The sequence below is a fragment of the Ornithorhynchus anatinus genome, chromosome 16, assembly GCF_004115215.2.
Source record: "Ornithorhynchus anatinus isolate Pmale09 chromosome 16, mOrnAna1.pri.v4, whole genome shotgun sequence".
Lineage (NCBI taxonomy): Eukaryota > Metazoa > Chordata > Mammalia > Monotremata > Ornithorhynchidae > Ornithorhynchus > Ornithorhynchus anatinus.
In genome coordinates this window covers 42,957,544-43,027,016 of record NC_041743.1, presented here as the reverse complement: position 1 = coordinate 43,027,016, position 69,473 = coordinate 42,957,544, and the positions used below count along the sequence as shown (strand labels likewise).

Genomic DNA, 69,473 nt, shown 5'->3' with positions numbered 1-69,473 from the left:
AGGGACCCCCCCCCGCCAACCACCCACTGCCTCTTCCGGAAAAAGAGGGGCTAAGCCTAGGGGATGGGGCTGATCCGATGTGAGTTTCCAGACTGGTCCGCTCTGGGTTTCTTGCTTTGCCCTGGCCCCAAGACCTCAGTTTCCCCATTTCTGCTATGCTATATTCCACTGGGCAAAGCACTGATGGCACCACCCTCCTTCCCCAGCTTTCTCCTGGCATTAGGGCAGAACTGGGGCAGGAATATAGGGGGAGGAGATGCTCTAGGGTCCCTGGGCCACCCCATGCCCTCTCCTCTCTGCCATCCGTCCAGTTCACCCACGAACCTTCCATGCCAGGCCTCCTCCACCTCCTGCCCCTCACCCGTCTTCCCCTCAGAAGTCCCTGAATCTCTGAACTATTTGCTCCCTCCGCCCCGCCCCCACCGGGCCTTTCATATGAACCGGGGATTCAGATTCTGGCATCTCCAAATCATCCCCCGAGACGTTTAGTACGGTCCCACACCCAGTAAGCCCTCCATATAGTCCGTCGACACTGATATTGAACTTGATTCTGTTGTTTCGTTACCCTGGCCCCTCAGAGTACCCACAATCTCCTCTGCTTACCTACATAAACGCCCATAAAACTGCTCCCCACGCCCCTCCCTCCCACGTTGGCACCAGACCCACAGCGGCTATTTGTCTTATCGGTTTGTTATTAATATTTAACGTGCGTCCAGGCTACTTAGGCACGCTAAATTCTGGACCCGGCCAGGGAGGATTATCGGAGCAAGAAAATGCTCGAAGCCAGGGAGACCCCGGTGACCTCCCGCTCTGCGACCAGGTGTCATTCCGTAGAGGGGGCAGGAAGGGGTATGTCCCGGTCTGCCTACGTTGGCATCCGGGGGGCCGGGGGTCTCGAAGGGGAGCGTGTTCGGGGGAAACCCAGGTAGCCCGCTCCGTCGGCCCCCCTCCCTTTACCCTCGACAAGAAGGGCAAGCAGAGAGGAGGTGCCGGGGGGGGGGGAAGGGTGGGGGTGGTACTTCTCTACGCCCCAGATTAGCCAAACAGAGCCCCGCCCCAGACACGAGACGAGTGGAGAAAGAGCCTAACCCGGGCCGTCCGGCCTATCCTTCGCACGCCGAAGGAAAGCGGGTACGGCCTAAAATTCATTCGTCTTTATCGAACGCCTTCTGCACGCGGAGCACTGTACCAAGCACTTGGGAGAGTACAACACAACGGTCAACTGACACATTCCCTCCCCGCAACGAGCTGACAAGTCCGGAGGACGAGCTTTCAGCCTAAAAGAAACCAGGCGGCAAGCACGCGAGAAGAATAATGAAAACGGTTATTCAGGGGCAGCAGGGTGGACGGAGCAGGGGCCTGGGAGTTAGAGAACCTGGGTTTTAATCCCGGCTCCGCCACCTACCCGCTGTGTGACCTGGGGCAAGTCACCGAACTTCTCTGCACCTCAGTTCTCTCACCTGCAGAATGGGATTTCTCTACTTCCCCAGCGCTTAGTACAGTGCTCATACACACAGCAGGCGCTCAATAAATAGGACCGAATGAACAAATTCCTGTTCTTCCTCATACTTTAGATCGCCAGCCCCATGTGGGACCTGATTATCCCGTGTCTAACCCAGTGTTTATTACAATGTTCGGTACATAGTAAGAGCTTAACGGATACTGCACATCTCCAAGGGGCTTTCCCCGACTAAACCCCGTTTTCCCCGGCTCCCTTTCCCTCCTATATCTTCTCTGCACTCTTATCTGCGACCTTTGGGCATCTGATACTCACCCCACCCTCGATCGCCACAGCGCTTACGTACGTATCTTTAAATTACATATTATAAATTATTTATATTAACGCCTATCTCCTCCTCCATACTGTAAGCGCAGCATGGGCGGGAAACCTGTCTCCCGACTCTTTTGTCCTCTCCCGAGCGCTCAGTACAATGTTCTGCAAGTAGCGAGCACTCAATAAACACCGTCGATGATGACCGCAGTTACTATTATTATTTTTAAAATGGAGTTCTGCCCTAGCCCAACCCTCATTCCTGTCTTTCTTCAGTCTCCAGCGAACTCTGCCTTCAGATGTCCTCTAGACTTTAAGCTCGTTGTGGGCAGGGAAGGTGTCTTTATTGTCAGACCGTACTCCCCTGAATGCTTAGTTCAGTGCTCTGAACACGGTAAGTGCTCCATACATACGACTGAGTGAATGAATGAGGTGTCTGTGTGGCGGAGAAGAGGAGGGGAGAAGCTCGGGAGACCATTTTCCGAAATGGAAAAAGAAAGGCTTCCGGGCCAGGAGAGAGTTAGAATCTATCTTCAAGGTCAGCCTAGAGCGAGAACGGTGAGCAGACAGACCCCGGGCCAAATCCGGCCCTGCCCCGGCACGAGGAATTCCTTCGGGATTGCCCGTTCTTCTCCCACCGCACCCAGATCTGATCCGGAGTCAAAACGCTCCTTCCGTGTCCCTGGGCCTTTGAGAGCGCGGCGGGTAGGGGTGGGCGAGCGTGACCCCGGGCACGGGGTACGGTGACCTCGGAAGGTGCGATCCACGGAGAGCCCGGCTGGCAGAAGAGCCGCGCGGAGGCAGCTGAGACAGCTGTCCAAACAATCCCCCGCGCTCCGAGGGGTCCGCTCCCTGCCAAGCCCAGCTCCCTGTCCCCTTGCCCGGACAGAAGGAAAGTCTTGGAAGCTGATTCCAGAGGCCGGGGGAACTTCGGCGGTTCATCCAGTCCATCCCCCTGCCCCCGGACCAGACGGCGCCGAACCCGGCCTCAGATCTCGGCCTCCCAGGCCTCTCTCTCTCTTTCTCGGCAGCCCGGCCTCGACTCTGAAAGTTCACTGAATCTAACGTAAATCCTTCCCGCTGCCGGTGGAGCCTATCTCTTCTGCCTCTGATGACCGAAGGGCCGGGGGAATTTCGGGATCGGCCGAGGCCTGCTTTCTAACCCCGGACGCCAACGAGTCTTCCCGTCGAGGCGGGAGGAGCCGGGGACGTCGCACCGGAATCCCGGCCCGGGCAGGTCGGCCGGGATGAGCCCGGGGAATACCGGCCCGGTGAGTCCTAGGCAAATGTCTGGTTTTGCAACCTCGGGACGTTTTCCCCGGTTCAAGAGTGGGGCTGGGGATTTCCCCGTCCTCTCCGAGCCCCGGGGGAGGCTGCGCCTTCCGGGAGGGGGACGGTGGGAATCTCGAGGGGTGGGGGCAGAGGGAAATGGGAACCGGGAGCCGGTCGGATGGGTGATCGCCCCCCGCAATCCAACCCCCACAAGGTGCAGAATTATCCCCTGGGGCCTCCTGGGAAACGCAAAGCCGCCTGACCCCGGGTCTCCGAACCTAGAGGGCGGCCGAGGCCGGGAGAGGGCGTGAGGGCCTCTCTCCCTTGGCGGCCCCCGGTCGTTCGTTTGTTCGACGGCACTCGTTAAGCGCTCGCTGTGTGTCAAACACTGCTCTAAGCGCCGCGGGTAGGAACGGGTCAATTAGGTCAGAAACGGTCCCTGTCCCGCATGGGGCTCACAGTCTTCAATGGGAAGGGGCACAGGTATCAAATCCCTATTTTACAGTCGAGGAAACTGAGGCACAGCGACGTGACTTGCCCGAGGTCACGCAGCTAGCAGTCGGCAGAGCCGGGATTAGAACCCAGATCTTCTGACTCCCGGGGCCGTGCCCTTTCCACTAGGCTACACCGCTTCCCTGCTCCACAGATGTCATCTAGAAACCCTCCCCGGAGTTGTCCATCGCCCCAAGGGACCGAGCGGTGGTCCTGCCCGAGAGCTGCCCGGCATGGGGACAGCAGCCCGGCGACCGGTCATTCTCTCCGGCCTTGCGACCACCATCCTAATAATAAATAGGAATCATAATAATCGTGGCATCTGTTAAGCATTTATTAGGTGTCAGGCACCCTACTAAGCGCTGGGGTGGATGCAAGCAAATCGAGCTGGACACAGTCCCTGTCCCACGAGGGGCTCACAGTCTCAGTTTTACAGATGAGGTAACTGAGGCATAGGAAAAGGAAGTGACTCACCCAAGGTCACTCGGCGGCGAGTGGCGGAGCCAGCTTTAGAACCTATGACCACGCTCTGTCCAAGACTCCAGGTCGCTGCTCTTCCTAACGCGGCCCGGGAAAAGAGCAGGGGCCTGGGAGGCAGAAGACACAGATTCTAATCTCAGTTCCGCCCCCGGGCTGCTGTGTTTGAACTTCGGGCAAGTCGCCGAACCTCTCTGGGCCTCGGTTTCCGATCTGCAAAATGGGATTAAGAGGCCCGTTCTCGCCCCCGCCCCGCGAGCCGGAGCAAAAACCTGGTCTGATCTGATTCTCTTGCGTCTGCTCCTGGCACGGTGCTCGGCAGCTTGTTGGTGCTTTAAAAATACCGTAACGCTACCAGTGATCCACCACCCCGCTTCCTTCAGGGAACCCTCCTGTCTTCCGTGGAGAGGACGTTTCCGGTTAATCGCTCCTCTGAGCTCCCCGAAACCTAACGCCCTGTATTTTAAATAAGGAGAATGTCGCGTAGCTGCTCACCGGAGCGGTCGGCCCTCAGAGGCAGGCCTGGGGGAGCTGGTAAGTAAAAGGGAGAAGCGGTGTGGCCTAGTGGAAAGAGCACGGGTCGGTCATTTCACCTCTCCGTGCCTCGGTTCTCTCATCTATAAAACGGGAATGGTTACCTGTTCTCCCTTACACCGTGACCCCCATGTGGGACTAGGGCGGTGTCTGATCGGATAATTTCGCCACGCTTAGCGTGGGGCTGGGCACGAAGTAAGCGCTGAACTAGCACCGTAATTATAATTAAGAAGGAGGTGGGATTTAGGAGCTCATCGCTATCATCCATCAGCCAGTGGCGTTTACCGAGCGCTTACCGTGGGCAGAGAACTCTTCCAAGCACTTGGGAGAGAAGCAGTGTGACCCAGCGGAAAGAGCCTGGCCCTGGGAGTCAGAGGACCTGGGTCCTCTTCCCGGCTCTGCCGGTTGTCTGCCGTGTGACTCCGGGCAAATCACTCAACTTCTCTGCGCCTCAGTTCCCTCGTCTGTAAAATGGGAATTCGATCCCCTTTCGCGGTACCTAGACTGGGAGCCCCCTGTGGGACCTGATCATCTTGGATTCCCCCGGCTTTTAGTACAGTGCTCGGCACATAGGAAGGGCTTAACAAATACCACCATTTCCTTATCAATAGTAATAATTATAATCGCAGCAGAGATGGTAGAAACGATCCCTGCCCACAAGGAGCATAAATAGTCTAGATGGGGAGACGGGCATTAATAGAAATACATCAATTACAACTGCGGACAGAAGTGCCTGGGTGGCTGAGGGTGGGGTGAATATCAGGTGCTTAAAGGCCCCTGTTGGATCCCCCTCCCCATCCACCGTCTCCTCTCTCAGACCCTGCAGCTAACTGTTGCCGGATTGTCCGTTCCACGCGCTTAGTATAGTGCTCTGCACATAGTGAGCAATCAATAAATACTATTGAATGAATGGTCACTTCCTTCAGGAAGCTATTTTTTTCATTCGATCGTATTTATTGAGCACTTAGCACGTGCTGCACTAAGCGCTTGGGGAAGTTCAGTACAACAGTGAACAGTAACATGCCCTGCCCACAGCGAGCTTACAGTCTAGAGGGAGGGAGGGAGACAGCAGTACAAATAAATAAAATTATATTTGTTAAGCACTTACTATGTGTCAACCACTGTTCTAAGCTCGGGGATCGATACAAGTTAATTAGGTCAGACCAGTCCCTGCCCCTCCTGGGGCTCAAAGCCTAAGTAGGAGGGAGAACGGGTATTGAGTGTCCATTTTACGACGGAGGAAACTGAGGCCCAGAGAAGTGAAGTGACTTGTCCAAGGTCACCCAGCAGTGGCGGAGCCAGGATTAGAACGCTGGTCCTTCTGACTCCCAAGCCCGTGCTCTCTCTCCACTAGGCCACGTCCACCCAGCCCCAGCCCGCTGTCGGGTTCGTGACCCACTGGTCCCCTCCCTCTCCGCCCTCTCTCCGGTGTTGCTTAGACAGGGAGGGGTGTCTCACCCAGTGGAACTTGACTAACCACGGGAGATAGCTTAATGACCCCACCCTCCCTCCCCTCTCAGCAGGAAGATGCTGAACAGGAGAGGGAGGAGGAGGAAACGGGGAGGGAGGAGGAGGCTCGTCCAGCCGAGAGGGATGGGCGCGGGGATATCGACGGCCCCCCGGTGCCCTCCGTCCGCCCCCCTCATCCCCACTGCCTTCTAGTGGCCCACGGAAGTGGAGAACGGAACCGTTGAGGGGCAAGTGTGGAATATGTAGGCCGCGGGGCCAAGAATGCTCATTCAGCGGTGTCTATCGAGCACTTACCGTGTGCGGAGCACTGCTCTAGGCTCTTGGGAGAGGGCAACGGTTAAACAGACGCATTCCCTGTCCGCAACGAGCCTACAGTCTAGAGGGGGAGGAGGTAGGGGGACAACCCTGGGAGGGGTGAGGGAGGCCGATACGGAGGGCAGCCATCAGCTGCTGTGAGCGCCGGGAGGGCCAGCCAACACCTGTTCCCCCCGGATTATTCTGGTACCGGGGTGGCGGGGGGGAGTTCAAGGGGGAGGAGGGGGAGCAGGAGAGGTTTGGGACGGTGCCATCCCCCCCTTCCCCTGAAAGCTCGGCCCCCAGATGACCATCTCCCATTGTTGTCACCGAGTGACCCGGGGCGATGCTATATTTAAGCGTTCCGAGTACACATGGATACATTTTTCTACCCCCTGTCATTCTCCCCGATGTCACCAACTAGGGGGAGGAGAGCGAAGGAAAGAGATCTTTTGTCCCGCGTCTCTCTGGAGGGCCAAGGTCTCCGCTCTCTCGCCCCTCAACCCTCCGCCGCCGTCGCCAACGTAAGTAGCCCGGGTGGATTCTCTCCCCGGGCCCGGTCTCCCGAGCCCCTGAAGCGGCTTCCTCGTGGGTTTTCCCGATTCTCCTTTCTGGAATGCCGAGTCGTGAAGGGAAGAGGGCCGGGTGGGGCGGCGGGAGGGGGGTCCCCTGCCTCGAAGGGTGGGAGCGGGGAGACCCCCAGTGATCTGGTTGCTGGAGCCTCCCAGAGTCGGTGACCTCTGTGGGATGCTGAGAGCGAGGAGCTGTGCTCACCCACGGGGGTCAGCTGGTAGAGGACCGCGGGCCGAGGTCTGGGGTGCTGTTGGTGAACCCTGAGGGTACCCTCAGACCGGGAAGGTCGGGGGACCCCCTGGAGGGGTGCTGTCTGAGAGGTGGCATCCTGAAGCTGGAAGACTAGCCGGGTTGCCTTAGGCCAAGCGCAGGGTCCACAAGGTGGGCATCCAGGCTCCGGTCCACAAGCCCTTGGCTTGAGGGGGGCCCGGGCAGGAAGCCGAGGGGAGGAGGGGCTGGGAGGGTTCCCCGAAATTCCTGTCGGGCCCCCAACGGTCACTCTGGAAGCATTTACCAAGTTTGAAGGGTGGGGACAGAGACAGAGACGGAGAGGCGGAGGGAGGGAGAGAGAGAAGAAGAGAGAGACAGCAATGATCAGGGCCAGGAGTCGCTGCTGAGGACTGGGGATCCGAGGTCCTTGCTAAAGAGCAGACACGGCCCCTGCCCTCGGGAAGCTTCCGGTCCCATAAGACCCCGGCAAGGCACTCGGACAAGAAGCCCGAGGAGCAGAAGGGACGATCTGTCCCACACCGAGTTCAGAGAAGGGCAGGGCAGCACGGACTCCTGGAAATAGTCTTTGACTCAGAATGGAGAGCCTCGATTTGAATTTCAGCTCCGCAGTCCTCTTGCCGTGTGACCTTGGGCAAGTCACTTCGCCTCTCTGAGCCACAGTTTACCATCTGTAAAAGGGGATCAGGCTCGCCCTCCTTCTCTCTTAGGGGAAAGATAAGATAACCGGAAGATGGGGGAAGGAGAAATGGGATCGTGGAAAGAAGGAGGCCGCACGACCTAGAGGAAGAAATGCGGTATTGGGAGCCAGGAGACCCAGGTTCTAGTTCCGCCACTGACCTGTCGCGTGACCTTGGGCTTAATCTCTCTCGGTCTCACCTCCTTCTCTGTAAAATGAGGTTAAACCAGATTACGAGCCCCTTGTGGGACAGGAGCTGGGTCGGATCCGATACCTTCGGCGGTCTAGCACAGAGTAAGCGCTTACCTTAAAAAAGTGGCGGGGGGAGGGGTCGTTGGCATCTTGGAAAGGCCCTTGCCGTCTCTGGGGTTGGATAGTTAGGAAAGAAGAGGTTCTTGGCCACCCTGCCGGATGGAAGAGGGGAGGTATGTGGGGAGGGATGTCTGCCAAAAACATTCTGAGTGAATCTCGGGCTTCAAGCCAGCAGTTGAATTAAGATGATTGCTCTCCCCCCACCCTCCCCACTCCCCTTCCCCTCCCCTTCCTCTTCTCCCCCGTCTCCCTCTCCCCCAGGCAGGGATATGGTCAGTCAGTCAATCGTATTTATTGAGTGCTTACTCTGTGCAGACACCGTACTAAGCACTTGGGAAACTACAATAAAGCAACAATAGAACAGACACGTTCCCTGCCCACAGCGAGCTTACAATCTAGAGGGGGAGACAGACGTGAATAGGAATAAATAAATGACAGATATGAACGTAAGTGCCGTGGGGCCGGGAGGGGAGTTGAACAGCGGGAGCAAGTCAGGGCGACGCAGAAGGGAGTGGGAGAAGGGGAAAGGAGGGCTCAGTCAGGGAAGGCTTCTTGGAGGAGACGGGCCTTCGATAAGGCTTTAAGCGGGGGGGGGGGGGGGGACAGTGATGGACTGTCGGATATGAAGAGGGAGGGCGTTCCAGGGCAGAGGCAGGAGGTGGGCCAGAGGTTGGCGGCGAGAGAGACGAGATGGAGGGACAGAGAGAAGGTTAGCATTATAGAGGAGCCAAGCGTGCGATTGGCAGCCCGGGGCAGGACAGGTTGGGAATCTATTCCTGCAGATTTTCACCCCAGATTCCCACCCCCAAGGAAGGAGCGAGCGGGAGGAGGGAGCAGGGCAGAGGGGAGGGCTTCGGGCAGATTCAGCGTCCTCATCTTCTCCTCGACTGTGTCCGGCATCCGTGCCCGTCTGGCACCCGAGCTGTGCCCCCTGGACCTCTGGGAGGAGGGGTTGACCCCGGGCAGGGAGGGGAGACTGGAAACCACCAAAGGCAGGGCCTGTTGCTACTCACCGGGCTCTGCCGGGCTCCCAGCCCAGCATCGTTCACAGACGACTCAAGTATCTACAAGTGGCTGGATTTCCCAGCGGATTTCCCAGCTCTCGCTAGCTGTGACCCACGTGCCTTCCTCCCTTCTCCAACCGGGCAGCCTTTCCCTTCCCTCCTCCTAACCCCACCCCACTTCACCAGCTTGTCCCTTGGGCTGCCTCCTCCCACTGCCCAGATGGGACCCGAACTCCGTCCCTTTCTACGCGCTGTCTGGGCGGTTTTTTAAATGGTATTTGTTAAGCGCTTACTATGTACCAGGCACCGTACTAAGCACGGGGATAGACACGAGCTAATCACGTTGGGCACAGTCCCTGTCCCACCTGGGGCTCGCCGTCTTTATCCCCAATTTACAGATGAGGGAACTGAGGCACGGAGAAGTTAAGTGGCCCGCTCGAGGTCGCACAGCAGGCGAGTAAGAAATCAGAATTAGAACCCTGGGCTTCTGACTCCCAGGTCCTTGCTTTTTCCACTAGGCCACGCTACTTCACCAGTGGACCAACCAAGTATCGAACCCTAGGATGAACCCAAAAAGGGAGCTGGAAGAGAGGGGCTCTCCAGGATATTTAAATTATACATCATATGATATATTATAATATACACAATTTATATTACAATGTAAATTTTATGTATTAGAAATTATTTATTCGTATTAGCGTCCGTCTGCCTCCGGCCCGTAAGCTCATTATGGGCAGGGAAAGTGCTGATTCTGTTGCATTGCACTCTCCCAGACGTTCTACACATAGTAAGCGCTCAATAAATACCACTGATTCACTGATCGATGACTGATTGATCACCGCAAGAGACCAGAAGCGAGAATTCTTTCCTCTCTGGTTCCCTTTCTCTTGAAAGCTGTCCATCCACCTGTGCCCATGGGGAGTACAAACAGGAGAGCGCGATGCGTGCCAGGTGACCTCGGGCAAGTCCCTTAACTCTCTGAGTCTCAGGCCCAAGTGGCACAGAGAGGCAGGCATCTTCTTCCCATTTTATAGATGAGGAAACTGAGTTTAAGAGACTCTCCCAAAGTCACCCAGCAGGGCGATGACAGAGATGGGAGGATGCAACGTGGCCTAGGGGAAAGAGCCCGGGCCTGGGCATCAGAGGATGTGGGTTCTAATTCCGGCTCTGCCACTCGTCTGCTGTGTGATCTTGGGCAAGTCACTTCCCTTCTCTGGGCTTCATTCCCCCCCCTGTAAAATGGGGATTAAGACTGCGAGCCCCATGTGGGACAGGGACTGTGTCCAACCTGATTGGCTTGGATCTCAGTTTCCTGGCGCACGGGTAATCGCCCAACAAATTCCACATTTATCATTATTATTGTTAAAACCCAAGTTCTTTCTCCTCGGCCACTCCGCCTCCCCGAAGTCCCCCGGGCGTCCCATAAGATCGTCCCCGGGCAGTGGGGCGGGGCGACACCACCAAGGCCCGACGGTCCGGAACGTTTCAGGCTTTCTCCCCGATCTAACGAGCCACCCGAGGCCTGGGCATGGAGACCCGGAGCTGGGCTCACCGGAGCCGGGAGGAGCAGAGCGAGGAGAGGCGGCACAGCCTGCACATGGCCTCCTCCGCCCGCAAGAGGAAGTTCAAGACCAGGTGAGGCGGGGGAGCGGACGGCCGGCAGGCGCCGCGGTGGCGGGGGTGCCACGTGCGGGGTGGGCGAGGATCAGCCCCAAATCCTGGCCCCTCCATCCTATGCAAATGACATAGAAATTTTACGCAAATGGATGTGGCCCTCCTACCTCGTGGTCCTCTGGGAGAGCAGACCCCGGAAAACCACCCGGGTGGGGTGCCGAGCTCCGGCTTAGCCGGGAGGCCCTCCCCTCAGGCCCGTGTGTGCTCTCTCCCCCCGCCTTCCTCTCTCCCCGTCTCCTTCTCTCTCTATCTCCCTCTGCCTCTCGGTCTCTCTCTTTCCGCTCTTCCTCCTTCTCCCTCCGTCTCCGCCTGTCTCCGTCTCTCGGCCTCGGCCGTGGGCAGTGAGGAAGCGGAGCAGTTCAGCGCCTGCGACTACTCCATCGCGGCCGCCCTGGCCTTGACCGCGGCCCCGAACGCGTCGAGGTCAGTCGGCCGCCGGTCCAGACCCTCTCCTGCTGGAGGGGTGGGTCGGAGGGGGTGGAGGGGACTTCTAAGGAGGTCGTCAGGGGCAGCCCCCAGCCCGCGGGGAGAGATCTGAGGCAAGGGGATTAATCATAGGAAAGCGATCTGAGCTCTGATCTCCCGACCCCAACTCCACAACACACACACACACACACACACACACACAAAAAAAAAAAGTGTGGAAAAAGCACCAGACTGGGAGTCAGAGATCTGGGTTCTAATCCCGGCTCTGCCATGTACCTGCTGTGTGGCCTCGAGCAAATAACTTAACTCCTCTGAGCCTCCTCCGCGGAATGGGGATTCGATACCTGTTCTCCCTCCTGCTTAAACTGTAAGCCCCATCTGGGACTAGATTATCCTCTATCTACCCTAGCACTCAGTATAGTGCTTGGCACGTGGTGAGGGCTTTATGCATACCACAACCATTATCAGTATTGTTGACCTCTGACCCCTGTGGCCTCAGGGAAATCAATCTCAGGATGGACAGGTCGGAGATGGAGCTGGAGAAGAGAGACCAGAAGACGGTGCTGTTTGGGAACGACTTGGAGAAGATGGAAAACGCGGTCCTCTGGAGCTGCCGGCGGCTGCGGATAAAGACGGACTACAGCTGGCTGAGGAGGAGGGTGAGGCTCGGGGAGATAATCCCAAATCTTTGAGGAGGGGGAGAGTCCCTGTCTGTCAGATATGAGAAGGGAGGACGCTGCAGTCAGGAGGCAGGACGTGGTGGAGAGGTCGGCGGCGAGGACGACGGGATCGAGGTACATCGAGAAGGTTGGCATCAGAGGAGCGAAGAAGCGTGCGGGTTTTTCAGCCTTCCCCGCAGACAGGAGCTGGGCCGGGGTGGAAGCCGGGGTGGAAGCCGGGGAGGATGAGGGGTGGCATTTCGGCCCGGGGGGAGATGGGAGGGAGCTGGTCCCACAGAGAAGAGAGGGAACGCTGCCAATCTCCGGGAGACCCAACGGCCCAACGTTCCGGAAATCACGAGGCCAACCTCGGGGGGGGGGGGGGCCGAAACGATGGGTCTGACGGGGTGGGCGGCTCTCGCCCCAGACTGAGAAGAAGAGCCGCGAAGGCAAGGAGCTGATAGAGCTGAGCCGGAGCCTCCCGCCGACCTTCTGGATCCCGCTCCGCTCTCACGCCGTCTGGGAGAGGATGGGGGTGGTCCTGACTTGCGTCGTCTCGGCCTCCCCGCCTCCACGCGTCACCTGGTAAGCGTCCGGCAGGCGCTCGCCTCAGTGGATCGTACTTACTGGGCGCTTACGCACCGTGGCCCAGTGGAAAGACCCTTTCTGTCCATATCTGGTGTTTATTTATTTCCACTAATGTCTGTCTCCCCTTCTAGACTGTCAGCTCATAGAGAAGCAGTGTGGCTTAATGGAGAGAGCCCGGGCTTGGGTTGTGGGTGCTAATCCCGGCTCTGTCGCTTGTCAGCTGAGTTACTTTGGGCAAGTCTTCACTTCTCTGGGCCACAGTTACCTCATCTGTAAAATGGGGATTAAGACTGTGAGCCCCACGCGGGACAACCTGATGACCTTTAATCTCCCCCAGCGCTTAGAACAGTGCTTGGCATATAGTAAGCGCTTAACAAATACCATCATCATCATCATCATTGTGGGCAGGGACTGTGCCTGTTTATTGTTCTATTGTCCTCCCAAGGGCTCGGTACTGTGTGCAAATGCTCAATAAATACCACTGAATAAACGAATGAATGGGCCTGGGTGTCAAAGGACCTGGATTCTAATCCCAGTTCTGCCAATTTCTCGCTGGGTGACCGGGGGCAAGTTGCTTAACTTCTCGGTGCCTCAGTTTCCTCAACTGTAAAATGGGGATTCAAGACCTGTTCTCCCTCCTACTTCAGACTCTGAGCCCCTTGCTGCTGGATGTCTGACCTAAATGACTTGCACCTACCTCAGCACTTAGAATAGTGTTTGACACCAGTAAGTGCTTAACGAGTACCAGAGAACATACGAACGAGCACTTGGGAGAGAATATACAGAGAGAATGATATAACAGGCACATCCCCTGCCCACAAAGGGTTTAGGCTCCAGAGGGATGGGGATCTGGCCTCAGTGGGTCACCCTGGACCGGCCTCTTGGACCCTCTGAACCTCGGTGCCCTCATCGGTCGGATGGGCTTGGGTCTCCTCGTCTGGGGAAAGGAGGTGGGAGGAGTTATCAGGAAGGACTGAGCCTCCAGACGCGGCCCTGGGAGAAGGACTGGGTCATCAACCAACGGGCCCAAGGGACCGAGGGGCGGAACGTGGAAAGACGGATCCAAACCACAGCGGGACCTCGGGAGAACGTTCCAACCATCGGGAGATTGGACTCCCAATCTGAGAGAAAGCAGATCCCAGTTGGCCAACCTTCAGCCCTGTGACTTTGGCCGCGACAGTCAGAATTGCCCCATTGAGTTTCAGTCGCTCCATGGTTGGACAATGGGGCCTGCCAGGGCGCGAGCAGAGGCTCATGAGAGATCTAGCCCCTCCCTTAAAGCCAGCCGGAGGACGGAGGGGTCACCCTCTGGTCCTCTGCACCCAGTTACCCCTCCATAAATACCATGGATTGATTGTACTTATCGTCTGCTGGGTGCCGACCGCTGAACCAGGCGCTTGGGAGAGTCCAGTAGAATCTGCAGACGTGATCCCTGCTCTCAAGGAGTTTGCAGTCTAACAGGGGAGACGGGCTAAAGTTTATTATAAAGAGAGGAAAACGTATTTGTACCATGTTAGTGCAGTACTGAGCGCTAATCCTGGGCAGAGGACTATACTAAATGCTTAGGAGAGTACAAAACAATAATAAACAATGAAGCAGCATGGCGTAAAGGACAGAGCCCGGGCCTGGGAGTCAGAAGGCCATGGGTTCTGATCCCAGCTCTGCCACTCGTCTGCTGTGTGACCTTGGGCAAGTCACTTTACTTCTCTGTGCCTCCATTACCTCATCAGTAAAATGGGGATTGAGACTGTGAGCTCCCTGTGGGACAAGCACTATATCCAAACTATTTGCTTGTTTTCACCCCAGCGCTTATTAGAGTTCCTGGCACATAGTAAGCGACTAACAAATACCAAAAAAAACCTAATCGATCTTTGTTATTTACTGAGCACTTACTGTTCGCAAAGCACTGTACTAATCGTGTGGGAGAGGGCGACGCAACCAAATTAGAAGACACATTCCCTGCCCATAAGGAGCGTAGTCTAGAGGGGGAGACAGGCATTAATATGAATAAGGAATATATAATTTAAATATATGTACATAAGTGCTGTGTGGATGGGGGGGCGGGGATGTGACTAGCAAATGCCCCAAGTGTCACAGATCCAAATGCATCTGTGACGCAGAAGGGAAAGCAAACCAGGGAAAAGAGGGCTTAATCCAGGAAGGCCTCTTGGAAGAGATGTCATCTTAATAATAGTTTGAAGGTGGAGAGAGTGACAGTCTGGCATCTGTGGAGGGGGAGGGGGTTCCAGGCTAGGAGGAGGATGTGGCGAAGGAGTCAACGGCAAAATAGATGAGATCGGAGCCCACGCTGAGTAAGTTGGGGTTTAGAGGAGCGGAGTGTGCGGGCTGGGCTGGAGTGGAAATCGATGAGGTGAGGTAGGAGGGGGTGAGCTGATCGAGTGCTCGAAAACCGATGGCGAGGAGTTTCTCTTCGATGCCAAGGCGGGTGGGCAACCTCCGGAGGTCCTCGAGGAGCGGGGACACGGGGACCGAAAGTTTTTGTCGACAGGTACAGAAACGAGGAGCCGATCGACCCCAGGCAGAGCCCCGCCGGGAAGTACCGCGTGAAGAACCGGTCCGGCGTGCTGACCCTGGAGATCAGCTGGTAAGATGGCGGAGGGCGGCGGAGGGTCCCCCCAGCGGCCCAGCCCCACCGACCCCTGGACATCCTCTGACCTCTGACCTCATTCTCCCTCTGCCCTCTCCCCCATGTGTGAACTGCCCATTCCTGGTCCCCACCGGTGGACCCAGCCACCGGTGAAAACCCGTCTCCTCCAAGAGGCCTTCCCTGACTACGCCCTCTTTTCCTTTTCTCCCACTCCCTTCTACGTCGCCCTGACTCGCTCCTCTTATTCAAACCCCCTCCCAGCCCCACATATGTCCATATCTCTGATTTACTTATTTCTATTAATGCCTGTCTCCCCCTCTAGACTGTAAACTCGTTGTGGGCAGGGAATGTGTCCGTTATATTGTTAAGCTGCACTCTCCCAAGCGCTGAGTACAGTGCTCTGCACACAGTAAGTGCTCAGTAAATGATTGGCTTCCTGGAGGACGCTCTACCCACCCACGCAGATCCCTCTAAACCCCAAGGGGCCTGCTCCAATCAATCAAATCAATCAGTGATATATATTGAGTACTTATTATGTGTAGAGCACTGTACCAACTGCTTTGGAGAGGACTGTATGACAGAGTCGGCAGATATGTTCCCACAGAGAGCTTGCTAAATTCATTGTGGAAAGGGAATGTGTCAGTTTATTGTTATACTGTACTCCCCCAAGTGCTTAGCGCAGTGCTTTGCACACAGTAAGCGTTCAATAAATCCGGTTGAATGAATGAATGGATTTAAACACTTACCATGTGCCAAACCCTGGAGTAAGGGCTGGAGTCGATACAAGGTAAATAGGTCGGACACAGTCCCCGTCCCACGTAGGGTTCATAGTCTAACAGGGAGGGAACAGGTATTGAAACCACATTTTATAGATGAGGAAACTGAGGCACAGAAAAGTGAAGCAACTCGTCCAAGGTCACCGGCAGTGAAGCCAAGATTAGAACTCAGGTGCCCTGACTCCGAGGCCCCGGCCCATTCGACTAGGCCGCGCTGCTTCTCGTGTTTAAGGTTGTGTGAAATCTTGCCCCGAGGAAGGCCTAATGATTTGCTCCAAAGAGGCCCTGGGATAGAAGCGTGACCTAGTGGAAAGCGCACGGACCTGGGAGTCATAGGACGTGGGTTCTAATCCCACCTCGGTCACTTGCCTGCTGTGTGACCTTGACCAAGTCGCTTCAATTCTCTGTGCTTCGGTTCCCTCATCTGTAAAGTGGGGATTAAGCCTGTGAGCCCCATTTTTGACCATTTCAAAAATAAATAAAAACGGAGCCGTCGGAGCCAGGCGGACGCTGGTGTTGGAACAGCCTCCCCTGGAACTCACAGCCGGGAAGACGCATCCAGATCAGGCTTCCCAAGCCCACCAGGGGTCTGAACGGGCCGGGACGCCGGGTCCCTCTCTTCCAGGTGCACCGTCGAGGATTCGGGGAGGTACAGTGTGATCGTGACCAACTCCTACGGGCAGGCCTCCTCTTTCGCCAAGGTCCTCATCCGCAGTAAGTTGTCGCCGCCGTCGCCCGCGGGCCGGCTGGGTGCCCCGGTCAGTCCGCTAAGTAGCCACGGGCTTCACGGAGCGCTCCCTAGCTGTGCTAAGCGCCGGGGTGGAAACGAGATAACCGGATCAGATCCAGATCCTGCACCGTGTAGGACTCACAGTCTAAGAATGAGGAAGAAGCAGCGTGGCCTAGTGGGTAGAGCCCAGGCCCGGGAGTCAGAAAGGACCTGAATTCTAATCCCAAATCCGCCTCTCGTCTACTCTGTGACCTCGGGCAAGTCGCTTCGCTTCTCTGTGCCTCCGATACCTCATCGGTAAAATGGGGCTTCAGCCCGTGAGTCCTACGTGGGACGGGGGCCGTCTCCCACCCGATCAACTCGTGTCTCTCTACCTCGGGGTTTAGTACAGTGCCCGGCACATAGTAAGTACTTAACGAATACCGTCACGAACAACAAAATTAAAAATTTGAAAGAAAAAATGGAAAAAGAAGGGGAGCGGGTCGCTTCTCCATTTTACAGAGGAGGAAGTGGAGAAGTTAAGTGACTTGCCCTAGGTCAGTTGGCAGACCAGAGCATTCCGATCCTCTGATTCTCTGCCTGGGCAAGGCAGTTTTACAAGCCAGGAAGGTGAGCTAAGAGGCACATAGTGATTCATTCACCGCTTCGCCACAAATCCCTCACCTCCATCAAGGAGGCGCTTCTCAATCCATCGATCAATTAGTGGTACTTATTGAGCACTCGCCGTGGACAGAGCACTGTCCTGATCAATCAGTGGTATTTACCGAGCGCTTACTATGTGCAGAACACTGTACTAAGCCTCTAGGAAGAACGGTTCAGCAACAGATAGAGACGATCACGGTCTAGAAGGGGGGACGCAGACATCTAAACAAGTCAGCAGGCATCAGTAGCATCATTATCAATAAATAGAATTATAGATATATACACCTCATTGATCAAAATAAATAGAATTATGATTATAAATAGGTAGACGAACACACAAGTGCTCTGGGGCGGGGAGGGGGGTGGAGCAAAAGGAGCGAGTCGGGGCGATGGGGAGGGGAGGGGGAGTTTACTGTGAGCAGGACACTGTCTTAAGCACTTGGGAGAGTACAATAGAACAATAAACAGACACGTTCCCTGCCCACAAGGAGCTGACAGTGTAAAAGGGGAGACAGACACGAATATAAAGAAATATATGACAGATGTGGACGTAAGTGCTGTCATAAATGGGGATTGAGACTGTGAGCTTCACATGGGACAGGAACTGATCCAACTCGATTTGCTTGTATCCACCCCAGCATTTAGTACAGCGCCCGTCATGTAGTAAGTACTTAACAAATGCCATCGTTATTATTGTTGTTATTATTATTAATAATAATAGTAAAAAATATCATCGATCGATTGACAGCAGAAGCTGGGGGATTCAGAGGGGATCGAGAGAGAGGACGGTCCGGAGCCGCTCCTCACATTCCCCGCTTGCTTCCTCTGTTTCCCCTGCTAGCCCCGTGCCAGTCTTCCTTCTCACCCCTCTGCCTTCCCGCCCGTACTGGGTCCTTGCCCGGGGTGAAGGGAGGTGGCGGGGGGCCCGAAACTCTCAGTCTGTGAGCTCAGACCTGATGAACGCCTCCCTTCGCTTTGCAGAGTATCACGGGAAGGAGTCGGGATTCGACTCGGAGATATTTAAAAGTGAGTAGTCGGGAGGGGCTGCCAGCGACGGGTGACAGTGCGGAGGACAAAATGGCGACGGTGGAGACGGACCCGGGGCCTGCAGGCGGCTCCTCTGACCTGACGCACCTGCCCCAAACGGGCGGGCGGCGACCCGGAAGGGGTCCTGACCTAGGCCCCGGAGCTGCATTATGCCCACATTAGGGGGGCGGACCATGCCCTTGTCGGTCGTAGATCCAGAGGTCTGCTGGGTGGGCTTTGAGCTCCCACCCCGCCCGATGATGATCAGTTAGCGTCCCCCTCTGGTGTCCAGACCGTCCTCCCCCGTCTCCCCCGGCACTTCTCGGTGGCCGGCCCGTCCACGCACGCGGCACTCCCTGGTGACTTTCCCACGTGTAGATCCCCCAGTCCCCCCGGCCAGGGTCCAGACCCTCCCCACACGCAGCAAGCCTGGATGGCCAGGCCCTCCCCGCGCTCAGGGCCCGTGGGGATCCGATCAGACCCTCCCACACGCAGCACCCCCTTATGACCGGTCCCTTCTGGCCGAGCTCCCCCTAATCCATCATCCCGAGCCCCAGACCCCACCCCCAGCCTGTCTCCCCCGGATAGGCTCCGACCCCCACTCCCCCGGGGGAGTCGGACCCTCCGTCCGGCGGGACCCGCCGCCGAGGCCGGTCACTTGCCCCGTCGTCCGCTCCCCGTCCCTAGGGTCACCGTTGGGCCCGGAGGCGGAGTTCACCTCGACGCTGCGGCCGGTGTTTGCTCGGGAAAAGGAAGCGTTCTCCCTCTCCTGCTCTCTCTCCCGGGATCTGTCGGAAGACCGGCGGGCCGTCCAGTGGTTCCGAGACGGTGCGTGTCCGGCCCCGCGGAGGGGGGTGCCGGCGCTCGGGACCCCCACCCTGAGCCTCCGGTCCTGGAGCTTTGGTCTTCCTGCCTCGATATACCCAGCTGCGGAATGATGCTCTCCCCACGGTCCCCTCTCCTCGGGGCAAGAGGGGCAGGAAAGATTAATAACAACGCTGATTAGGGTACTTCATTCATTCATTCATTTGTATTTTCTGAGCGCTTACTGTGTGCAGAGCAATGTACGAAGCGCTGAGGTGGATACAGGTCGGACACATGCCCGGTCCCACGTGAGGCCCTCAGTCTTCGTGTCCATTTCGCAGATGAGGGACTGAGGCCCAGAGAAGTGAAATCACTTGCCCAAGGTCGCCCAGCAGACAGGCGGCAGAGCCGGGATTAGAACCCAAGTCCTTCTGACTCCCAGGCCCGGATTCTAGCCGCTAGGCCTCACCGCTTCTAAAGATTGACTTCTGCCCTGGCTCTGAGCCGGGAGAGGAGGCCAGACTGCAAAATGCGAGTTTCTCTGGCAGGCGGGGGAGTACGTCCGCACCCCCGCCCCCTCCCCCGTCGCTCCAGGATCAGGGACTGTGCGTTCCCCCAGAGCCCCCGGACACCCCCAAGCCTTTAAGCCCGGGGAAGCCGCACCTGTCGGAGAGCTCACACCCCCGGCTGGAAAGAAGCAGCTGCGACAACGGGGGCCAGGGATGTTTTCCAGAACACGGAGGCCTTCCCGCACGCTGGCTGGAAAACTGGAAGGAGGGAGGGAAATGAGCTGACGGGGCGGTGGGGAGAGGGGGACGGTGCCGGGGGAGACACGGCGGGAAAGGGTAGGATGCCCAGAGGAGCCGAACCAGACTGGCCCCGGGGTTCCCTCGGATCCAGGAATTCTGGCCACCGCTCCGGGCCCCGGGCTTGCCTCGGGGGTTAATAATAATAACGTTGGTATTTGTTAAGCGCTTACTATGTGCAGAGCGCTGTTCTAAGCGCTGGGGGAGATACGGGGTAATCAGGTCGTCCCACGTGAGGCTCACAGTTAATCCCCATTTTACAGATGAGGTCACCGAGGCACAGAGAAGTGAAGTGACTCGCCCACGGTCACACAGCTGAAAAGTGGCAGAGCAGGGATTCGAACTCATGACCTCTGACTCCCAAGCCCAGGCTCTTTCCACTGAGCCACGCTAATTATGGTATTTGTTAGGTGCTTGCCTATGTGCCAGGCACTGTACTAAGCGCTGGGGTGGATAGGAGCAAATCAGGTTGGACACGGTCCCTGTCCCACGGCGGGCTCACGGACTCAGTCTCCATTTTCCAGATAGGGTAACTGAGGCCCAGAGAATTGAAGTGACTGGCCCAAGGTCACGCGGCAGTCAAGTGGCGGAGCCGGGATGAAAATCCATGACCTTCTGAATCCCAGGCCCGGGCTCCATCCCCTGCACCTTGTGGGACGGGGAATGTGTCCCGCCTCATTAACTTTATTTATTGATTGATGTATTAATGTCTTTCTCCCTCCTATCCCCAGACCGTGAGCTCGTTGTGGGCGGGGAATGTGTCTTTCTGTTGCTGTATCGCACTCTCCCAGGCACTTAGTAACGATAATAATAATTACGGTATCAGTTAAGCGCTTACGATGTGCCGGGCACTGTACTAAGCACTGGCAGTGCTTCGCACGCAGAGAGTGCTCGGTAAATACGATCGAATTAGCTTGTAGCTACCCCGAGGCTTAGACCAGTGACTGGCACATAGTAAGAGCTTAACACATACCTTTTTTTTTTAAAAAAAGCGAGCTGGCACTGGGCCCCGCTGGCAGGCTGGACCCTGGGAGGGCAGAGGGGGGTGCCCACCCGGCCTAGCTCTCTCTTTCCCGCCCGCGTCTCCCCTCAGGGTCGCCGTTGCCGGACTCAACGCGGAGGCAGAGCCGCTACGGGCCCCGGGAGGCCTCGCTGACCGTGTCGTGCGCTTTCAAAGAGGACGAGGGGTTCTACACGGTCCGCCTGCCGGCCTTCCCCGCCGCCCAGGAGCAGAGCACCTATGTGTTTGTCGGGGGTGAGTCGGGGGGTGAGACGGGAGGGGGGCTCCACCACCTGTCCGCTGTCTGCTTCTAATCCGGGCTCCGCTCCTTGCCCGCTGTGTGACCCTGGGCAAGTCATTTCACTTCTCTGGGCCTCGGTTCCCCCATCTGAAAAACGGGGATTAAGACCGTGAGCCCCATGTGGGACAGGGACGGTGTCCCACCCGATCGGCTCGTATCTACCGCAGCAGTTAGAGCAGATTTGGCACACAGGAAGCCTTTAACAACTATTAATATCATTATCATTATTATTACTATCTGTACGGTGGGGATTGAGACTGTCGAGTCTCACGTGGGACAGAGACTGTATCCAACCTGATTAGCTCTATTTATTTAGAGCTTAACGAGTATTGTTTAAGAAGAAAAATCAACTATCCACTCAGTCGCACTGGCCACACGCCAGCCGAGTCCGGTCCTCTGGACCGTAAGCTCGTCGTGGGCAGGAAATGTGTCTATTGTTCCAAGCGTTTAGTACAGTGCTCCGCACACAGCAAGCTCTTAATACCTACAGTCGGATGAATGATCATCAATAATAATTTGGAATTTGTTAAGCGCTTGCTACGTGCCAGGCACTGTCCTAAAAGCTGGGTGCAGAGGTCTGGACTGGGGCGCTCGGGAGGAAACCAGTGAGGTAGGAGACGCGTCTCTGCCCTCAAGGAGCTTGCAGTCTGCTGACCCCAGACCCTTTTCAGACGCGGCGGCGGAGACGGCGGGGGCCCCGGGGTCTCCCCTGGACGTCCGGTGCCACGACGTGAACGGAGACTGCCTCGTCCTGACCTGGCTCCCGCCCAGCGACCACGGCGGCAGCCCCGTCGTCGGCTATTCAATCGAGAGGTCCGCGCCGGCCCCCGGGAGGGCGCGTGGGGGGCCGAGGCGGGCCGCGGGGCGGGTTGGGTCGGCTGCCCACGCCCCCCCTCTCTGCCCCCCCCGACCCGCAGGTGCCAGGGGGACAGCGGGACCTGGCTGCCGTGTGGCTGGGCCCCAGGCCGGACCTGCAGGTTCCCCGTCGGGGGGCTGACGGAGGGCCAGACCTACCGCTTCCGTCTGAGGGCCACCAACGCGGCCGGCGCCGGTCTGCCCTCCAAGGCCTCGAGGCCCGTCACCCTGAGGGACCCCGGCGAGGCCGACAGGATCACGGGTGGGCACCCGGGCCGCCCCGCCGCTCATCTTTCCGGGTCCGGGGGGGGGCTCTCGGTCACGCCGCTCAGGGCTCAGCTCCGCCGGGGCTGAGTTCTTGGGGGGAGGGGGTGGGTATGTCAAGGTCGGGGAATGGGCAGGATGGGAAGCGACATGGCGGAGTGGAAAGAGCCCGGGCCTGGGAGTCGGAACGTCCCGGGTTCCCATCCCGGCTCCGCCACTTGTCTGCCGCGTGACTCTGGACGAGTCACTTCACTTCCTTGGGCCTCAGTTCCCTCATCTGTCCAATGGGGATCGAAGCCGGGAGCCCTCACGCGTCCAACCCGATTTGCTTGCATCCACCCCAGTGCTTAGAACGAGGCCCGGCACAGAGTGAACCCTTAACGAATACCGTAATTATTATTATTATTCCAGACCCACCACCCCCCTCCCGCACCGGGACTCCTTGGTTAATAACCGATACCGTTCCAATTCTTCCTCTCTAGAAATCCCTTTCGATTTCGGGAACAAGATCATCATCAACAAGGATGAGATCGAAGGTAGTCGCGCCCCTCGGTCAATCAGTCGATCGGTGGTATTTGTCGAGCGCTTACCGTGCGCGGAGTGCTGCGCTAAGCGCTTGGGAAAGAACAGTGGAGTAAGCAGACACAACCCCTGCCTTCCAGGTTTGCGGTCTAGCAGGGGAGGCAGGCGTTAAAATAAATGACGGGGAAGCAACCGAGTACAAGTAGCGGAAATAGCTGCGGTATTTGTGAGGTGCTCACTATATGCCGGCACTGTACTGAGCACTGGGCTACATACAAGATAAGCGGGTCGGACACAGTCGCTGTCCCACGTGGGGCTCACAATCTAAGCGGGACCGAGAAAGATACTAAGTCCCCGTTTTACAGAAGCAGCGTGGCTCAATGGAAGGAACCCGGGCTCGGGAGTGAGAGGTCATGGGTTCGAATCCCAGCTCTGCCACTTGTCAGCTGGGTGACTGTGGGCAAGTCACTCAACTTCTCTGGGCCTCAGTTACCTCATCCGAAAATGGGGATTAACTGTGAGCCTCACGTGGGACAACCTCACCGACCTGTATCTCCCCCAGCGCTTAGAACAGTGCTCCGCACGTAATAAGCGCTTAACAAATACCAGCAATTCTCCGTGCCTCAGTTCCCTCATCTCTAAAATGGGGATTAAGACGGTGAGCCCCAGATGGGACAGGGACTGTATCCAACCCAATTTGCTTGTATCTCCCCCAGTGCTTAGTACAGTGCCTGGCACGTTGGAAGCGCTTAACAAATACCACTTCGCTTCTCTGTGCCTCCGTTATCTCATCTGTAAAATGGGGATTAAAATGGTGAGGCCCCATGTGAGACAGCGACTGCATCCAACCCAGTTTGCTTGTATCCACCCCAGCGCTTAGTACAGTGCCAGGCACACGGCAAGCGCTTAACAAATACCTTTATGAGTACGACGAGGAGGGGGAGGAAACTCAGGGACAGAGAAATCAGATGACTTACCCAAGGTCACCTAGCAGGGAAGTAGCGGAGCTGGAATCAGTAGACACGTGTTATCTGAGTGGTGCCGCCCGTGCGCACTTCTTCCGAAAGCAGGGTGGCTCAGCGGCAAGAGCCCGGGCTTGGGAGTCAGAGGTCGTGGGTTCTAATCCCGGCTCCGCCACTTCTCCGCTGTGTGACTTGGGGCAAGTCGCTTCACTTCTCTGGGCCTCAGTCACCCCATCGGTAAAATGGAGATTAAGACTGCGAGCCCCACGTGGGAGAGCCTGATCACCTGGTACCCACCCCAGGGCTTAGAACGGTGCTCGGCGCATAGTAAGCGCTTACCAAATACCGTCGTGATTATCATCATCTCTGCGGGGCCTTGGATCCCTCGCAGAACCGGTCACCATCCCTCTGCCGCCCACCAACGTCCGCGCCCTGGAGGTCCGGGAGGGCTACGTGGTCCTGGCCTGGGACGAGCCGGCCCCGCGGGGCCGGGCACCGCTGAGTTACGTGTTGGAGAAGGTGAGTGAGGGAGGGCGAGGGGCACCGAGGCTCCGCTCCCTGAGCGGGGCCCGAGCTGGGACGGGGCGGGGGGCGGCCTGGACAGGAACTCGGGGTCCCATCTGGGCACAACCTCTAGACCTCGTTGTGGGCAGGGAATGGATCTGTTTATTGTTACAGCGTACTCTCCCAAGCGCTTAGTACGGTGCTCTGCACACAGTAAGCGCTCAGTCGGCGGTATTGACCCAACGCCTGCTGCGAGCAGAGCCCGGCGCTAAACGCTTAGGAGAGGGCAATAGAGTTAGGAACAGTCGCTGCCCTCCAGGAACTGACAGTCGATCAGTCGGTGGAATGAATCGAGTGCTGACTGTGTACAGTGCTCTGTACTAAGGGTCTGGGAGAGTACCGGACACCAATATTCATTCGATCGTATTTATTGAGCGCTTGCTGTGTGCAGAGCACTGTACTGAGCGCTTGGGAAGTACAAGTCGACAACAAAGAGAGACGATGTCCGCCCGCAACGGGCTCCCAGTCTAGAGGGGGAGACGGGCATGAATAGAAATGAATAAACGACAGATGCGGACCTTAAGCCGTGTGGGGCTGGGCCGGGGGATGATAAAAGGGAGCGAGTCAAGGCGACGCAGAAGGGAGTGGGAAGGCTTCTTGGAGGAGGTGGGCCCGGACGGCAGTTTAAGAGCGGGGAGGAAGGGTCGGATCGAAGGGGTCTGACCCCCTTCAGACCGCCCCCCGCGCCCCTCTCCTCCCCTCCCGCCCCCCAGTCGGTGGCCGGCAGTGACCTGTGGCAGGGGGTGAGCCAGGAGGCCCCCGTGTCGTCGCCCAGGTTCGCCCTCCTGGACCTGGAGGCGGGGAAGACCTATCGCTTCCGAGCGCGGACCCTGAATAGGCACGGCCTGAGCGACCCCTCCGCACCCAGCGGGCCCGTCTCCCTGGCCGGGAAGCTCGGTAGGTGGCGGGGGGTGGGTGGGATACCCCGACCGGGCCCGCTCCGGTCTGCTGACGTGGCCTAATGGAGGGAGAGCGGGTTGGGGGGTCCGAAGGCCCTGGGTTCTAATCCCGGTTCCCCAACTGTTCTGCTGCGTGACCTCGGGCTAGTCACTTCACTTCTCTAGGCCTCAGTTACCTGGTCTGTAAAATGGGGATTAAGATCATGAGCCCCGCGTGGGACAGAGACTGTGTCCAACCCCATTTGCTTGGATCCACCCCAGCGCTTCAAATAGGGCCCACACACAGTGGGCACTTAACAAAAACCACAGTTATTATTATTATTACCTCGTGGCCTGGAGAAATAGTGTAGCCTAGTGGAAAGAGTCCAGGCAGCAGAGTCAGAGGACCTGGGTTCTTATCCCAGCTCTGCCACTTGTCTGCTGTGCGTCCTTGGACTAGTCTCTTCATTCCTCTGTTCCCTCAACTGCGGAAAGGGAGTTCGATGCCTGTTCTCCCTCCGTTTTAGACTGTGAGCCCCATGGGGGACCTAATGATCTTCTATCTACCCCAGCTCTCAGTTGAGCGCTTGGCACAGAGTAAGCACTTCACAAATACCACGATTATTATTATTATTATTATTATCTCATTCCTGATGCCCCACCCCATTTCCAGGGACTGCCTGGTCTCCGTTACCACCAACCGATCAATCAGTGGCATATACCGAATGCTTATGAAGCACTGTACTAAGCGCTTGGGACAGCACAATACCCCAGAGTCGGTAGACACGTTCCCTGCCCGCAACGCGCTCAGAGAAGCAGCGTGGCTCGGTGGAAAGAGTCCGGGCTGGGCAGTCAGAGGCCGTGAGTTCTAATCCCAGCTCCGCCGCCTGTCAGCTGCGTGACCTTGGGCGAGTCGCTTCACTTCTCCACGCCTCAGTGACCTCATCTGTAAAATGGGGGTGAAGACTGTGAGCCCCGACTGGGACAACCTGATAGCCTCGTATCTCCCCCAGCTTAGAACGGTGCTTGGCACAGAGTAAGCGCTTAACAAGTACCATCATTATTATTATTACTAGCCATCCACGGGGACAACCGATGGGATGGATGTTGGACCAGCCAACGAGACTTTGAGCTTTCTCTTCCCTTTCCCCCGGTCCCGGCGGGGATTCGATCCCCGGACAGTCGCTCAGTCCTCGGCCCCTTTCTCCTCCCCCTAGCAACTCTCCCGCCTCCGGCCCGGGTGCAGGCCTTCAGAGACACCAACACGTCCGTCTCCCTGCACTGGGAAGAGACAGAGGACCTCTCGGGACACTTCGGCTACTATATCTATTCCCGGGAGACGGGGGCCACGGAGTGGCAGACTGTCAACAACAAACCCCTCCAGGGGAACAAGTAAGCGGGTGTTTTCCCTCCCTCGGAGACCCTCCCGCCCTGCCCAGTTGGCGTTCTGGGCGTTGGAGACTTACGGGGCACTGTTTCTACGGGCCGGCGGGAAAAACGCGACGCCCCCCCCCCCCCGGGAGGGGAAGCTGTTGAGACTGTGATTTTTACCGTATTACAGTTTTACGGTTGGTTACTCTCGATGGGGCAACTGTGCTTTTTTTACTTTCAAAATAACATTTGGCTCGCATCCACCCCGGGGCTTAGTACGGGGCCTGGCACCTAGTAAGCCCTTAACGAAGACCCTGATTATTATTATTATTATTATTTGTTCGTCTTCTGACCACGGGAGGTTGATTTTCCTCGGAGGGGAGCTGGGGGGGTCTGGCCCGTAAAGTTTCCCATCTCTCCCGGAGGTTTACGATCCCAGGGCTGCGCACCGGGAAGGAATACGAGTTCTGCGTCCGGTCGGTCGGCGAAGCCGGGGTGGGGGAGGACGCCGCCCGGTCCGAGCCCCTCACCGTTAAGCAGGCCATCGGTGAGTGCGTCGGTCCGGCCCCGGTCCACCCGGAGTTGGGGGGGGGGGTCCCCTTGTGCTGGACCCCATGGGCAGATCCATCAGCTTCATTAGTGGACAGTCGAGAGACTGTCCTCTAGCCTGGAAGCTCATGGTGGGCAGGGAGAGTTCCTACCAACTCTCCTGCTTTATACTCTCCCAAACACTTGGTAATAATAATATTAATAATAATCGTAGCGCTTACTATGTACCAGGCACTGTACTGATTGCTGGGGTAAATCCAGGCTAATCAGGTTGGCCACAGTCTCACATGGGCCTCACAATCCGTACCTCCATTTTACAGATGAGGGAACGGAGACACAGAGACGTTAAGTGACTTGCCCAGGGTCCCTCAGCAAACAAGTGGTGGAGCCAGGTTTAGAACCCAAGTCCTTCTGACTCCCAGGCGGGCGCCCTATCAGTGTTGGGATGGTGTCAGGGGCGGGAAGGGGCGATGCCCGGCACACAGCTTGATGGCTTAGGGGATAGAGCCCGGGCCTGGGAGTCAGAAGGACCTGGGTTCCGATCCCGGCTCCCCAACTTGTCTGCTGTGTTACCTCGGCCCTGTCACTTCACTTCTCTGTGCTTCAGTCCCCTCATCTGGAAAATGGGGATCAAAACTGTGAGCCCCGGGCGGGACAGGGACTGTGTCCAACCCGATTAGCTTGTATCTACCCCAGTGTCTGGCACATAGGAAGTGCTTAATAAATACCACGGTTATCATTATTATTATTATTATTCATGACGATGACAAAGGTTGGTGATGATGAGGGCGGTTTCTGTCCCGTCCTCTCCGGTCTCCTCCCCTCCCCCATCCCCGGTCAGCCACACCGTCGGCGCCCTACGACTTCGTGCTCCTGGCCTGCGGGCGGGACCACATGGTCATCGGGTGGAAGCCGCCCCGGCGCCGCGGGGGAGGCAAGATCCTGGGCTACTTCCTGGACCGGCACGACGCCTCCGAGCCCCGGTGGCGGCCCGTCAGCCGGGCACCCGTCTCGACCCGCGTTTGCAAGGTAGAGATCGGGAACCGCCCCCCGCCCTGCCCGCTTACACTCGTACACTCCCACCCGGGGTCCAGCACGAGGTCCGCCCGGACCATCTCTGCCCGGCTCCAGAAGGCTGGCAGAAATCAAGGATCCCGGCCTCGTGGTTACTGATGGACCATCAAACTTTCCTGACTCTCCTTCCCCGTGACCTAGCACGGACCATCGAACACCCCTGATCCTTTCCCTCTCCATCCCTGCCTCTCCCCTTGACCTCTCATGGACCACTTGCCCATTGATCTATCCAAAACCCCTGTTGACCCCCCTAACAAGCACAACCCCCCCTGCAGAAACCAATTCCACATTTAACTCCACCACCCCTATCCCTGGACGAAGGAGGGTTTCCTTGTGTTTATACTGTACTTAACAACCCCCTCACCCTGAGGTCTTGGGATTTGAGAAACAACTGGCCCGTCCCAGGTTTGGTGAACTTATTCATGTCCCCTCTAAGCATGGGCCTTCCCAGAACAAAGAATCCACACCCTCTCAACTTCTCCTTGTGCCTGACCCACTGACCATTCCCCTGACCATCTCGGTTGTCCTGGATCTGTGGACTCTTTGCCAGAATCTTGTTTCAATCCTCACAGAAACCACTACCCTTTTCCTCCCTTTCCCCCTCGGACGCAGCCCGGGACTCGGAGAACCTGGGTTCTAGTTCCGTCTCTGCCACTGGTCTGCTGTGTGACCTTGGGCAGGTCGTTTCACTTCCCTGGGCCTCGTCTGTTGAATGGGGATTAAGACTTTGAGCCCCATGAGGGACATTGACTTTGTCCAATCTGATTAGCTTGTATCTATCCCGGCCCTCATTTCCGTGCCCGGCACATAGTAAGCGCTGAATAAATAACACAGTTATTATTTTATTACTTAGATCGGGAGCCCCATCTGGGACGGGGACTGATAAACTTGAATCTTCCCCAGAGCTTAGTACAGTGCCCAGGTACACAGTAAGCGCTTAACAGATACCCTGATCGTCACGATTGACATCCCCCGCCCCTGAGCCCCCAGGCCAGCCCCTCCCCGCCCCCCGTGCCCCGCAACCCCCGTGGGCTTCCTCCTTGCCCATTCCTCGTTTCCCCCTCTGAAGGTGAGCGGGCTGAGCGAGGGCCACTTCTACGAGTTCCAGGCCCGCGCGGTCAACCTGGCCGGGGTCGGGGAACTGTCCGCACCCAGCGAACTGTTCGAGTGCTCGGAGTGGACGACGGCTCAGCCGGGTGAGATCGGCGTCGGCCGGAGAGTCCCCCAGCCCCGTGGGAGAAAGCGGGACCCTGGGGACTCACTGAGAAGGGCCACCCCTCCGGGAGGCACGGGAGGTGGGAAGGGAGGAAGGAGAAGGGGCTTCCTTCTCCCGAGATTAGGGGCCCTGGCCCACGGCAGACCGTTCCGTCGGAAGGCCCGGGCCTAGGGCCCGGCCTGCTCCTCAGCCTGGCACCCTCAGCTCCCTCTGCCGCTCCCGGGGTCGGGGTCTGGGGCGACCGGGGGACCCCCGGCCTCCGACAGGCCGGCCGGGCCTCTTTCTCCAGCCAACGCCCCCCCCCCCCCCCGTCTCCGCCTCAGGGCCCCCCTACGACCTGAGGGGCACCGAGGTGAGGGACCACTCCCTGCTGCTCCTCTGGGAGCCGCCGCTCTACCCGGGAGCGAGCCCCGTCACCGGCTACCGCGTGGAAGTCAGCCAAGAGGGATCCAGTGAGTGGAAGGAGCTCGGGACGGAGCCCGTCCGGACCCATCGCCTGAAGGTGGGTCCGGAGCCGACCGGTCAACCCTCCTCGCCCTGCTCCGTCCCCTGAACGTCCTCGGACCCCCATAGCCAGACCCCCCCGCCTCACGGAAGGGGGAAGGAGAAAGGGAGAGGAGCGGGGGGGCGAGAGGAGGGGATGAAAGGGAAGCGGTGTGGTTTAGCGGAAAGAGCACGGGCCTAGGGGTCAGATGGGTCTAGAAGTCAGGGGACCTGGGTTCTAATCCTGGCTTTGCCAACTGCCTGCTCTCTGGCAAGTCACTTCACTTCTCCAGGCCCCAGTTTCCTCAAGTGCCAAGTGGGAATTCAAATCTTGGACTGTGAGCCCCAGGTGGGTCAGGGACTGCGTCTAACCTCATTAGCTTGTATCTACCTGGAACGCAGTAAGCACTTAACAAATACCAGACAAATGGCGGAGACAGGATTAGAAACCAGATCTCCCGACTCCCAGTCCCATCATCTTCCCACTAGGTCACAGTGCTTCTTCACTGACTGTAGAATTGAGCACCTAAATGTACACGCACTAGTGCTGAGGGTGGTTTTAGGGCTGGTACGACGTGGGGTGGACAGGCTGACCGCCACTAGGCCTGAGGTCAAGGGTCTCAATCTATAAATCAGTCGATTGGATTTACTGAGCGCTGGCCGTGCGCAGAGCACTGTACTAAAGGCTTGGGAGTGTACGACATAACAATATGACAGGCGCATTCCCGGCCTACAGTGAGCTTAACGGACTTGGGTTCTCTTCCCGACCCCAGCGGGCAGATTCATTCATTCATTCATTCGATTGTATTTATTGAGCGCCTACTGTGTGCAGACCACTGGACTAAGTGACTAAATAGAGACAATCCCTACCCAACGGGCTCACAGTCTAGAAGTGGGGGAGGCAGACAACAGAACAAGACAAATGGACAGGCATCAGTCGCAATCAGATGCCACGTAGGGTGACCCACGTTCCCTCCGCCGTGGGCATCGGCCTTGCTCAGGGAGGGTCCGGGACGGGGGGGCTGACCCCGGCTCCGACGCCCTCCCACAACCCAAACTGAGCGGGCACTCGCGTCCAGCCCGAAACGTGGGACCCGGGGCCAGAGCTGAGCCTTCCCTCGGGGACGGGGCGACAGGATGCCCTGGATGAGCCGGCTCTCTCGGGGTCCCCAGGTGTCCGATCTGGAGCCGGGGAAAAGTTACCTGTTCCGGGTGCGAGCAGTGAACGCCGCCGGGGAGGGCCCGCCTTCCGTGCCCTGCGATCCGGTCCTCATGGAGACCAGGCCAGGTAGGTAAGAAGCCGCGTGGCCTAGCGGATAGAGCTGGGCCTGGAAGTCAGAAGGACCTGGGTTCTAATTCCAGCTCTGCTACTTGTCCGCTGCGTGTCCTAGGGCAAGTCACTACATTTCTCTGGGCCTCAGTTACCTCATCTGGAAAATGGAGATGAAGGCTGTGAGCCCTTTGCGGGACAGGGACTGTGCCCAACCCAATTAGCTTGGATCTACCCCAGCGTTTAGAACAGTGCCTGGCACATAGTAAGTGCTTAACCAACGCCACAGTTATTATTAGGTGACCTCGGGGATGACTGCGGAAAAGACTCTTTTCCCCCATTTGCCCCTCAGCAGTATCAATCAGCAGCATGGCATAGCGGATAGAGTACGAGCTTGGGAGTCAGGGGGTCATGGGTTCTAATCCCGGCTCTGCCACTTGTCTGCTGGGTGACCTCGGGCAAGTCACTTCACTTCTCTGGCCCTCAGTTCCCTCCTCTGTAAAATGGGGGTTGAGACTGTGAGCCCCATGTGGGACAGGGACCGTGTCCAACCTGATTATCTTGCATCTACCCCAGCGCTGAGAAAAGTGCTTGGCACACAGTAAGCGCTTAAAAATACCACAGTTATTTTTACTACTATTATTATCAGAGCGCTGTACTAAGCGCCTGGGAGAGTGCAATACGACGGGATCATCAGTCGCCTTCCCCCTCTACTTAGGGACCAGAGAGCTGGAGGTGGGCGTGGACGAAGAGGGCCGAATCTTCCTGGCTTTCGAAGCCCCCGAGGCGCCCGACTCCTCCACCTTTCAGTGGGCCAAGGACTACGAGGGGCCGCCGGACCCCAAGAGGGTGGACGTTGAAGACAAAGCCGGCAAGTACGTGGGCCGGGCAGAGGTGGGAGGGCTGGAGGGAGCAGATGAGACCCCTCTTTGGCCGGACCAAAGACGTCCGGAGATGGTCTCTGGGGAGAACAGGGAGAGGCCATCCCCAAAGGGAGAATGGAGAAGCTCCGTTTGGAAGGATGTAGGCCCTGAGGCTTTTCTAAGGGGTGACCAGAAGGGGACACAGGGTGCTCAACTGGTGCCCAGCCAGGAGTCCTGAACACCGGTCATTAGACCGCAACTTGGCCTAGTGGAGAGCGGGCGGGCCTGGGAGGCAGAAGGACCTTGGGTTCTAATCCCGGCGATGCCACCTGCTCGCTCCGTGACCCTGGGCAAGTCGCTTCGCCTCTCCGGGCCTCAGTTACCTCATCTGTAAAATGGGCGTTAAGTCTGTGAGCCCTACGTGAGACATGGCCTGCCTGCCGAGCACCGTACTAAGCGCTTGGGGGAGTACCATCTAACGGATGCGACAGAAATGTTCCCGAGAGCTTACGGTCTAGATGTGTTCTTTCAGTTCTCCTTTCTGGATCTTTTCCCGAGCTTCCCTTCCAGAGGTGAGGACCAAAGAGGGGCTGTAGCAGGTCGGAGCGCCCCATGAAGAGGTGAAGTGTCCCATCCGCCAGTCAGTCAGTCGTCTTTATTGAGCGCTCACTATGTGCACAGTACTGTACTAAGCGCTAGGGAGAGTGCAATCCAACAATATAACAGACACATTCCCTGCCCTCGTCAGACCTGCAGTCTAAACTGGGCATGCACCGATGCTTCAGATGGTCAATAATGACACTCCTTCCTATTTTTATGGTTTTTATTAAGAACTTTTGTGCCAGCACTGGAGAAGGCACAGGATACATATAATAATAATAATTACTAGTTGAATCATAATTACATAATAATAGTACTTATAATAATATGTGCTTGGCACATAGTAAGTCCTTAACAAGTACCATAATAATAATGATATCACACCACTATAACTATTATATTTAATATAATATATAAATATATATTTATTAGAATATAGGCGTATTACATTATTATATTATAGTTACCACAACTATTATATTTAATATAATATGTAGATATATATTTATTAGAATATAGGCTTATTATATTATTATTATTATGGTACTTGTTAAGGAGTTACTATGTGCCAAGCACATATTGTTATTATTATGGCACTTGTTAAGCACTTACTATGTGCCAAGCACTGTTCTGAGCTCTGGAGTAGATACAAGTTAATCAGGTTGGACACAGTTTCTGTCCTGCGTAGGGCTCGTAGTCTTCATCCCCATTTTCCAGACGAGGGAACCGAGGCCCGGAGAAGTGAAATGACTTGCTCAAGGTGACACAACAGACAAGTGGTGGAGCCGGGATCAGAACTCAGGTCCCTCTGACATCCAGGCCCGGCTCTATCCACTGAGCCACGCCGCTTAGCAGATCGGCTCATGTCCGTCTCTGAATTAGGGCGTTTGATAAGTGTTTAGTCTGACGAGCACTGTTCTGAGCGCTGGGATAGATGGGGGTTCATTGGGTCTCTTGAAGATCTAAAGTCATCCTGAAAGAGCCAAGCGAGAAGGACCTAGGGACATATTCCGTGGTGGTCACCGACGCCGACGAGGATATCTCCGCCAGCCACACGTTGACAGAGGAAGGTAAGTATCCCCGCCTCCATCCGCCGCCCCAACCCATAAAGCTGTGTGGCCTAGTGGAAAGAACCCGGGTTCGGGAGTCAGGGGTCGTGGGTTCTAATCCCGGCTCCGCCGCTTATCAGCTGCGTGACTCCGGGCAAGTCGCTTCACTTCTCTGGGCCTCGGTGACCTCATCTGGAAAATGGGGATTAAAACCGTGAGCCCCACTTGGGACAACCTGATGACCCTCTATCTACCCCAGAGTTTAGAATAGTGCTTGGCACATAATAAGCGCTTAAATACTATTATTACCATGAAAAAAAGATCCACAGCCCCAGTCCTACTCGACAGAATATCTCCACGGCGACCAAGGCTCCACTCTAGTGGACCAAGATCCCATCTCCATGTGCTAGAAACAGATAATTGAGATAGATGGGGGGAAAGGCTGGAGGGGGGCGTCGGAATTTCCTTACAAACTCCTGACCCGGTTTCTGTGTCCTCTTCCGCTCTCTCTTTTCTTTTCCGGACAAGAACTGAACAGGCTGAAGAAACTGAGCCATGAGATCAAAAATCCAGGTGAGGGGAAGGAAAGTTTAACCCTACCCCACCCAGACCTAGGCCCGGGATAGCCAGGACTCTGCCCGGATTTCCAGGCACCTGGGCCCGGACCCTCTCCAGGAGGAAGTCTGTGGGGTTGGGACCTGGATGGACACCAGGAACCGCGTCTTCACCCGGCAAGTGGGAAAGGAACCGGTTCATTCCCACGGGAAGCCGTGTAGGCAGGAAATATCTGTAGGTTCGGAACGGGTGCGAATCAATTCATGGACGGGGGGCTACGGCCTGTCGTCCAAATGTGTCCGTAGGCCAGGTTGAGGTAGTTTAACAGATTTTCACTTTAACAAACGCAAACCTAGGGGTCCCCCGCCAAGTTCATGCATTTCTCCTACAACGTTATGATTCTAATAGTATAGATACTATTTTACTACTATTTTAGTAGCGTTTCCGCAGGTTTGCATTACCGAAACGGTGTTAGGACAAGTATCGTTTCAGTGGTAAGTAAGGGGTTGGGGGAAAGATGGGTCAAAAACAAATGAAGTAGTGTATCGCTTCAGTTACACTTGAAGGTTGCGGAAAACAAAAGCCCCTAAAACCAGTTTCCCACAATCCGCATTACCTGTCGCTCTCTGACGTTCCCCTAGGTCAGGAGCACGGCCCTGGGGACCAATCTGCAACAGTTTAAATTTCATTTTCCAGGAAACGATGGTCAAAATGCAGCAGTCCCTTCCCACCTCAATGTCAATGAGCCACTCGTAACACTGTGTCCGGGTGATGCCCTGTATCGCTGGAAAGGAGCTTTTAAAATCAGCGTTCACCCAACCTGCCTCTTGGGATAGCCGATTCCCGGCCAAGGGAACGCCTGCGCGTTCGAGACGCTCGGTCCCGGGAATACCGAGATTGTGCAGACCCCCCAAACGGCGAGCCCGCCTCTGTTGCGGAGGCGTGGGTCTGTGCCCGCGGGGAGCCCGCCAGGCCGGGCCCAGAGGTGGGGGAGAGGTCATCGGGCTGACTGGACTCCCCCTGCCCATCTTCCAGTCATCCAGCTGATCTCCGGGTGGAACGTTGACTTCCTCGACAAGGGGGAGGTGCGCCTGTGGCTGCAGGTGGAAAAGTTATCGCCGGCCGCCGAGCTGCACCTCATCTTCAACAACCGGGAGCTTACGTCTTCGCCGGTAACGGGGGCCATCCTCGTCGGGGTGGTGGTCCCGCCTCACCTCGGGGCACGGCCCCCGGGACAGCTCGGGGGTTGGAGATCAAAATAATAATAATAACGTTGGTATCTGTTAAGCGCTTACCGCAGAGCACCGTTCGAAGCGCTGGGGGAGATACAGGGTCATCAGGTGGTCCCATGTGAGGCTCACAGTCTTCATCCCCATTTTACAGATGAGGGAACTGAGGCCCGGGGAAGTGAAGTGACTTGCCCACAGTCACACAGCTGACAAGGGCAGAGCCGGGATTCGAACCCATGACCTCTCACTCCCAAACCCGTGCTCTTTCCACTGAGCCCCGCTGCTTCTCAAATCCAAGGGAGGGGAAGGAAGCGTGTACCCTGCCCTGCCTAGACCTGGGCCAGTATAGCCAAGGGCTCTGCCTGGATCTTCAGAAACCGGGACCTGGGCCCAGCTAATAATAATGATAATCGTGGAGAATAATGGAGAAGCAGCATGGCTCAGTGGAAAGAGCATGGGCTTTGGAGTCAGAGGTCATGAGTTCGAATCCCAGCTCTGCCACTTGTCAGCTGTGTGACTGTGGGCAAGTCACTTAACTTCTCTGGGCCTCAGTTCCCTCATCTGTAAAATGGGGATGAAGACTGTGAGCCCCACGTGGGACAACCTGATTCCCCTGTGTGTACCCCAGCGCTTAGAACAGTGCTCTGCACATAGTAAGCGCTTAACAAATACCAACAAATACCAACATTATTAATCGTGGTATTTATTAAGCGCTTACAAGGGCCTAGGACTGTACTAAGCTCTGGGGTAGCTATAGGATATTAGAGAAGCAGCTATAGGCTATATAGAGGAGCAGCGTGCCTTAAGGGAACGAGCCTGGGCTTGGGAGTCACAGGACGCGGGTTCTAATCCCAGCTCCGCCACTTGTCTGCTGGGTGACCTTGGGCAAGTCACTAATTTATCTGGGCCTCACTTACCTCATCTGTAATATGGGGATTGAGACTGTGAGCCCCACGTGGGACAACCTGATTATCCTTTATCCCAGCGCTTAGAACGGTGCTCGGCACATAGTAAGCGCTTAACAAATACCATAATTATTATTATTATTATAATCAGATCAGACCCGGCCCCTAATCCTATAGGGGTTCCAGTCTAAGTCGGAGGGAGAACAGCTATTTCACTCCCATTGTTTAGATGAGAAAACTGAGGCCCAGAGAAATGAAGTGCCTTGTCTGAGGGCCCACAGCAGGGAAGTGTTACAGTCCCTCTAGACTGTGAGCTTGTTGTGGGCAGGGAAGGTGTCTGTTTATTGTAATATTGTACTCTCCCAAGCGCTTAGTCCAGTGCTCTGAACACTGTAAGCGCTCAGTAAATATGATTGAGTGAATGAAAGCTTGAATTGGGATTAGAACCCAAGCCCTCTGACTCCCAGGTTCATGTTCTTCCCCCCGTTTTGTGGGTGGCTTGTGTCTCTCCCGTTAGATTATCAGTTCCTCGAGGGCAGGGAAATGTGTGTCATACTTCAGCTGGACTCTCCCAAGCGCTTAGGATAATAACGTTGGTATTTGTTAAGTGCTTACTCTGCGCAGAGCACTGCTCTAAGCGCCGGGGGAGATACAGGTTCATCGGGTCGTCCCACGTGAGGCTCACAGTTAATCCCCATTTTACAGACGAGGTGACTGAGGCCCAGAGAAGTTAAGTGACTTGCCCACAGTCACGCAGCTGACAAGTGGCAGAGCCGGGAGTCGAACCCATGACCTCTGACGCCGAAGCCCAGGCTCTTTCCACTGAGCCACGCTGGATAGTGCTTGACACCATTAGGTGCCCAATAAATACTATTGATTGATTTATCCATTACCAGGCATTATACTAAGTGCTGGAGTAGATACAAACTAATCAGATTGGACACAGTCTCCGACCCACGTGGAACTCCTAGCCTTAATCCCCATTTTCCAGATGAGGGAACTGACACCCAGAGGAAGCAGAGTGGCTTGCCCACAGTCGCACAGCTGACAAGTGGCGGAGCCGGGATTAGAACCCGGGTCCTTCTGACTCCCGGGCCCGTCCGCTACCCATTAGGACCACATTCCCTGTCCAGAGGGGGAAAAGATTCATTCATTCATCCATTCGATCGTATTTACTGAGCGCTTACTAGATGGAGAGCACTGTACAAAGCGACTGGGAGAGGACAATACAACAATAAATAGACTGAGTTCCTGCCCACGATGAGCTTCCAGTCTAGAGGGACAGTTAGGATGTCTGTCCATCCTTACAGTCTGTCCATCCCCCGGACGGTGACCCCGTGAAGCCGGCCGGAGCCCATTCCAGGGAAGGGAAGGGAAGGCGGAGAGCAGTGTCTAATGGTTTTCTCTTCCCCCAGACCCACAGGATCCAGTTCGACAGAGAAGGGGGTCTGGTGGAACTGGTGATCCCCGACTTCTCGGAGAAGGACAGGGGCACGTACACGGCTCAGCTCCGAGACGGGAAGGCCCGAAACCAGATCAGCCTGGCTCTGGTGGACGACAGTACGTCGGGAGGGAGGGAGGGAGAAGCTTCATTCATTCAATCGTATTTATTGAGCGCTTACTGTGTGCAGAGAACTGTACTAAGCGCTTGGAAAGTACAATACGGCAATAAAGAGAGGCAATACCCTGCCCACAACGGGCACACGGCCTAGAAGGGGGGAGACAGACATCAAAACAAGTAAACCGGCATCAATAGCATCAATATCAATAAATAGAATTATAGCTGTAAATATACACATCAGAACAAATACATGGGCATTAATATAAATAAATAGAATTGTAGATATATCCATATATACACGTGTTGTGGAGTGGGGAGGGGGAGCTGAGGAGAAGAGGGGCTTAGCCTGGGAAGGCCTCCTGCAGGAGGTGAACCTTCAGTAGAGCTTTGAAGGGGGGAAGTGTGATCCCGCAGCTCATAGCGGGGCCTCAGAGGAATCAATCGAATCAATCAATCAATGAGAAGCAGTGTGGCCTAACGGCTAGAGTCCGGGCCTGGAAATCAGAAGGACGTGGGGTCTAATCCCAGCTCCGCCTCTTGTCTGCTGCGTGACCTTGGGTCATTCGCTTCACTTCCTCTTTACTTCAGTTCTCTCATCTGCAAAAATGGGGATTAAGACTTGAACCCCATGTGGGACAGGGACCGGGTCCCACCTGATTAGCTTGTATCTACCCGAGCGATTAGTACAGTGCCTGGCAAATAGTAAGTGCTCGACAGATACCATAAAAAAGCCAGAAATCAATATATGGTATCTACAGAGCGCTTACTGTGTGTAGAACATTGAACTAAAAACTTGGGAAAATACAGTGTGATAGAGTTGAGAGACGCGTTCCCTGCCCACAAGATGTTTATAGTCTACAGTCGATCCAGCAAGCCACCAGTGGGGCTTACTGAGCACCTCCTCGATGCACAGCTCTGTACTGAGGGTTCGTACAGAGAGCGCGTGTTCCAGGCTTCAGGATAGTCTAATGAGGGAGACAGACGGTGACTCAGGAGGTTGGGATCGGGGCAGGGAGGAGAGGAGAGAGGGAGATGGAGGAATGGAAAGAGGGAAAGAGAAAACGGAGGGGAGAGCAAGAGAGAGAAAGGGAGAAATGGAGAGGGAAAGAGAGAAAAGGAAAGACAAATGGAGAGGGAAAGAGAGCAAAGAAAAGACAAAGGGAGAAATGGAGAGGGACAGAGAGGAAAGGAAAGACAAAGGGAGAAATGGAGATGGAAAGTGAATGAAAGGGGAGAGATAGGGATAAAAAGAGGGAGAGAGGAGGGAGAAAGAGAGGGAGAGAGAGGGGACCTAGTTTCTGGACGTGACTCTCCCCAGAAATCACAGGTTTTCCTGCTCATGACCCCGCTCTATCCTGGAGTGTCCAAGGAGGCCCTTCTCCCGGTGCTCTTCCCACCGTCTGTAAGGCAAAGCTCAGGCCGACAGGACTCCGGGCCCGGTCTCCGGCCTCCCGGGCAGGCAGACCCCCCGCGTCGCCCCTGCGGTCTCCCATTGCCCCAGCCTCCCCTCCAGAAATGGCTCCCACGGTGCAAAAGTCCCTGGCGTACGCTCCTTGTGGGCAGGGGATGTGTCTGTCCTCTCCTAAGCGCTTAGGACAGTGCTCCGCACCCAGTAGCACTCAATAAATACCATCGACTGACTGCTCCGTGGGCAATAAGCGCTCAAGAAATACCACTGATTGAAAGGCGACTGATTGGTCTAGGTAAGGCGAGGACTTGGAGGTTTCACGATGAGAGGTTTCGTGTGGGCTGACGAAGGTTGACCTCCTCACCTCACTACCTCTCCGTGTTTGCAGGTTTTGACAAGGTTCTGAAGGAATCCTCGGACAAGCGCAGGGACTGGAAGAAAAAGCAAGGTAAGAGAGTATTAATACTAGTATTAATTAGTATTAGCAAGGCATTAGGAGGTACGGTTCTAATAATAAGAATCAGAATAATCAGAATAAGTGCGATGTGCGTTAAGCACAGGGGAGGTGTTCGGACAGAGGTCTCATCTGTCTCTCTGGACCTCAGTTTCCTCATCTGTAAAATAATTAATTGTAATAATTATGGTACTCATTAAGCGCTTACTATGTGCCAAACACTGAGGTAGCTACGAGTTAATCAGCTTGGACACAATCCCCGTCCCACATGGGGCTCACGCTCTTAATCCCCATTTTAGAGACGAGGTGGCTGAGGCCCAGCGAAGTCGAGTGACTTGCCCAAGATTTAAGGGGATAAGGCTATCTACCTCCTCCTGCTTCTGCCCCTCAGGATATAATATTAATAATAACAATAATAATAATATTTGTTTAGTGTTTACTTTATGCTAAGCACCGGGGCAGATACAAGATAATCAAGTCCCATATGGGGTTCACAACCTAAGTAGAAGAGTATGAGAAGCAGCGTGGCTCAGTGGAAAGAGCCCGGGCTTGGGAGTCAGAGGTCGTGGGTTCTAATCCAGCTCTGCCCCTTGTCAGATGTGTGAACTTGGGCAAGTCGCTTCACTTCTCTGGGCCTCGGTTCCCTCATCTGTAAAAAGGAGATGAAGACGGTGCACCCTAAGTGGGACAACCGGAGGAGCTTGTAACTACCCCAGTGTTTCGCAGAGTAAGCGCTTAGCAAGTACCAACATTATTATTATGAATAGTGTGAATATATGAATTATATATGAATATAATAATAATAATGTTGGTATTTGTTAAACGCTTACAATGTGCCGAGCACTGTTCTAAGTGCTGGGCAGTTTTCTAAGTGCTGGGCAACTATATATATAGTTCATATATATGAATGCATAATGTATAAATATATGAATTATGTATATAAGTAATTGATATATAAATAAAGAATTTGTGTTTGATTTATAATTCATATGTATGAATTCATATATAATTCATATACGAATGTGAATTTGCATATGGTTCATATGTAATTCGGAATTCATCTATATATGAAGTCATATATAATTTGTATCTGAGTTCATATGAATGAATTCGCATTTAATTCCTACATATGAATTCAACTATAATTCCTATATATTAATTAATATATGAATATATGAGTTCACATGTATGCATTTGTATATGATTCATACATGGTTCAAAATTCATCTATATATGAATTCATGTAGAATTCATATATGAATATGAATATATATGAACATGTGAGTTCATGTATATGAATTTGTGTATGATTCATGTATGGTGCATAATTCATCTGTAATACAAATGCATATAGAATGCATATATTAATATATTAATTATATTAATGTATACATATTAATATCGATATTAATATATTAATTATATCAGAGAAGCAGCGTGGCTCAGCGGAAAGAGCACGGGCTTGGAAGTCAGAGGTCGTGGGTTCTAATCCCGGCTCCGGCACATGTCTGCTGTGTGACCGTGGGCAAGTCACTTCACTTCTCTATGCCTCAGTTCCCTCATCTGTAAAAATGGGGATTAAAAAAATGTGAGCCCCACGTGGGACAACCTGATTACTCTGTATCTCCCCCAGCGCTTAGAACAGTGCTCTGCACATAGTAAGCGCTTAACAAATGCCATAATTATTATTATTATTATATAAGAACATGAGTTTATGTATATATGATTTTGTATATGATTCCTAATCCATCTATATAAGAATTCATACGTGAATATGAATATATCAACATGTGAGTTCATCTATATGAATTTGTATACGATTCCTAATTCATCTATATATGAACTCATATACAATTTATAGGTGCATACGAATATATGTGAACATGTGAGTTCATCTATATGAATGTGTATACGATTCCTAATTCATCTATATATGAATTCATATACTATTTATAGGTGCGTATGAATATATATGAACATGTGAGTTCATCTATATGAATCTGGATATGATTCGTGTACGATTCCTAATTCATCTAAATATGCATTCGTATGCATTTTCTATATGAATATGCGAGTTCCTGTATATGTGAATCCGTGTAGAATTCCCACATCGGAATCTATGAATTGGTATATGATGAATTCGTATCCCGGCCTTGCCGCCAGTCAGCCGGGTGACCTCGGGCCGGTCACTTCAGTGCAGTGGGCCTCAGTTCCCTCATCCGTCAGATGGGGATGAAGACTGGGAGCCCCACGTGGGACCACCTGATCTCCTTGTATCTCCCCCAGCGCTTAGCACAGTGCTTGGCGCATAGTAAGCGCTTACCGAATACCGCCCCCCCCCTTTATTTGTAGTGATATGTGAATCCTCCTAGAATTGCCTGGGTGGTGAGCAGGTGCTCTCTGGCGGGAGGCCGCCAGGGGGCGCGGCGGGAGGGGGAGGCAGCGCTGCGTCCGGCCGCCAGGGGGCGCCCTGGGGGTGGGGGCTTCTGCGTCCGGCCGCCAGGGGGCGCGGCGGGATTGGGGGCTTCTGCGCCCGTCCGCCAGGGGGCGCCGCAGGTCCCGCGCTGCCTGTCTCCTCAGGCCCCTACTTCTCGGAGGCTCTGCGGTGGAAGGCCACCGACGACTGCCGCCTGCTGCTCACCTGCCAGGCAAGGACCCCCCTCACGTCGGGGTCCGGTGGGAGGCCGGAGGGACCGACGCGTCCGGGGGCCGCACGGGGCGGGCCGAAGGCCGCGGAGGACGGGGCCGAGGCCCCGGGGGCGTTAGCCGGCCTGCCCCCGCAAAGGCTTCTGGGCCTTGTCCAATCCTCCCGTGGCTTCCCCGGCGGGGAGGGCCCCGTCAGCGCGGGGGGCCCCGGGGTCCACCCCCACCGCGCTCACCCGGCGGGGGTCTCCTCGGTGCCCAGGCGACAAACACCAAGAAAGAGACCCGCTTCCAGTGGCTCCTCCAGAAACGGGAGCATCCCGAGGGCCGGTACGACGCCCAGAGCGGGGCCGCGCTCCTAGGCCTGGAAAAGGTACCCCGGGGCCGGACCGGCCGTGGGGAGTGGGCCCCCGGGTGGGAGATGCGGCGTGGCTTGGTGGAGAGAGCCCGGGCCTGGGAGGCACAAGGACCCGGGGTCCAGTCCCGGTTCTGCCACGGTGTGACCCCCTGGGCAAGTCACTTCACTTTTCGGGGCCTCGGTCTCCTCTCTGTAAATCGGGGATGAAGACCGGGAGCCTCATGGGGGACGGGGACCGGGTCCAACCCGACTAACCTGTGTCTACCCCGGCCCTCAGAACAATGCTCGGCACATAGTAAGCGCCCGACAGATACCATTATCGCCATCCCTGCCCCTTCTCGGTGGCAGCTGCCAGCCAATCGAGCCAGGAATCCGTGGTATTTACCAGGCCTCTACTGTCTGCAGAGCACTGTGATCAGCGGATCGAACGGAGAACGGAGTTGGCCGAGCCTTGCCTCTCTGGGCCCTACCGTCCTCACCTGTAAAATGGGGGGTTAAGGTCTTTGATTCCCCCCTCACCCTTAGACCGTCAACCCACTGGACTGTGCCCAAGCTGTGGCTACCTCAGCACTTAACACAGTGCCTGGCACCCAGTCAGTGCTAAATAAATCCCACAACTCACTTTCTGAGTGTTGGGAGGTCTGGTCCCGGTTGTGGGTCGGAGAGGAAGGAGAGGAGAAGAGGGGGTGAGGGGTGGGACCCAGATGACCCGGGGGCTGAGCTCTCCCCCCAGCTGTGGTTGTCCGTGACCGCCAGGGCCTGAAGCGGCCTCGTCCCCAGCCCTGAAAGGGACCTCCATAGGTCACGCCGTCCAGCCCTCTGCCTCCAGGCAGAGACCTAACGCCTCGCCCACCCCTGACCGCGGTGGTTGAGCCAGTTTTTAACCCCCTCTCACTCTCTTGGTCCTCCCGCACTGTCTGACCAGCTGACCAAAGACAACAAGGGAGTGTACAGCGCCATGGTGTCCGATGACCGAGGGGAGGATGAGACCACGCTCGACCTCACGGGCGCAGGTAGGCCCCTTCTCAGGCCGTGATCTCGCTGCAGGTGGGGGCCTGAGCGTCCAGTTGCTGTGAAACTCCACCTTAATGTGGTCGTTACATTGACCCAGCCCGATTGTGGACCCCTCGCCCCTTACTCCCTCCGCTCACCTCCGTGGCGGCCTCCGCCTGCGGGTAAACAGCACAGCTCGGGGGCATTAGTGGTGGACTTTGGGCCGGGAGAGCAAGGAGAGGCGAGCCGTTTTCCCACAGAGACCCGCCGCGGGGGCCGAGGGCAGCGGGGGGGGCGGCCCCATCTGCTCCAGGGGAGGCAGGACGCTAAAGCGTCGCTCCGGGTTTCCTCTGTGTGCAGTGTGGGACGACATCGTCCGGGAGCTGTGCAGGATCAGCGGTGAGTGCCCCTTCTCTTCAACCCATCTTCCTCGGCCGGTCCTCCTCAGTCCTTCCTCCTCAGCCCAGCCTCAGCCCGTCCACCTCTGCCCTTCCTCCTCAGTCCATTCTCAGCTGGTTCTCTTCATCCCATCCTCCTCCTCCCGTCCTCCTCCTCAGCCCACCCTCAACTGGCGCTCAGCCTGTCCTCCTCGGCCCGACCTGAGGAGCCTTGAGCCGCCGGCAGTCTACTGAGTGCAGGGCACTGAACTGAGCTCTCAGGACAGAGCAGTAGAGCTAACGGAGTCGATCCCTGCCCTCAAGGAGCTGACAGTCCGGCAGGACCTGAGGCACCACCTCGAGCTCTAATAATAATACTAATAATGTTGTTGGTATTTGTTAAGCGCTTACTATGTGCCGAGCACTGTTCTAAGCGCAGGGGTAGATACAGGTTCATCAGGTTGTCCCACGTGGGACTCAGAGTTAATCCCCATTTTATAGATGAGGGAACTGAGGCCCAGAGAAGTGAAGTAATAATAATAATAATGTTGGTATTTGTTAAGCGCTTACTATGTGCCGAGCACTGTTCTAAGCGCTGGGGTAGACACAGGGTCATCGGGTTGTCCCACGTGAGGCTCACAGTTAATCCCCATTTTACAGATGAGGTAACTGAGGCACAGAGAAGTTAAGTGACTTGCCCACAGTCACCCAGCTGTCAAGTGGCAGAGCTGGGATTCGAACTCATGACCTCTACTCCCAAGCCCGTGCTCTTTCCACTGAGCCACGCTGCTTCTCAAGTGACTTGCCCACAGTCACCCAGCTGCCAAGCGGCAGAGCCGGGATTCAAACCCATGACCTCTGACTCCCAAGCCCGGGCTCTTTCCACTGAGCCACGCTGCTTCTCTAACTCTCCCCCCTTCCCGACCAGCGCTGTCGGCCACCCCGCTGACGATCCGGGGCACCGTCGAAGGCATCGAGATCTTCAGCCGGGTCAAGTTCTACGACCCAGAGTTCCTGAAAACCACCTGGTACCACAAGTACGTGCCCCTTCGCGCCCCCACCACCTGCCGAGCCGTGTGCCCATCCACCGGGCCCACCCGCCTGCCCTTGCCATGACTGTGAGCACCGTCCTGTCATGGGTAAGGCAGCGGGGGAGGGGTGTTTCTCGTGGCCTAAGGGATGCAGCACGGGCCTGGGAGTCAGAAGGTCCCGGGTCCAAATCCCGGCTCCACCGCTTGTCTGCTGTGTGACCTTGGGCAAGTCGCTTCACTGGGCCTCGGTTACCTCATCTGTAAAATGGGGAGTAAGACTGTGAGCCGAATGCGGGAGAGGGACTGTGTCCAACCCGATTAGCTTGTATCTACCCCAGCGCTTGGAACAGTGCCTGGCATATAGTAAGCACTCAACAAATACCATAAAAAAAAATCTCGGCTCCACCAGTTATCTGCCATATAACCTCAGGCAATTTACTTCAAGGCTCTGAGCCTCAGTTTTCTCATCTGTAAAATGGGGATTAAGACCGTGAGTTCCATGTGGGACATGGACTGTGTAACGTCATTAACCTGTATCTACACCAGCGCTTAGAACAGTGCCTGGCACATAGTAAGTGCCGAATAAATACCCCCAAAAAAACAAAAGAGAGGACGCCCTTCCAAGAGGTATCCCTGTAAGACCTGGGTGCTCTGTCAGGAAAGGACAGTGAGGTTTGGCGAGGGGAAGTGGCTTTCCAGCCCACGGCCTTGAAGTTGGGGCCCCTGGGCCTAGCGTCCCCACCCCACCCCCTTCCTCCCCACCGTTGACCTCGGGTCACCGCTGTCTCTTCCCCTGCCAGGGACAAGCGCCTGGACAGCGGGGACCGGGTGAAGGCCGGCAGCCTCGGGGCCGAGGTGTGGCTCCGCATCCTCGATCCCAAAGACTCCGATCGGGGGAAGTACACCCTGGAACTACTGGCTGGGAAGGAGGCCCGGAAACTGACCGCAGACCTATCCGGCCAAGGTGAGGGCCCGGGGAGGGGCGGAGGCAGGGAGAGAGGGGACCGGGGGTCGGGTCGGGGCCAGGAGTCCGGAAGGCTGGAGCCTCATTCAGCTCCTTGTCTTGTCTGGCCTAAGGAACAATTTAAGCCCAAAGGATCCCCACTGGCTGATGAAAAAACTAAGCTAATTATAATACATACATACAGCACTCTCATTCATTCATTCATTCATTCATTCAATCGTACTTATTGAGCACTTACTGTGAGCAGAGCACTCTACTAAACACAATAAACAAATACATTCCCTGTCCATAAGGAGCATCTCTCTCTCTCCCTACCCCCTTTCCCTGTCTCTTTTCTCTCTTCCCCCCTTCCCTCTCTCCTCTTCTAACTTTCCTCTCACTGTCTCTTTCCTCTCTCTCCGTCTCTCCTCCCTATCACCTCTCTCCCTCTCTCTTTCCTCAGTCAGTCAATCTGTCAGCTGTATTTATTGAGCGCTTACTGTAGATCACTGTATTGGGAGAGTACAATACAGCGTGGCTCAGTGGAAAGAGCACGGGCTTTGGAGTCAGGGCTCATGAGTTCGAATCCCAGCTCTGCCACTTGTCGGCTGTGTGACTGTGGGCGAGTCACTTAACTTCTCTGTGCCTCAGTTCCCTCATCTGTAAAATGGGGATTAAGACTGTGAGCCCCACGTGGGACAACCTGATTCCCCTATGTCTACCCCAGCGCTTAGAACAGTGCTCGGCACATAGGAAGCGCTTAACAAATACCAACATTATTATTATTATTATTAACAGACACATTCCCCACCCGTACTGAGCTAACAGTCTAGATGGGGAAACAGACATTAATATAGATGAATTACAGATACATACATAAGTGCTGGGAGGCTGAGAGGTGGGGCGTTGAATAAAGGGAATAAATCAGGGAACAGTCTTCTCTCCCTCTCTCCTCCTTATTTCCTTTCTCCCCCTTTCTTCTCCTTCCCTGCCCCTTTCCCCCAACTGCTTCTTTCTCATCTCTCTCCAGTTCTTCTCCCTCTTTCTTCTCCCTGTCCCTTTCCCCTATTCCTTCTCTCTCCCTTTCCCCTTTCTCACTCTCTTTTCTTCCTCTTTTCTCCTTCCCCCACTCCGTCTCTCTTCCTGTCTCTCTTCAAGAGTAAATGTCACATAAATCCCCACCCTCACAGCCTACCTTTCTTTTTTTTTAAGACTTTAAAAACCCAACCAAAGAACAAAAGGAAACTTCTCCCCACGTAACCGGTGACCAGGATCGGACATTGATTAGCACAGGAAGTTGTAGTGGCCACAGACATTCCCGGGAACAAGTGGAGGCCGGGACAGATTCAGGAATCAGAGGTCCACGATGGGCTACCGGAGGGAAAGTTAGGGGAGTCGGATGGCCCAAGGGTGAGAGGGTCCAGCACACGGCTCCCCCCGACCATCTTCGTGCCCTCTGTGAGAGACCGGACCCTGGACTGGGAAGCCCCTGGGTCTGACCCTCAGCGATCCAGACAACTTGGAAGTGGGTGGATCGGTAGCACGGACACCAAAACTCACGACATTTTCCTTCACTCAGCTTTTGATGACGCCATGGCCGAGCACGAGAGACTGAAGTAAGTTCCCCTGAAGCCTACACTGGGCTCCCCTGGACTCCCCTGACTACTTAGAACATACCGTCCAAGCCGCCTGCCTCCTCTTTCTCCTCAGTCAGCCAGTCAATAATATTTATTGAGCGTTTACTGAGTGCAGAGCACTGTACTAAGCACTTGGGAGAGCACAATACAGTAATAGACACATTCCCTGTCCACAAGGAGCTTACAGTCTTGCGAGGGAGACAGTAATAGAAAGAAATGACAGATAGAGACAGAAGTGGTGTGGGGCTGGGAGGGGGGATGTATAAAGGGAGCAAGTCAGGGTGATGCCGAAGGGAGCGGGAGAAGAGGAAAGGAGGGTTTAGTCAGGGAAGGCCTCCGGGAGGAGGTGGGCCTTCGATAAGGCTTTGAAGGGAGGAGAGTCGTTGTCGGATAGGAAGAGGGAGGCGTTCCAGGCCAGGGGCAGGACACGGGCAAGAGGTCACCGGTGAGATAGACAAGAAGGTTAGCGTTCTAGAGGAGCGAAGCGTGCAGGCTGGGTTCGAGTAGAGAGGTGAGGTAGGAGGGGCAAGGTGATCGACTGCTTTAAAGCTAAGGGTTAAGAGTTTCTAAGCAGGCAAGACGGGGCTACTGATTTTGCAGCGCAAACTAACCCGCTCTTCATTTCTGCTTTCCAGAGCTGCGGCGATAATAGAGAAGAGTAAGTGGACCAAGAATCCAACTGTCCGTTTCCACACTGATGCAGTTTTCCCACAGATGCCTAAACAGTCAGATAGTTCCCCATCAGGAGTGTTTGCATTATTAATGAGAGTGGGGACGGGGATGGGGGAGGGTCTTTTCAGAGACGAAGAGGGTGGGGATGGGGTCCCCCGGCCCAAGAAAGCTTAGAGGGAGAAGACGGAACAGGGGTGGGTGGATCTGGTTTGAATGACAGAAAGGGCAGCATGATTCAGTGGTAATAACCCGGGCCTGGGAATCAGAAGTCAGTCAGTCATTCAGACAATCGAATTTATTGAGCGCTTACTGTGCACGCAATACTGTACGTTGAATGAATGGATATTAAGTGCTTGGCAGAGAAAATATAACAATAAAGCAGGCACATTCCCTGCCCACAAAGAGCTTGATCTGGGTCCTAATCCCAACTCTACCACTTGTTGCTGTGCAACCTTGGGCCAGTCACGTAACTTCTCAGGGCCTCAGTTACCTAATCTGAAAAATGGGGATTAGGACTGAGAGCCCTGTGTGGGACACTGACCATCCAACTTCATTAGCCTGTATCTACCCCAGCGCCTATTTCAGTGCCCGGCACATAATAAATGCTTAACGAATACCATCAACCAGGCATTTTTAAAAAGAGCAGAAGTCTGGGAGGCCGGAGGGCCAAATTCCAACGTCGACTCTGCTCTGGGTCTCCTGTGTGACCTCGGGCAAGTTAGCGCGCCTCTCTGGGCCTCAGCTTCTTCGCCTGTAAAATGGGGATAACGCTCTCCCTCTCACAGGGAGGGCCGGCTGTGGAAGCACTCTGGAAAGTTGAAGAGCTCTGGGCCCGGCCGAGGCTCGTGCTGAACCTAGAGGCGGTTCTCGGGGGACTTTATCTGTGGATCATTTATTAATGATGTGTATATATATATATCTATAATTCTATTTTTTTAAATGATGCTACTGATGCCTGTTTACTTGTTTTGATGCCTGTCTTCCCCCATCTTCTAGACCGTGAGTCCGTTGTGGACAGGGATTGCCTCTATTTGCCGCTGAATGGTACTTCCCAAGCGCTTAGTCCAGTGCTCTGCACACAGGAAGCGCTCAATAAATACATTGGAATGAGCTTATGAATGAAAGGGGAGGAGAGGCCCGGGATGGGTGTCTGAGGAAAAGCATGGGTCAGAGGCAGGCAGATTCTGTTCCCCCCCACCCCGGGGGCGACCGGGCAGTGGGGGCTGGTGAAAGGTCAGAGGTCACCAGGTGGGTTCTCTTCCAGACCGTGCCAAAGTGGTGAAGGGGCTGCCCGACGTGGCCACCATCATGGAAGACAAGGTAAGGGCACCGGCCAGCCGTCCCCGTTGATATCGTCGCGGGTGTCCGGCTGCGGCGGGAGGGAGCCGGTTGCCGTACGTCGGCCGGAGGTGGCCGGGAGTGTGGGGGCGGGAACCCAACACCCCCTGCCCCCCGCAGTTCATGTGCCTGAGAAGCTCAGCCCCCGCAGGGCACAGGCCTTCCCCGGTTGGGGTGCCCTACCTCACAGCTGGGCACCTCTAGACTGTGAGCTCGTTGTGGGCGGGGAATGTGTCTATTCTTATATTGTCCTCTCCCAAGCACTTAGTAATAATAATAATGGTATTTGTTAAGCGCTTACTATATGCAAAGTGCTCTGCACGCAGTAAGCACCCAGTAAATACCACGGATGATGATGATTTATTGAGCACTTATTGTGTGCAGAGCACTGGCGGCATGGTTTAGTGGTTAGAGCACCGGCCTGAGAGGTCGTGGGTTCTAATCCCGACTCATCCACTTGTCTGCTGGGTGACCTTGAGCAAGTCACTTCGCTTCTCTGGGCCTGTGACCTCATCTGTAAAATGGGGATGAAGACTGGGAGCCCCACGTGGGACCACCTGATGACCTGGTATCTACCCCAGCGCTTAGAACAGTGCTTGGCACACAGTAAGCGCTTAAATACCAACATTATTGTTCATTTAGACTGTGAGCCCATTGTTGGGCAGGGATGGTCTCTCTGTGTTGCCGAACTGTCCATTCCCAGTGTTCCGCACAGACTAGGCGCTCAAGAAAGAGGGTTAGCCACGGGTCAGCCGTATGACTTCGGGCAAGTCACTTTGCTTCTCTGGGCCTCAGTGACCCCATCTGTCAAATGCGGGTGAAGACTGGGAGCCCCATGTGGGACCACCTGATTTTTTTTGTTGTTGTTAAGTGCTTACTATGTATAAAGCACTGTTCTAAGCGCTGGGGGGATACAAGGTGATCAGGTTGTCCCACGTGGGGCTCACAGTTTTAATCCCCATTTTACAGATGAGGTCACTGAGGCCCAGAGAAGTGAAGTGACTTGCCCAAAGTCACACAGCTGACAAGTGGCAGAGCCGGGAGTCGAACTCATGACCTCTTACTCCGAAGCCCAGGCTCTTTCCAATGAGCCACGCTGCTTGATACAGGGCAATCAGGTTGTCCCACGTGAGGCTCACAGTTAATCCCCATTTTACAGATGAGGGAACTGAGGCCCAGAGAAGTGAAGTGACTTAATGTTGGTATTTGTTAAGCGCTTACTATGTGCACAGCACTGTTCTAAGCGCTGGGGGAGATACAGAGTAATCAGGTTGTCCCACGTGAGGCTCACAGTGAATCCCCATTTTCCAGATGAGGTAACTGAGGCACGGAGAAGTCAAGTGACTTGCCCACAGTCACCCGGCTGACAAGCGGCAGAGCAGGGATTCGAACCCATGACTTCCGACTCCGAAGCCCAGGCTCTTTCCACTGAGCCACGCTGCTTCCCCTAAGCAGCTGTGTGACCTTGGGCAAGTCACTTGGCTTCTCTGGGCCTCCGTTCCCTCCTCTGCAAAATGGGGATGAAGGCAGGGAGCCCCACGGGGGACAACCTGATGACCCTGGATCTCCCCCAGCGCTTAGAACAGGGCTCTGCACAGATTAAGCGCTTAACAGATACCAACGTTATTATTGTTATGATGTGCCATCGTGATGAATGAATGAATGAATGATGATGGGGAAGGGGGCGTGGCCGTCTCCCGGGGCAACGCGTGGCTCGTGTCCTCTCGCGCAGACGCTGTGCCTGACGTGCATCGTCTCGGGCGAGCCGGCGCCGGAGATCTCCTGGCTGAAGAACGACCGGCCGGTGGCCTTCGGCGAGCGCTGCCGCATGGAGACGAAGGGCCCGGCGGTCACCGTCACCATCGACAAGGTGCAGAGCGAAGACAGCGGCCGCTACGCCATCTTCGTCAGGAACCAATATGGCGCCGAGGAGGGCCACGTGACCATCAGCGTCTTCAAGCACGGCGAGGAGCCCGGCCCGCTGCGGCCGGAGTGAGCTCACCCGCGCCCCCTGCCGGCCGCCCCGCCGCCGGTACCACGGCACCAGAGCGGGGGGGGTCCCCTCATCCTCGCCCCCTTTCTGGCCACCCGCAACCCCCTCCGTACCTCCCCCCGACCCGCTTCGAAATACTAATGTAGTGTTAGAATTCTGCCATTGCTCCAGCGGGGAAGCTCCGAGCAGCTGCCACTGGGGGGAGGGTGGAACAATCCAGACCCCCCCCCCACTCCTCTGTTGGAACAACCCACTTTCCGCCGTGGGCCGTCGAGCCCAACCTGGAGGTGGGGGGTGTTTTTTGGCTGGCGGTGAGGCTTCCTGCCAACGAGCGTGGTGTGATTTAATGTGTTGGTTAAATCCTGCGTGCATGAGTCCGACGAGGGTGATGGGGGGATCTCCAAGTGGGCAGCGCTTCTGCTGGGAGAGTGGAACAATCCGCTCCTCCCCCGCGTCTTCTCACAGTTGGAACAACCCATAGTCCCTTTCACCATGGAGATGGGGCATTTTCTATTCATTCATTCATTCAGTGGTATTTATTGAGCGCTTACTGTGTGCAGAGCACTGGACTAAGCGCTTGGAATGGACAATTGGGCAACACATAGAGACCATCCAGGTCCAACAACGGGCTCCCAGTCTAAAGGGGGGAGACAGCAAAACAAGTAGTCTGGCATCAATGTCATCAAGATAATAATGTTGGTATTTGTTAAGCGCTTACTAGGTGCAGAGCACTGTTCTAGGCGCTGGGGGAGATACAGGGTCATCAGCTTGTCCCACGTGAGGCTCACAGTTAATCCCCATTTGACAGATGAGGTAAGTGAGGCACAGAGAAGTGAAGCGACTTGCCCACAGTCACACAGCTGACAAGTGGCAGAGCGGGGATTCGAACCCATGACCTCTGACTCCCAAGCCCGGGCTTCTTCCTCTGAATGGATTCATAGATATAAGCACATCATTAACAAAATAATAGTAATAAATGCTATATACAAATATGCACAGTGCTGAGGGGAAGGGGGAAGAGCAGAGGGTGGGAGGAGGAGCAGAGGGAAAAAGGGAGGGTTCAGTCTGGGAAGGCCTCCTGGAGGAGGTGAGCTTTGTAGCGGGCAGTGGGGGTTTAAGCGGGTTTTCTTGACAACAAGTGTGTTATTATTTAATGTGTTTATTAAACCCCGTTTGCCAAAGCAGGTGGAGATCTGTGGAGCATGATCTTTTAGGGCCTCCTGCATCTAATCAGTTCACGTCTAAAAGTCGAAGCCCCGCAGAGCTAGGGAGAAAAAAAATGAAAAGCCCCTTTGTGAAAGTCTTCCAATAATAATAATGATGATGGTATTTGTTAAGCGCTTACTCTATGCTGAGCACTGTTCTCAGCACTGGGGTAGATACAGGGTCATCAGATTGTCCCCCGTGGGGCTTACATTTTTTAATCCCCATTTTTACAGATGAGGTAACTGAGGCCCAGAGAAGTGAAGTGACTTGCCCAAGGTCACACAACAGACAAGTGGCAGAGCTGGGTTGAGAACCCACGACCTCTGACTCCTAAGCCTGTGCTCTTTCCAGTAAGCCACGCTGCTTCTCTAAACCTTCAGGCAAAATGGCTTGACGGTTGAATCCAAATGTGGATATTTAAAATGCATTTTTTGTCTAAGAAAACAAGATCTGGAAGCCCAGAGAAATTACAGTGAGGCAGTGTGGTCAATGGGGTACAACACAGAGAAGCAGTGTGGCCTAGTGGATAGATCCCGGGTCTGGGAGTCAGGAGGACCTGGGTTCTAGTTCTGGCTTTGCCACATATCTGCTGTGTGACCCTAGGCAAGTCTCTGTGCCGCAGTTACCTCATCTGTAATAAAATGGGATTAAAACTGTGAGCCCCATGTGGGACAGGGACTGTGTCCAACCTGATTTGCTTGTTTCCACCCTGTCGCTTAGAACAGTGCCTGGCACATAGTAAGCACTTAACAAAATACCATTATTATTATTATTACTATTAACATGGCTCTTGAAGTCTAATAATAATAATGATGGTATTTGTTAAGCACTGTGTCCCAAGCACTGTTCTAAGCCCCGGGGTAAATACGAAGTAATCAGGGTGTCCCACGTGGGGCTCACAGTCTTCATCCCCATTTTACAGATGAGGTAACTGAGGCCCAAAGAAGTTAAGTGACTTGTCCAAAATCATACAGTCGATAAATGACAAAGCCAGGATTAGAACCCACGACCTCTGACTCCCAAGCCCAGGCTCTTTCCACTAAGACACCCTGCTTCTCTTAGAGACCCAAGTTCTGATTCCAGCTCAGCCCCACCTCTGTTGGGTCAACGAGACAAGTGTCTTAATTCCTCTGGCCTCGGTTTCCTCATATGTAAACTTGGGATCCTGAGGTTTGCCTCCCACCTCTGTACTGGGGTTGAGGTGAAGATAAAAATGCATCTCTTCTGGGGAAGATTTGGAGAATTCAAATTCAAGGAATTGAAGGAATGGGAAAGAGAAAATTTCTGCAAGTCCTCTGGGAAAGAGTTAGGAAGAGCCAGGAAAGGGATGGGGATTCTCCACCGCCAAAGACCTCTGAGAAGCAGCATGGCCCAGTGGAAAGATCCCAGGCCCGGGAGTCAGAGGACATGGGTTCTAATATCTGCTCCACCACTTGCCTGTTGTATGATCTTGGGCAAGTCATTTAACTTCTCTGTGCCTCAGTTCCCTCATCTGTAAAATGAGAATTGAGACTGTGAGCCCCATGTGGGACAGGGACTGTGTCCAACACAATTAGCTTTTATCTACCCCCGTGCTTAGAACAGTGCCTGGAACGTAATAAGTGCTTAACAAATACCACTATTATGATTATTATTATTAGCCTGGGGCCTGGCTGCAGCCCAAGTAGTTATTTACATTCAGTCTCTCTGCTCCGCTTCTCCGCTCCTGGAAATGGACTCGGCTTTCCTCCTCATTTCCTACACTGGATTTTCCCAGTCGGCTTTGAGGGAGAAGCCCCGGCCCCATCACTGGCAGCAGGGCAGGACCATCTTCATTTAATCCAGTGCCGCAAAACCGAGCCCAAAAGGCCTCCCCGACACGGCACCATCCCACTCACTGCCCCCGCACGTGGCCCGGCATCAGCCACAACAACTTGTGGAAGAGCGTTTGAACTCCGCCGTCCTCGAGACCTCACTCGACCGAGCACCCCGGGAAACCCGGCTCCAAGGCCGCGGCCGACCCTTCGCTAACGGGTCAGCGCCGCCCCGCTGTCATTTTTGAGGAGGGCATCTTTGCGAGAAGCCGTGGCGTGGCCACGTTTGAGGAGCACCAGGTGGCCGCCATCTTAGGAAGATCCCAAAGGCAGCCGCCGTAATTGGAAAGCCCAGTGCAGTGACCATCTCTGGAAGGTCTAATGCTGGCCCTGTCCACCCACCCTTCCTTTCTCCCTCACAGAGGTAAGCCAGCCTACCAGGAAATCACCCTGGATACTGGGTGATGAGCGACCGGGAGAAATTAGTCTTGGGAATTCAAATGCAGCTGGAGGGATTTTGTTTAGACTTCAGGTGCCGCGAAGGGGATTTTAGATAAACTTTAATTACAGCAGGAGGGATTTCAGTTAGACCCAGGGAAGAGGTAATAATAATGTTAATGTTGGTATTTGTTAAGCGCTTACTATGTGCAGAGCACTGTTCTAAGCGCTGGGGTAGACACAGGGGAATCAGGTTGTCCCACGTGGGGCTCACAGTTCTAATCCCCATTTTACAGATGAGGGAACTGAGGCACAGAGAAGTGAAGTGACTTGCCCACAGTCACACAGCCGACAAGTGGCAGAGCTGGGATTCGAACCCATGACCTCTGACTCCAAAGCCCGGGCTCTTTCCACTGAGCCATGCTGCTTCTCTAATGGGGAAGCACTAGAAGGTCGTGCTTGAAGGATGTGGTAGAGAGAGGTAGAGGTAGACAGATATCTGCCTGGAAATGGTTTAATTTCTGTCCTGCCCGGCCACAGGGGAATGGACAAGATGACCTCTGGAGGAGCCCTCTCAGGTCTTTGATGCTTTGAATTCTAAGGCCTTTTTCTCATCTTAAGGGGCCAGAGCCCAGAGCCAAGACCCCAGTTCCTGATTAAGGAAGATAAACTCTCCTCTGATGATGAAGCACTTCACCATATACTAAGCACCGGGGTAGATCCAAGATGATCAGATGGAACCCGGTCCCTGTCTCAAATCATCCAAGAGGGAGGGAGGAGAGGTGTTGCACCCCCATTTTACAGATGAAGAAAGTAGGGCACAAAGAATTACAGGGCCGGGTTCAAATCCCAGCTCTGCTAATTGCTGCTGGGTGACCTTGGTTTTGAGGCATTTAACAGTTTCCTACTGTAAAATGGGGATTTGATACCTGGTTTCCCTCCTAGTTAGACCTCGAACCCCACGTAGGCTAGGTACCCTGTCCAACCTGATTAATGCATGGCTACCCCAGCGCTTAGAACAGTGCTTGACACATAGTAAGCGCTTAATACATGTCATTATTATTTCACCATTCGCTTCACAGAGAGAAATAGGGATTAAGACTGCGAGCCCTGTGTGGGACAGGGATTGTGTCTTGAATCTACCCCAGCGCTTAGAACAGTGCCTGGCATATAGTAAGCACTTAACAAATGCCACAATCATCATGTCTTCGAAAGATAGATCATCGGGTGCTCGTTTAATAAATAAAGCCCGATCCCGCCTTTAGAAAAGGAAACACGATTACTGCCTCGGAGACAGACCGACGACCATTTCTACCTCTCCTCAGCTGGTTTCCTTCCCACATTGCTTCTGGCCACTGGTTTCGGGGGCCCAGGCAGCCTTTCAAAGGCTCCGGGGAATGAATCGAGTCTCTTCATACCCTGCACACAAAAAAGCTCATTCACCTCTGCACAGAGACAAAGCCGGAGAAATTTCAGCCTCCAAGGCAATAGCCCTGCTGGAAGTTATAGGTCGGGAAGGAGAGGTTCGGAATGAAATTGCCATAGCAACCTGGCTCCCGGCCAGGCAGTGCGGATGCTATGAAATACATAAATAAAGCCAACGGAATGCAAGGCTCCAGACTCGGGAATCGGCATTTAAGAAGCCCGTCTCCGGCCCGTCTCACCGACCAGCTGGGTGGGCTGTCGTTGGGCCTCGCGGTGGCATACAATAAGGGTTCAGTCGATCAGTCGCTGGTATTTATTGAGCGCTTAACGGGTGCAGAGCCCTGTATTAAGCACTTGAGAGTGTCCGATTCACGCTTCAGACTGTGAACCCTCTGTGGGAGCAGGGCCTTGTCCAACTTGATTAGCTTTTGTCTACCCCAGTGCTTAGGACAGTGCCTGGCACTTAGTAAGCGCTTAATAAATACCATTAAAAAAACCCAGAGTTGAGAGACAGACATTTGAGTGTGAGCCCCTTGTGGGACCGGGAGTGCATCCATCCTGATTTACTTGTATCTCTCCCAGCTCTTAGAACAGGGCTTGGCACATTATAGCAAGTACCTTAATTATGAAAGTAGATAAGGGAGAGAGGAAATAGTGGAGAATATTTTGACTCAGTGGCTGGGCCGTAGTAGATCAGAGCGGTAAGGTAGGAGGGATAGAGCTGACTGAATGGTTTAAAGCCAATGGAAAGGAGTTCCTCTTTGCTGCAGAGGTGGATGGGTTAACACTGAAAGTTCTCGAGGAGTGGGGAGACGTGAACCGAATGTATTTTTAGAAAAATGGTCCAGGCAGCAAAGCGAAGTATGAACCGGAGTGGGTAGAGGCGCGAGGCCGGGAAGTCAGTGAGGAGTCAGTTGTTGTCAAGGCGGGACAGGATAAGTGCTTGGATCGGCATAGCAGCAGTTTGGATGGAGAGGAAGGGGGGACTTTAGCAATGTAGTCAAGGTCCGAAATGAACGGATCTGGGGACAGATCAAATATGCGGGTTGAACGAGAGAGATGAGTCGAGGATAACGGCGAGGTTACGGGCTTGTGAGACGGGAGGATGGTGGTGCTGTCTACAGTTATGGGAAAGTCATGGGGGGACATGGTTTGGGCGGGAAGATGAAGCGTTCTGTTTCGGACGTGTTAAGTTTGGGGTGTCAGCAGGGCATCCAAGTAGAGACATCCTGGCCTACAGTAAGTGCTTAATAAATACTATAATTGTCATGATCACTTGAAGCTGAATCTCCCCAATACTACTCTCTGCACTCTCCCTCTCCCATAGGCAGACAACTCTCAACCCAGCCTGTATTTCCTTGGAAAGAAAATGCTGAAGACAATCATGCTCTAATCAAATGCTAAGCGCATAAGAGTATCATTATCAAAGTCAAAAGTAACCTTCTAACTATCCTTCTCCTGCCAGACCGATGCACAAGTCAGCCAGGTGCAGCTTATAGAAAGACACTGCTTCAAATTGACTTTGGAAAGAAGGATATTGCAAAACTGGAGACATAATATGCCACTTAAGAGCGTATCTTATGCTGTCGAGAAGTCTCTGACCCTTAGCGACACCATGGATACAGCTCTCCCAGAACGCCCCGCCTCCATCTGCAGTTGTTCTGGTATGGGATCCGTAGAGTTTTCTTGGTAAAAATATGGAAGCAGTTTACAATTTCCTCCTTCTGCACAGTAAACTTGAGTCTCTGCCCTCGACTCTCTCCCGTGCCACCGCTGCCCAGCACAGGTGAGTTTTATCTTGTAGCCGATGGCCTTCCATTTGTTAGCCACTGGCCAAGTCAGGAATGGAATGGATAGGCCTCTGCTTGACTCTCCCTTTCATAATCGAGACCGGTAGAGGACTGGAAACTCTCCAGGTGCGACCTTGGGAGGGGCCCCCAACAGGGCCAGACCCCAGAGACTGGATTCTAATAATAATAATAATGGTATTTGTTAAGTGTTTACTATGTGCAGAGCACTGTTCTAAGCGCTGGGGGAGATACCAGGTAATCAGGTTGTCCCCGTGGAGCTCACAGTCTTCATCCCCATTTTACAGATGAGGGAACTGAGGCACAGGGAAGTGAAGTGACGTCCAAAGTCACACAACTGATAAATGGCGGGGCCAGGATTAGAACCCGTGCCCTCTGACTCCCAAGTCCGGGCTCTCTCCACTAAGCCACTAGAGAAGCAGCGTGGCTCAGTGGAAAGAGCCCAGGCTTGGAAGTCAAAGGTCATGGGTTCAAATCCCAGCTCCTCCACTTGGCAGCTGTGTGACCGTAGGCAAGTCACTTCACTTCTCTGTTGCCTCAGTTACCTCATCTGTAAAATGGGGATGAAGACTGTGAGCCTCATGTGGGACAACCTGATTACCCTGTATCTCCCCCAGCGCTTAGAACACTGCTCTGCACATAGTAAATACTTAACAAATACCAACGTCATCATTATTATTATTATTATTATTAAGCCATGCTTCTTCTCTAGGCCATGCTTTAACCTGTTTTTACACCCAGGCCTGTGAGCCTAAGCCTCCTTCCTAGCCCAGAGGAGTCCGCTGTGGCTAAAAAAATCATGCTAATGACTTCTAAATACATAGATGTTCATTCATTCATTCAATAGTATTTATTGAGCGCTTACTATGTGCAGAGCACTGTACTAAGCGCTTGGGATGAACAAGTCGGCAACAGATAGAGACGGTCCCTGCCGTTTGACGGGCTTACGGTCTAATCGGGGGAGACGGACAGACGAGAACGATGGCACTAAATAGCGTCGAGGGGAAGAACATCTCGTAAAAACCGATGGCAACTAAATAGAATCGAGGCGATGTACAATTCATTAACAAAATAAATAGGGTAACGAAAATATATACAGTTGAGCGGACAAGTACGGTGCCGTGGGGATGGGAAGGGAGAGGTGGAGGAGCAGAGGGAAAAGGGGAAAATGAGGCTTTAGCTGCGGAGAGGTAAAGGGGGGACGGCAGAGGGAGTAGAGGGGGAAGAGGAGCTCAGTCTGGGAACGCCTCTCGGAGGAGGTGATTTTTAAGTAAGGTTTTGAAGAGGGAAAGAGAATCGGTTTGGCGGAAGTGAGGAGGGAGGGCGTTCCGGGACCGCGGGAGGACGTGACCCGGGGGTCGACGGCGGGATGGGCGAGACCGAGGGACGGTGAGGAGGTGGGCGGCAGAGGAGCGGAGCGTGCGGGGTGGGCGGTAGAAAGAGAGAAGGGAGGAGAGGTGGGAAGGGGCAAGGTGACAGAGAGCCTCGAAGCCTAGAGTGAGGAGTTTTTGTTTGGAGCGGAGGTCGATAGGCAACCACTGGAGTTGTTTAAGAAGGGGAGTGACATGCCCAGATCGTTTCTGCAGGAAGATGAGCCGGGCAGCGGAGTGAAGAATAGACCGGAGCGGGGCGAGAGAGGAGGAAGGGAGGTCAGAGAGAAGGCTGTGTACTGGAAGCGACATTCGGTGAGTAATAATAATATCACAGCTGACAAGTGGCAGAGTGGGGATTAGAACCCCTGACGTCTGACTTCTAAGCCCGGGCTCTTAATGAAACTTAGGGAGGAATTCATTCATTCATTCAATAGTATTTATTGAGCACGTACTATGTGCAGAACACTGTATTAAGCGCTTGGAATGTACAATTCGGTAACAGATAGGGATCATCCCTGCCCATGGACGGGCTTACAGTCTAATCGGGGGAGACTGACGGACAAAAACAAGGCAACTTAATCGCGATAAATGGAATCAAGGGGATGGACACCTCGTTAACAAAAGAATAATAATAATGTTGGTATTTGTTAAGCGCTTCCTAGGTGCAGAGCACTGTTCTAAGCGCTGGGGGAGGTACAGGGTCATCAGGTCGTCCCTCGTGAGGCTCCCAGCCTTCATCCCCATTTTGCAGATGAGGTCACTGAGGCCCCGAGAAGTGAAGTGACCTGCCCACAGTCACCCAGCTGCCAAGGGGCAGAGGGGGAATTCGAACCCATGACCTCTGACTCCCCAGCCCGGGCTCTTGCCACTGAGCCCCGCTGCTTCTCTAAAATAAATAAGGTATGTGTACTGGAAACGAGGTTAGGGGGGGTTTTGAGCATGGTCGGTGAGCCTGACTGGCAGAGCTCCCGGGGCCTTGGTCTGGGACTGAAACGTGGGGCCCTGGAGGCCCCAGTCATGGAAACCCTCACTCCCGCGGGGCCTTGATGGCCTCGGGGCCGAAAAGGCGGGAAAAAAAGGGCGGGAATCCGGGAGGGTGCGCGAGACGGATGAATGAGCGCCGGGGCGCGCGCCCTCCGCAACGGCCCTGCCGCCACCGCCCTGCCTCGTGCGCGCGCGCGCGCCCTTTCTCTTTCCCCCTCATCTTCGCTCTCCCCCCCCCTCCCCGCCCGTCCTGTTCTCGCGAGACAAGGGCCGTTGCCCGGAGCGGCGGGGGGTAAAGTCTCGCGAGAGGAAGGAGGGGGGGGGGCCGCCGTGGGAGGGGGGGCGGTGTGCGTGCGTTGCGTCCGTGCGTGCGAAGCGGCAGGAGCCCGGTCGGTCCGCTCTGCCCGTTACGGCCCCCCCCTCGGCCGGTCCCGCCCGCCCGCCCGCCCGTCGTCGCCACCACCATGTCCCGCTACCTGCGCCCTCCCAACACGTCCTTGTTCGTGAGGAATGTGGCCGACGACACCAGGTGTGTGTAAGTGGCGGCCCCGGGGACCGAGCGGGAGGAGGGAGGCGGCGGGGAAGGGGCGGAACATGGCGCAGGCTTCGCCTCCCCAGCTAGGCCGCGGCTCCCTGGCTCCGGTGCTCCCCATCCTGCATCCCTCCTCCTCCTTCCCATCCCCATGCCATCCTCCCTCCCTCCTCCTCCTCCTGCTGCTCCTCCTCCAGCACATGCAGCCGCAGTCCCTGAAAATAATCCGCAGCCTCATGGATGGCGAGCTCCCCCTTTCCCCCCGGGGACGCCCCCATTTCGACTTCCCCATCTCGCCCGAGGACTTTAAAATAACGGGAAGGAGGACGAAGCCCTGCCCGCCCTTTTTCTTTTTTGTCCCATCGCGTCCCCCCCCCCATCCTTCGGAAAATGGAAATAATCCCTTTAACTGAGCGCCCTCTCTCTCTTAAATCCCTTTTAATTGCAATAATCTTATATACTGAGCGCTCTCTTGAATCCCTTCCTTCTTAAATGCGTTTATTCTGTGTCCCCCCCCTTTTTTTCCCCGAAATTTGATTAGATCAGGAAAAAAACCGGCAGGGCATTTGAGAAAAAAAAACAACCGATCCCAAAAGATAAAATTAAATCGGGCTCCGGTGTTAAAATGCGTGACTTTAATTGTTCGGAGAGGGAGCTGAAAGGTCGGCCCGTCCTATTTATGGAGCGCTTATTAGTTTTGTTGTCTGTCTCCTCCTTTTAGATTGCGAGCCCATTGTTGGGCAGGGATTGTCTCTGTTGCCGAATTGTACATTCTAACGCTTAGTACAGTGCTGTGCACATAGCAGTGCACATACGAAGCGCTCAATAAATATAAATGAATGGTACATTCTAAGCGCCTAGTACGGTGCTCTGCACAGAGTAAGCGCTCAGTAAATACGTTTGAATGAATTGTTCATTGCGGGCGCTTAGTACAGTGCTCTGCACAGAGTAAGCTTTCAATCAATACGTTTGAATGAATGAATTGTCCATTCCAAGCGCTTAGAACAGTGCTCTGCACATAGTAAGCGCTCAGTAAATACGTTTGAATGAATTGTCCATTCCGGGCGCTTAGTACAGTGCTCTGCACATATTGAGCTCTCAATAAATACATTTGAATGAATTGTCCATTCCAAGCGCTTAGTACAGTGCTCTGCACAAAGCGGTCAATAAATACGATTGAATGAATGAATACTAAGCGCTGGCAAGTTACAATATAACAATAGCCAGGCACATTCCCTGCCCACAACGAGCTTTATAGTCTAGAGGGGGAGGCAGACATTAAAGAAATTACTGATGTGGACATAAGTTCCGTGGGGCCGGGAGCGGGGAAGAATGTTCAATTTAATACATCTCCATAGGAGTCTTTTGACGGTGGGATTCGTTAGTGCCCTGGTGACTACAAAGAGGAAAGGAAGCAGTCGTAATTTTTCTTTAAGGTCAATCCCCCCCCCACACACACACACACACACCCTCATTCATCTCCTTTTTTGGGAAAATACCCTGTGAGCCACGCTATTGTGTTCATTAGTGGCCGGGTCCCTCGATGCAAGTAGAGGAGTTTCAGTATTTGAGGTAGCGGCTTTTATTCCAAAGCCTCTTGCAGCTGAATTAGGTTTTCATCAGTGATGTTCAGAGTGTTCCTGAGAGAAATGCAGTGGTAATGATGCTGAAGTCCCTTTTCAGCCCTGGTTAAACAGCCTTAGAAGTCAGTATTTTGTGAATGACGATATCAACCCCAGACCTTCGTGGCAATTAGGGAAGATATTTTTATTTTTATGGTAGGGGTGGAGATATCAAGTGGGAAAAGAGCAGAGCGAGGTTTCCGGGTCTGTGTGATTTACTCCCCGGCGTGAATGAAGTTCATTTTCAGCGGTGGTACCGCTCACTGCTTAGTAAACACAGTGGAATGCAAAGCAGCCAACCTCCTCCGAACAGTATCCATCTTAACCTGGAAATTTCCATATTCTCAATGCCAGGGACTTGAGCCCTCCATTTCCAAACCGACCGGAATTCTGACAAAGGCCTTTTTTTTTTTTCTTTCTCCCCGCCAAATGACCCCATGACATCATTCCTCAGCACCTCTTCCTTTTTCCCAAAGTTTCATCCAAAAATCTGCCGGGGAAAAAGAGAGCACGGGTCATTTTAGCGCCGTAGGTGACCCCGGGCCCATAGACGATGCCGGCTCTCTGCGCTGTGTGCCTGCTTTTGTCCTGGAGAGGTGGACCGCCGGTCCACAGTGGCGTGTTTGAGTGTGTTCGGAAGGGGTGGCGGACGTGACCCGTGGTGGAACACTTAGAAAGTCGCTGTCGCTCTCTGCTATTTCAGGTCTGAAGACCTGCGTCGTGAATTTGGTCGTTACGGCCCCATAGTCGACGTGTACGTTCCGCTTGATTTCTACACACGTCGTCCAAGAGGATTTGCTTACGTTCAATATCCTTTCTTCAGATGGCTGAGTAGTGAGGGGTGTTGAAGTTTGAAATTCAAGTTTATGTAAGAGGTAACATCTAAATAAAAAGCAAGTTTTTTTTTTTTTCCTATTGTCTCTGCTAAGTGTAATCTGACAGTTTTCTAAAAAAAATTTAACTCTTCACTCGCAAATTGCTGTTGCTATTTATTTTTTAAGCATTTAATCCAAAAACCAGTAGAAGTTGGAGCGATCCATTGATGAATTGCTAAAAATCCCGATTGAACAGTCACTGTTATTTGACTTAAAGTGTTAGTTATCGCTGACTCGGTGATTGTTCCCGCATTTTTTTTTTAAGACGTATAATTCGACTAAGTTAACTGTGTTCTTGTACTTGGCAAAAATGTGGTTGGTGTTCTTGTTGTTAAGTAACTTGAATCACTTGATCAAAGACATTGTTTAAAAATGAGGTGAACTTTCTTCAATATTGTCCCCTAATTTGCTGTCCTCTGTTGTTGCCTCAGAGAATGTAAAGCTGTACAGTTATGGCGACCCCAAAGAGAAAGCATGAAAGAACCTTTAGAGTAGAGTTCAACAATTAAGGCAAGTAGACAAGCCAAAGACCTCTTAAGGATCAGGCTTGAAGAGAAGGGAGAGTTTGGGAAAAGAAAAATAAAGAAAAGCTGGAAGAAGGACAAGCCATAATGGGAGACAAAGCTTCGTTTTATCTACAAAAGGGGGAAAGAGGTTGTTTTTCAAAGTAAAAGATAAAGCCATCTGTCATATTTGGCCAAGCATCTCATGACAAGTCCTTCTGACAAGCACTTAAAGAGTTAAAGGTCAAGATGAAGTTGAATGATGGCCAAGATTAAAGGAGTCATACCTGATGTATCCTACAGAACAACTCTGCCGTTTTGTTTTCTGTGTAAGCAGTTAACTCGCAAACTATTCCAGGTTGGTCTAATGACAAAACCTGTACCTTTTCTCTGGGGCGGGGGGTGGGGGGGGTCGGTTGGGGGCGGGGGCGGTGTGATATTGTGATTGTGGTCTTGTATGAATTGCGTTATTTTTTTCCTCTCAGCCTGTCGAGATATGTGTACCTGACACATGCAGCAAAATTCAGTTAAATACTAGACCAAAAAGGAATGGGAACTAGAGGGATTTTTAGATTGTTCCCGGGGATCCGTTAACAAGGCTATTCCGATATTGCAAGTCTTCATGTCATCTGACCTCTAACTTTCTCAAACATGGTAAAAATGTTAAAGAAACAAAAGTTAATCACGTTTCAGTTTGTGCTTTCTGCTTTGGCAGGGTATGGTCTGTTGGGCTTAATACGTACTGGCATCGGCCTCTTTTAATTTGCAATTAAGGGGGTGGAAAAACCAAGTTTTCTAATTTTGATTTAATGAATTCATTGAGGGGGCTATTAACGAATAGAGAATGATCTTTTCTTTTTCCACCGCACATGCCTAAACAATTCCAGTTTCCCTCGTAATTCTCCCCAGTTCCGATAGGGCATATGGGGCTTAAGCCAGGGGGTAGCTGCGCTTTGTTTCAGTGATGGCTTTTCTTCATTTGTGTGTGTGGGTGTGTGGGTGTAGATTTATGAAACTGTCATCCCCCGACCCTTCCCCCACCCTTCTCCCCCCCCCCCCCCAAAAAAAATTAGCAGGATTGTTAGACGAATTCAGTCTTCCGAGAACATGACGATTACTTGGGTCTCTGGATTGTTTCCCCCCTCGTTTATCAAACTCTTCCCCCACAATGTCCAAGTCTGCACCACTTTCCAAGCCCCTTAACATTTAGCATGTTTGAAGATGTTCGGGATGCCGAGGATGCCCTCCACAATTTGGACCGGAAGTGGATCTGTGGTCGCCAAATTGAAATCCAGTTTGCCCAGGGGGATCGAAAAAGTAAGTGGCGACTGGGGCCCCCGATTCACTGCTCTCTGGGAGGGGGGCGCGCCGGGGGGGGGGGCGAATCTTGAAACAACCCATCTCTCGGACCTTGGTCTCACCCCTCTGGGGCGAGTCTAATTTGTTACCTACTGGGAGACACCTACTAATTGTCCTGCCTAAAATATTAGGAAAAGACATGTCTTGACCTGTAAAAGTGTCCGTCAGTGCTATCAACGGTACACTACTCGAGGTGGTGGAGCCGGAATTTCGAAATCGGGGTTGTCTTCTTCCCGAAAGTTAGAAAGTAACTGCCTACTCGTTGGTTGTTAGAGTAAATAACTGGACGGTATTGGACCAGTAAGTAACTTTTCAGTAATACGTGGGCAGAGGGAGTGGTGTCGAATGAAATGGGCAGATTATAGATAACTGCCGTCCCTATGGGTGGGAGGAGAACAACATCTCTCCATAAATCCAGGGCAAAGGTTTTCTTTCCAGCAAGGGAATGACTATTGGGGGCGAACGTCACCTTCACGCTTAGCCTTTTTGGGCGAGGGAAGGGGGCCCGTGAGCGGTGAGTGAAAAACGACGTCCGGGTCATTCGCTCGTTCTTTCTCCCCTCAGCCCCAAATCAAATGAAAGCGAAGGAGGGCAGGAATGTGTACAGCTCTTCCCGCTACGATGACTATGATCGATACAGGCGCTCTAGAAGCCGCAGTTACGAAAGGAGGCGATCTCGGAGTCGTTCTTTCGATTACAACTACAGACGGTCTTACAGCCCTAGAAAGTAAGTGGGGTCTGGGAGGCCGCCCCTTCGTCCCGGGGTGGAGGGGACGACGTTTACCGTCTGGCTGTCGGTTGTCCGTCCCGCCCGTTCGCCGATCCGTGCGCCCGCGCCGTCTAAGTATCTGTCCCCGTTTCATCTACCCCCCAGCAGTAGACCTACGGGAAGACCTCGCCGGAGCCGAAGCCATTCAGACAACGATAGGTAAACTGCCCCCGAGAGACGTCATTTTCCGCCCCCCACGCTCCCCCACGCCCTTTCCCAAAGACACCCATCATCCCACTGAGCGGACTCATCCTGCTTCTCAAATCTCATCTCTCTATTTCCGTTAGGTTCAAACACCGCAATCGGTCTTTTTCGAGGTCAAAATCCAATTCAAGATCACGGTCCAAGTCCCAACCCAAGAAAGAAATGAAGGCTAAATCGCGTTCTAGGTCCGCGTCGCACACCAAAACTAGAGGCGCCTCCAAACCCGATTCTAAACCACACTATAAGTCCGGCTCAAGATACGAGAAGGATTCGAGGAAAAAAGACCCGGCTAGGTCCAAATCCCAGTCAAGATCACAGTCTCGATCTAGGTCAAAATCCAGGTCACGGTCTTGGACTAGTCCCAAGTCCAGTGGCCACTAGTGACCACAGTGTAACCATGATGTTAGGGGGCATGTATCGTTCATTTACACACAGTTCAGTTTACTTAAATTATCAGGAATATGATGTTGCCGCAGTGCTAAAAGAGAATTTTTTTTTTCTTTTTGTCAGTTTTCCCTGTAGCAGGCAATGGTTACGATTAAAATAATGTGCTGTTGAGAAGCCACTCTTAAGAGTCCAGTTTGTTAAATGTCTTGGGCAGCTACCCGGATTGGATTGTGGTGTCTCTCTATATTTTTGTAAAGAAACCCATTCTTTTTACGTTGGAGGTATCGTGGGGGGGGGTGGGGGGGAGGGGGCTGTCGGTAGGCCCTAATTTGCGAGTTTTAACCAATAAAACATCATGTCCGCGGAGCAAATGGCCTGAAAACCGGTTGGATCATTGGGTAGGCCTAACAATCTAACTCATTCATCATGGTAATGTGTTTTTAAAAAAACAAACCAACAACAACAACAAAAAAAAAAGTGATCACTGGCCATAGTGCAACAGAGACTGCTGGGAATTATTCAGATTTTAGACAGTCGTCCATCTCCGTCGTCCACCTAAGACTGTTGGTCGGCGGAGCGATGCGGGGTTGAGGGCTTCTCGCTGACCTCCCTGTCTGGAGAGGTGGCCCTCCCCCACCCCCGGAGGAGTTAGGTCCGGGATTGAATTTTCAGTGAGATTGAGAGGTCTTTGAATTCAAGCAGCGGCTTCGCTGGCTCTTTTTGGCCTGGTTTCTCTGAAGATGAGCAAAGGAAAAGGAAAACGCGTTGGAGAACAATTAAATTTGTGGACGTCTCACTAGAGCAGCAGGAATCGTTTTAGGAAGAGATGTGTGCCGTCGTGGTAGCTGTTCTAAATGTGAGAGAGCTGTTAACCATAATATTGCTTAGTTTCCTTACTGCTCTTAGCAAGTAAACTGTTTGGAGGTAGATTCTGTTTGTGAGTGTGCGTGTGTGTATGTGGGTGGGTGTATGTACATATATATATATATATACAATGTAAAGACTAAAATTTTGATGCCGATGACTTTATTGGCAAGTGCATTTGTATCAAATTGTGGCCGTCTCTTCCCAAGAGAGGCTTACTCCTCACACCTCATCGTTTATTTTGACGAGCGGGATTAACCGGTAATGCCCCTGTGACTGGGCTCTACTTGGACATTGCATTTCCAGCAGTTTGGAACAATTGTCTCTGGCAGATAGAAGCAAATGGTCTATCTTGGGGTATCCGTTGGCTCCTAGAGATAGCGTCTGACTAAATAAATGTGAAAATGGTACAGCGCCATTATGTAATCTCTCCCAAGTATTTCTCTGGGAGGAGAGTTGTTTTTCCACTGGAAATAACGTCTGGCCTTGTCTGCTTCTCAATCCTCATTTCAATACAAAAGCCAGCTTTCAACACCTTGGGTTGCTTGCTAAATATAGACTAGTGTGTAGGGTTGGTGGGGCGGGGGCGCGGTGGGGTGGGGGGTCGGGGAGGGGGGAAGAATAGCTTTCTTTTAGAGAATTACTTTATTCCATTCTGGGTTTTAGTAATCTTGGTGTAAGGCCTGTGAGGAAACACAGAGACGGTTTTTAAATATTGTTTGTGGAACATGTGTAAGGGGTTGATTCTAGAACCTTTGTATATTTGATAGTATTTTTAACTTTAATTTCTTTACTGTTAGCAGTTAATGTTCATGTCCTGCTATGCAATCATTTATATGCACGTTTATTTCATTTTGTAGACTTTCCTGGATGTATAGTTCAAAAGGCGACGAAAAGTCTATTTAAACCTGTAGCGGTAGTTTGCGGTTCCAGTAGAGAGGAAAGTTGTGAGGTTAAACTTTGTATTTTCTTTCTTATAGAAGCTTCTAAAAAGGTATTTTTATATGTTCTTTTTAACAAATATTGTGTACGACCTTTAAGACATCGATGTTTTGATCAAAAAAAAAAAAGACCCAGCTTATTTTCTGCTTGCTGTAAATTGAGCAAACATGCTATAATAAAAAGAAAATGAAATGATGATCAATTGGCCTTATTACCACTTTGAAACGTGATTCTGGAACGGTGCTGAGAGGAGTCGTGTAGCCCACTTGCGGAACAAGAATCGATTCAGTTGGAATAGGGAAACGCGGCCTGGCACCACTGGTTTTCATTTTGCCCGTGAAAGTCGAAGTACCCCCTTACCAGCACAGTGTTGTTAAAATCCACCGTACCTTTTAGCGTCAGTTGTTCACCAAGTTCCTTTTGTCTTGTTGGTGTAAATTTTGGAATAGTTAACTAGCTGAAACGCAAGGGGTAGTCTGAAGATGCGGGCAGATTAACTGAAGTCCAAAAACACAAACTACAAACTTGTTAACCGACCCTTCAGCGGTCCTCAAAGCATTTGTTGTTTTTTTAACGGTGGGCTTGAGAAGTTCCTCTGGCGCACCTGGTTTTTTCTCGTCTCCCTC

General features: G+C 53.8%; 2 protein-coding genes across 6 annotated transcripts; both read left to right on the top strand.

Annotated features, from left to right (window-relative positions):
* The first annotated feature begins 10,612 nt into the window (after positions 1-10,612).
* Positions 10,613-51,922, top strand: MYOM3 (myomesin 3). The gene is made up of 36 exons (XM_029080351.2): positions 10,613-10,741; positions 11,123-11,203; positions 11,706-11,865; positions 12,293-12,450; positions 14,963-15,058; positions 16,463-16,551; positions 18,191-18,235; positions 18,923-19,063; positions 20,939-21,100; positions 21,818-21,959; positions 22,064-22,263; positions 22,748-22,801; positions 24,141-24,268; positions 25,027-25,210; positions 26,409-26,583; positions 26,988-27,109; positions 27,953-28,140; positions 29,255-29,381; positions 29,725-29,903; positions 31,058-31,172; positions 31,873-32,029; positions 33,578-33,687; positions 34,195-34,239; positions 35,257-35,393; positions 37,771-37,915; positions 39,713-39,772; positions 42,359-42,426; positions 42,684-42,794; positions 43,705-43,792; positions 44,133-44,171; positions 45,078-45,186; positions 45,981-46,144; positions 47,703-47,739; positions 48,396-48,418; positions 49,697-49,752; positions 51,503-51,922. Exons 1-36 carry the CDS (start codon positions 10,635-10,637, stop codon positions 51,764-51,766), a joined length of 4,266 nt encoding a protein of 1,421 aa, XP_028936184.1. The 5' UTR covers positions 10,613-10,634; the 3' UTR covers positions 51,767-51,922.
* A 9,221-nt stretch (positions 51,923-61,143) lies between these two features.
* On the top strand, positions 61,144-67,219 carry SRSF10 (serine and arginine rich splicing factor 10). 5 transcript variants are annotated; one of them, XM_029080931.2, is made up of 6 exons: positions 61,144-61,325; positions 63,648-63,752; positions 65,536-65,639; positions 66,246-66,408; positions 66,559-66,609; positions 66,738-67,219. In XM_029080931.2, exons 1-6 carry the CDS (start codon positions 61,255-61,257, stop codon positions 67,033-67,035), a joined length of 792 nt encoding a protein of 263 aa, XP_028936764.1. In that variant the 5' UTR covers positions 61,144-61,254; the 3' UTR covers positions 67,036-67,219. The 5 variants fall into 5 exon arrangements, with proteins under 5 accessions (XP_028936764.1, XP_028936763.1, XP_028936766.1 ...); XM_029080930.2 differs by having other exon boundaries at positions 66,556-66,609; XM_029080933.2 differs by having other exon boundaries at positions 61,177-61,319.
* Positions 67,220-69,473: the final 2,254 nt, after the last annotated feature.

What these genes read in the sequence shown, in the direction of transcription:
- SRSF10 (XM_029080930.2), top strand. Translation starts at nt 61,255, where the DNA reads ATGTCCCGCTACCTGCGCCCTCCCAACACGTCCTTGTTCGTGAGGAAT. An exon ending in TGCCCAGGGGGATCGAAAAA is followed by an intron (nt 65,640 to 66,245) that starts GTAAGTGGCGAC and finishes TTCTCCCCTCAG; the next exon opens with CCCCAAATCAAATGAAAGCG. An exon ending in AGCCATTCAGACAACGATAG is followed by an intron (nt 66,610 to 66,737) that starts GTAAACTGCCCC and finishes TATTTCCGTTAG; the next exon opens with GTTCAAACACCGCAATCGGT.
- MYOM3 (XM_029080351.2), top strand. Translation starts at nt 10,635, where the DNA reads ATGGAGACCCGGAGCTGGGCTCACCGGAGCCGGGAGGAGCAGAGCGAG. An exon ending in CGTCCAGTGGTTCCGAGACG is followed by an intron (nt 19,064 to 20,938) that starts GTGCGTGTCCGG and finishes GTCTCCCCTCAG; the next exon opens with GGTCGCCGTTGCCGGACTCA. An exon ending in CCTGGCTCTGGTGGACGACA is followed by an intron (nt 37,916 to 39,712) that starts GTACGTCGGGAG and finishes CCGTGTTTGCAG; the next exon opens with GTTTTGACAAGGTTCTGAAG.